This window comes from Benincasa hispida, chromosome 1 (genome assembly GCF_027475165.1).
Source record: "Benincasa hispida cultivar pf3 chromosome 1, pf3_genome.v1.1, whole genome shotgun sequence".
Classification (NCBI taxonomy): domain Eukaryota; kingdom Viridiplantae; phylum Streptophyta; class Magnoliopsida; order Cucurbitales; family Cucurbitaceae; genus Benincasa; species Benincasa hispida.
The window spans coordinates 69,331,011-69,400,164 of record NC_143478.1 but is presented as its reverse complement, the minus strand read 5'-3'; the positions used below and the strand labels follow the sequence as shown (position 1 = coordinate 69,400,164).

The window sequence follows — 69,154 nt, the reverse complement described above, 5'->3', positions numbered from 1 at the left end:
GGTTACTTAGGTTAATCTTCAACAGTTGTCTTTCTTTACGACATACTTTTGGGATTCGAAAATGGGAGGGTCACACTTACAAGATGACTAATTATTGAATCATTATAAAAAAATAGTAGCTAAGTACTATAGGAATAAGTGTTATTCTGGTATTAGTAACTAGCTGAGATTGTCTCAATTCAGGGGAGGGGTAGCTTGTTGGGTTTTATGTCCTAAAACTCATAGTTTGTAAACAATAAACTTATTTAGTTATCAATAAAGATGTTATTGAGGTTTTATTCAATAAAGTTGTTATTGAATGTATGAGTTGCTCATTTCATTTTAGAAAAAACCTAAATCCAATAAACTAAGATGCATGACTATTACATGAATACTTGGACTTTATGTAGTGACATAAAAGTGGATCGAGTTCGAGTAAATAGTCTAACGGTCTATATTATATAGATAAGGCTAGGTACCTTATCCTGGGGACACTATCGATTGCGGCCCACTTTATATTTAATACAAACGATGTGATTCTGAATCGTTCATGTGGAGACATGCGAATAGGGGTGTCCTGCGCAAAGAGTTTGTATAAGACTGGACCAAGAAATAAGTCACTCTTACTTTATATCATTGTTTACTATTTAAGACTAGTTATTTCAAAGTAATGACCTAGGTAACTTGACCTTAATCCTAAGCTAACTATGAACTCCTATTTATTTGGGATTATCCTTAGATTTTCGATTTTCATGGGTGAGGGTTAGTTGAACAATGTCGGTTCATAAGCCTCCTATTTCAAGGGTAAGATTGGGTAGATAGCTAGGGACATAGGGTACAAGACAGAATTCACTCCTACCCACTTTTAAGGATAGTAGAGAGGTTGTTTCCTTAAGTTTTGACTCCAAGTCTTGAACAAGGGGTCCCACCCTCTCATTTCCCGAGAGGGACTCGATTTAGTGATTGGATCACAAACCAATTGTTCATTAGAGGATCAGTAGGACTTAAGAAACAAAATGTAATCTCGGGGGTAAAATAGCTTTTGACCCAGCCGTTATTACGAACAACCTGTGAAGGGTTGACTTACTGATTATGGTTATATTGGGTGGACAAAAATATATCTACAGTGAGAGGAGTGCAACTACTGAGCTTAATGGAGTGACCCGGTAGTTAGCGAATGTTGGTTAATTGGGTTAAAGAGTTTAGCCAGTTAATCTCGGATCGTTGGATGTCACACCCCTTCCCGAGTCCATCTTTAAAACTCGAGAGGAGGAGTGAGGACGACAGATACCACCCTTTTGTGATACCCACTGCCCATCTGAACCTTTTACATTCATAGAACTTTAAGCCAAGGATATAAACCAAAACTGTTTGACTAAACTCAATTTATTACAAACAGTATAACGTTTATACAACTCCCAAACTTAACTACAAAGTTTACATCAACAACTATAAAACTGGAAGTGTGGTTGTGGCATGGCAGATCTTGACCTTAGCAAAACCCTAGAACTCCTCACCTTTCGCTACTTGGGAAGAAAAACATGAAAGAAAAGAATGAGCTTCAAGAAGCTCAGTGAGTGGTAAGAAACTTCAAAAGTCTCTTTCAACTCATAATAACACAAGCATATCACAACTACGAGGTTAACTTTCAAACTTCATTCTTGAATGAGTCTGTTCTCTATTCTACCTACACACATGGTAGATAGTTAAACTGATACTAATCATACGAGGTTCTTCTCATAGGCTCAGGAACTTGACCTCTCGGTCCCCTGACCATCCCGTGAGGTTCAGCTCCGGGCTTAGGAACTAGGTCTATTGACCCCCTAACCATCCCGATCACATATTTTCACTCTCATTCTAATTACTCATTCAAAACATAAGCATATACATATACTCTAAAAGAATGCTTAAGACTTAAAGGAAATACCACTCACCTTGGTTGGGTAGGAACTTTTCTCTCTAGAAGTTCCTTAGTTTCCTCGGGCTCCCTTTTGAACCTTAAATTCCAGATTCAAATTCAAGCTTATATTACTCATCATTCCAAGCCTTTTTTGGAGACACTTCCTTCTACAAACAGGTTTAGAAATATCTCAGGAGGCTTACCTTAAAATCTCAGCTCAGAACTCCTCGTGGTTTGGCCAGAATTTTTAAATATCAAGACTGGCCTAAGCTTACTCGAGAGCTCGACCCTTCTATTTTTTCCCCACTCTTCTGCCTGTTTTCTTTGAGCTTCTTCTCCGGAAGCCCTGCCTTGAAAACTAAACTCTTAGAGTTTTCAAGTGGCTTTGAAATCACTCAAAACGCACGAGTAATTTGAGAGAACTCCTCGTCCCAAGTTGATGCTACTTCAAGACCTCACTATCCGACATATCCTTCTCTTGGAACTACTTGATCAATGCATGGTCTTACTACCAACGCATGCCCTCTTTGATCAACACAAAGTTTCCTCTGAATCTTCCCTCAAACACTCTTTCTAATATCCTTTGAATAGGATTTGTGTTATGAACTGAAGAGAAACCTTGTGGTGGTATTTATAGGCTTTAGGAATCGATCCTTATCATCTCTTAAGGCTCCAACACATGATACCTCCTACTTAGAAATTTTTGGAGTGTCTGCACTATGCTTTGCCATCACCTACTTCTATGCCACTCACCTACTTGCATGAAATTTGAGTTGTCTTCCACATGCATAAGTCTTCCTTGCATGAAACTCTATTTGTCAACCTCCTACTAACTCAAACTCAACCTCTTCTCGATTTAGCCACTTGTCTGGATGAATCTATCATCCCATAGCTCTCTCATCAAGCACCAATTGTGCCACACTAACCTCAAGGCATTGCAAGTCCTTGCTTGGCCACATACTCCTCTTCTCTCATGGCTTACCCTTGGCACATGCGTTCAACTAGGACTATGACCATCACAGTTTTCCACGCATGCTACTAGCCTTGTCATATGCGCCCACATACCCTCGAATGTAGCCTTGTCAACGCATGGTTAAGTCCAGTGCAACCTCTATTCTCGGCTACAACCCCTAGCCAATAGCTTTATGCACTTAACATGTTAGCCATAGGTGTTCTACTAGCTTTCCCAAGGCATGCTTAGTCCACAAGACCGCATTCTCATGCCTAGCCTTATGACTAACGCATACCCTATGACTAATCGCAAGCATGACCTTGTTGCTTGCCAACGCCCATAGCCTCTTGCACAAGACCAACGCATCTAACCTCGTAATCCTTGTGTGTCGTAAGCCTCAACAACGCATAGACACTACACTATGTGCCCATCATGGCTTGGTCCATCGTCAAACTCATCGTGTGGCTCTTGCGCTCATCGCATAGCTCATCGTCTAGCTGCCTCAACACACGCCCAGCCTCAATAGTCTAGCTTGGTGCCCATCGCATAGCTCATCATCTAGTGATCTCACTGTTGCTCATCATCTAGCCTTGCATCTGTCGCCTAGTGCTTGCATTTATCACCTAGCGTCTGCGTCTATCGCCTAGTGCCTGCATCTATCGCCTAGCTCTATCACTTAGCACTATTATGCAGCCTCACAAGCAGCTATGCCAACACCTAGTGCCCATGCTCGCGCAACCGAATGCATCCTTGCTCGCGCTTGGCCCATCCTCGTCTTTCAAAGGCCCTTCCTTGTTGCTTGCTTATGCAGCTTCTTGCTATCCCAATGCATGCGTCCTTACCTCATAAGCTCAACGCATGATTGTCCTTGGCTTCAATACTTAATCCCTTATAACCTCTACAAACTTGGCCTCATTAGAGCCTTATGTGTTAATGCTTCCTAGCACCAAATGCATGGTTTCTTTTTTACTTCATACTTAGCCAAATTTTACTAGTTAGGGCTCAACTTAAAGCTACTCAACAAATCTATTCAAACACTTAGAATTTTCCTTCTCTTCAACATAGGATTTAACTTATACTTAGTTAATTTCCTTAATTACCTGCTTAAGTAGGCAAATTGAGATCCGGGTTTAACAATTACTTCCCCCTTAAGAAAATTTTGTCCTCGAAATTTACTCGGACTACTTCGGTTTAAGATTTCACAACAACCTCTGTCGCAAACCTTTATAATCTTGTCTATCACTACGCTTTTGCTGCGCTACTCTGACATTATCTTCCTTAGTTTGTCCAACAATACTTCTCCTGGCCATTTTTTAGCTAGTCGTCGAACCAAACTCTCTACAAATAACTTTTCTATCTCAAACTCTAATTGAGAATAACTTAATTCATTCTTACCTACCTCGATGGATCTTCAGGTAACGTTGTGAGTTCTAGCTCAGGTTGTCTGCTAGGTCCTGCCACTTCCGCTATTTCTCTTAGTCTCACTTTGACTAATTCCTAGATTCCTCTTTAAACCTATGAAATCTACTCTACCACACATCCCTCTAGTTTTCTTGAACACAAACCTCAGGTTTTTTTGAACTCAACCCTCCGGTTTTCTTGAACTCAAATCTCCATTTTCCTAGAAACTTATGCTCTGATACCAAACTGGTATCAACTCAATCTTTACACTCAACCTTCCCAGGTTTTACATAAACCTTTGCTCTGATACCAACTGTCACACCCCCTCCTGAGCCCACCTCTAGAACTCGAGAGGAGGTGTGAGGATGGCAGATACCACCCTTTTGTGATACCCACTGCCCATCTGAACCTTTTACACTCATAAAACTTTAAGCCAAGGATATAAAACACAATTGTTTGACTAAACTCATTTTATTACAAATAGTATAATGTGTATACAACTCCTAGAATTAACTACAAAGTTTACGTTAACACTCTAAAACCGGAACTGTAGATGTGGCATGGCAGACCTTGACCTTAGTAGCACCCTGGAACTCCTCACCTTTCGCTACCTGGGAAGAAAAACATGAAAGAAAAGAATGAGCTTTAAGAAGCTCAGTAAGTGGTAAGCAACTTCTAGAGTCTCTTTCAACTCACAATAACAAAAACATATCACAACTACGAGGTTAATTTTCAAACCTCGATCTCGAATGTGTCTGTTCTCAACTCTACCTACACACACGGTAGATAGTTAAATTGATACTAATCATAATGAGTCTGTTCTCAACTCTACCTACACACACAGTAGATAGTCAAACTAATACTAGTCATAAATGCATACTCTCTTGCATTCCCTGTGTGCACATAGATCACCGCTTATGGGCTCCGAAGCTAGGCCCGTCAGCCCTTTGACCATCCCATACGAGGTTCTTCTCACAGGCTCAGAAACTAGACCTCTCGGTTCCCTGACTGGGATTAGTGTTGGATTTAATATGAAATTAAATTAATTAAATTTTTAATTAATTATTTAATATTAATTTAATTTTAAAAATTAATTATTAGAATTAATTTTGAAATTAAATGGAATTGGTCAAAATTGCAATAAAAGTCAAAATATTTGACTAGGTCAAAATTGCATCAAAAGTCAAAATTATTGACTAGGTAAAAGTCAAAATTATTGACTAGGTAAAAGTCAAAATTATTGACTAGGTAAAATATGCAATGAAAGTCAAAATGTTGAATTTTGACTTTGAAAGTCAAAAAGTCAAAATTGTTGACTTTGGACTTTGAGAGTCAAACTTTAACATTTGACCAAGTTAGTGGAAAAATCTAACAATTTTGAGTGAAAAATTCTAACATTTGTATTGCTATGTATTGTTTTCAATTGAAGACACTTGCCCCACTAATTCCACTTTGAGTTAGTGGTTTTTTTGGTGTCAAATTCTCATCAAACTCAAAGTCGCATGTTTTGCACAATATGACCTATAAAAGAAAGAGTTTTATGATTTTTTGCTCTCTTGGCCAAGTGGAATTTTATGAGATTATTTGATAATCTTAACTTATTTTCACACAAATCTTTGAACTTCTCCTCTCTAAATTAGCCACTCGCCAGATCTCACCATCCCGTTCTAAGGCCAGAGAATAGTTGAAAAGACTCTCGTGGTGGTCTACGAACCGTTCATGAGGAGATTAAAGCTGATTTGGAGAAGATTTGAAACTACAAAGTTTATATATCTTCTTTCTCTTTGTTCTTAATTTAATTGCATGCTTATTCTTTGAAATTAACCTAATTAGAGTAATTTAGATCCGTTATTTCTTTTGTTGCGTATGTGTTCGTTCCATCATAGCTAATCACCCTTCGATGGCTGTTGCTTTAAACTTATGAAGTATCGTTGCAAAAACTAAAACAATAGTTTAATTAGGGTTCTATGATTGCTTGTTTTTGTTGAATTGATTGGATGTTTTTTTGTTGTTGTGTGTAATGTGTTAAGACAAATATAACTAATATGGTCAATAGTGTCTTCCATAAAATTTCCTTGCTCAAGAACGAAAAACTAACCGGTGAAAATTATGCGATGTGGAAATCTAACTTGAATACTATTCTAGTTATAGATGATCTATTATTCGACTTAACAGAGGAATGCCCTCCAATCCTTGCTTATAATACATCCCAAACAGTTAGGGATGCTTATGACCATTGGACGAAGACCAATGACAAGACCTGAGTCTTTATCTTGGCAAGTCTGTCTGACGTTCCTACCAAGAAACACGAGACTATGATCATACACGACAGATCATGGAGCCCCTCTAGGAGATGTTTGGATAATCGTCCTAGATCCGGCACAAGGCCCTCAAGTATTTTTATAATACGTGAATGAAGGAAAGCCCATAAGTGGGAGAACATGTTCTTGACTTGATGGTCCACTTCGATGTCACTGAGATGAACGACGTAATCATTGATGAGCAAAGTCAGGTGTCCTTTATTTTGGAATCTTTTTCGAAGATTTCCTCCAATTTCACAAAATTGCAGTTATGAATAAAATAGAGTACGCCATGGCTACTCTCCTGAATGAGTTATAGACTTATCAATCTCATATGAAATGTAAGGGACCGATAAAAGGAGAGGCAAATGTTTCCCATTCCAAGAAGTTCCACAAGGGTTCATCCTCTTGAACTAAGTCTGTTCCTCATCTTCTGGTTCTAAAAAGATCCAGAAAAAGAAAGGAGGGAATGGGAAGACTCTTGTTGCTAGGAAAGGCAAGGCCAAGGCCAAGGTGGCTGACAAGGGCATGTGCTTCCACTGTAATATAGTGAAGGTTTGTGAAAACCCAAGCAAAGTGGAATTGGATCCCATTTTCATTATTTTACAGAAGCAGAGAAAATTCAGAATAATTCATATGCAATAAAAAATTATAGCATGCTTTGCAAGAAAATAGAAGAGGAATTTAGGGTTAGAGGACACTTACCCTTAAAGTCACAATTTCTTCTCCAAACGATCACAAACTCTTCTTTGTAAATGATCAACAAAAAACAGTGCCCCAAATGGCCAAATGGACGCCACCAAAATGGAAACCACAGTATTCTCCTTTGGGTGAAAATCAAAGAGTGAGTTTTGTAGGCTTTTCTTAATTTTTGGGAGAGATTTTAGGGGGAGATTTTTTTGTAGAAAAACGCATGGTAGGAAAAAAAACCACTCTCTGCGTTAACAAGGAAGATGAGGATATGTCTAAGAAAAACCTCCACAATCTTGTATGAGAGAATAATGGGGGGAGTTATTTTCATAACTCCCTCCTTTTATTAATTTAATTAAATTAATTTTAAAAAATTAAAATAATTTTTAATCTAACTAATATATAATTATATAATAACTAACTTACTATATAATATACATTATACTATATGTTATATCTAATATAACATATAACCTATAGTTTGAGATTCTCTCATTAAACCTATAGTATTTAATATGAATCATATTCAAACTAAATTTAACCGATAGTATTTATATGAATCATATTCATATAATTAATATTTGAACCATATTCAAATATTTATTTTCTCTCAAATAGAACTTTATATTATAATGTATCAAATAAATTATATTAATTATATCAAATATAATGAATTCCCTCAATTGATTTGAACCATTCAAATTAATCCGAAAATAATTATGTTGGGTTATATGTCCTAAAACTCGCAGTTTATAAACATTAAACATATTCTATTTTACAATAAATATGTTATTAAGGTATATTCAGTAGAGTTGTTATTCAATATGTAAATTGCACTCGTTAAAACCTAAATCCAATAAACTAACGAACCTTTGGCTATAACATGAATATTTGAATTTTATGTGGAAACATAAAAGTGGATCAAGTCTGAGTATATAACCAAAACAATCTATAAGTATAGGGATAATGCTGGGTACCTTATCCTGAAAACACTATAGATGCGGCCCACTTTGTATTTAAGACAAACGATGTGATATTGAATCGTTCATGTAGAGACATGTGGGTGGAGGCATCTTATGCAAAAGATGTTTATATGAGATTGAACATGAAATAGTCACTTTTCATTATAACGTCGTTTACGGTAAAATTGACTGTTTCATTTCGATGACCTAAAGTAACTCGATCTTAATCCTGAGCTAACTATGAACTTCTGTTTATTTGGTATTATCCTTTAATCTACATGGGTGAGAGTTGATGCGCTATTTTATGAGGCGGAAATATGGAATGAAATGCAGTGATGGAATTTCGTTGAGCAATAAGTTTTCTCAGTGGAATCCAAGTATAAACCCCACTGAGTTTCTTGGTAAGTCCAGAGTCAAACTTAGGAACTTGGAAAAACGGTATGCGATGGTAATTTTTAGGAAGACTTTGCGGTAACCGGTAACTCAAATAGTTGTTTAGTTTGTTGTTTGTGGTAATAAAAATAAACAAATGCGGTGGAGTTTCGAAAAGAGTTGATAAAACGGAAGATGCGATGAGTATGCGGTGAACAGTTGAGAAGGGATTCGGCTAACACTTCCTAAGATGCGTTCATGCAACATACATACAATAGCAAACCATCTCTCGACGCGGATGGTACGGCTTCTAGTGCTAGAACACATGCGATATATGCTATAAGTCTATAGGACCTACACATAAGCCTCTATTCTTTCATGCGATGACAAGATGACATACACACCAATAAGGCGACCACATAATATCATAACCTATCTCTAGGGTGCATGCGATGCAGGTTGGAAAACATAGCTTATCTCTAAGTCCCTATCTCTTATTTATGCAGATCTAATCTTGCTCTCTCGAATCTAGATTCTAACCTAGCTCTCTCAAGTCTTAGGTTCTTTCTTCAGACTCTCTCTCGAGTAGCTCTAAAGAGGTGTTGTGCACAGCATAAAACAAGATAATCGCATGCAATGAAGCTCCTAGGTCTGTTAGCTTAGTTCTTCTCGACCCATTCGATATGTTTAGCTACTCATGTGTGCTAAGAGAGTGAACAGATGTAGAATAAGAACTTCCATTGTATAAATATAAGGTTGAAATACAAAATAACAATGAAAGGAGAGAATAAAGAGCCTGGTAGCAATCTCTTGCTTCCCAGGCTTTTACACTGTCTTTTCTACTCTTGTTCAAAAGATAATCTCGCTCTCGCGAGAGTCAGCCTGCTCTCTACTTCCTATGCCTCTGGGTTCTCTCTCGAGTTTCCCTAAGCGATCTTCCAGCGTCTCTTCCCTTCTCTTGCTCCGCCTTCTAAATAAAAAGGAAAACTATGGACAAGGCTAAACTATGAACAAAAAGAATCGAACCCCTTTTCCGAAGGTTGCCTTCGGTATTTATAGAGCCTTCAGGGTGAAAGGCGGCTTCTCTCTTATGATTGCATAGATGGGATGACTTTAATTCTCTGACTGATGCGCTGAATATTTTTCACCGAAAAGCTGAGTGTACTTGTTATCGTTAGCAGCTTGTCAACTTAATTCAGATTCGACCGTCATCAGCTTTCTATCCCATCATGATTAATTATGCCTTTCACCCAGATGCGCCCACCATGTTGTGCTGGCTCTATGCGGCAATCCTTCTTGAGCAAATGTTTGCAAGCACAAATCATTGCAAAGCCTTGCGGTAATACTGAGCTCGTCTGTTGATTTCTTGTGATCATGCTTTCCGCCTGCATCAACGCATATTCTGCATAAAAATACAAAAGTTAATTATTTCTATGCGATGGACGCACGCGACCGTAATGTTATGAACTTAATGCTTTTTGGACATAATCTAACATATTTTATCAACGTAAACCTTCATTATTTAATAACTTAGTACTTTAATAACGTGTATGTCTGCCCGTTATCACACCCCAAAATTTAAACAATGCTTGTCCTCAAGCATAAGCTAAAGATTTCCTTTAGAAAGTCGACTGTAAATCTCTTTTCCTAGATTTCTCAAGGATACTTCATTCAAATCCTATATGCTAAAGTTTCCTTAATTCTTATTCAAGTCTCTTCTTTAAAATATTTCTAAGACCTAGGGACCGCAAGTTTAGCCTTAAAAAAGGATTTTACTAGATTCCAGGGCATCACATGATATATTTCAAAAACCTTTTCACTGGGGTGTCAAATGATTTTTTATCCTTGCATCTTTTTGACATTATTATTTTTTTTTCTAACCTTGCGCTGATCCAAGTACCTCACCTTCGTTTTGGCTTGCCCCCACGTGTGTCATGCGAATATCCAATCGCATGCGTTGTTCCATCTAAGGTTCTTTTCTTGTTATCTTTTATGCATTAACCTTTTGAAATTCTATTTTTCCCGATTGCGTTGTACCGCATTCTTATTGATTTTGTTTTTAGCTTTATGGTGAGAACACTGCCAACCTCTAAGTTTGGGGGTGGAAGCGGTCTCGAAGAATTACGTTCATTGCATTACGATCATTTGAAAAAAAATAAAAGAGAAGGAATTTTGAGAATAATAACTCCACTGTCAACGCAATGGGGAAACCCATGTTGATAAGAGTTAAGTTGTGAAAGGCACTTACCCGTAGTTGGATGTCCACATGACACATGTGGGGGCAAACCAAAATGAAAGTAAGTCACCAGGATCAACGCATTAGCACAAATCCTCTGTTAGGCGCAAGCCAAGCAAGCAAGACAAGAGTTGAGTTGAATATGGCACGCAGCCGAAGTTGGATGCCCGCATGCCAGACGTGGGGGTAAGCCAAAACGAAGGGCGTAACTAGGTTCAACGCCGCATTTGAATAAGTAATCGCAAATTTTTGAAGATTTTTGAACAAACACATTCTCAAAAGCTAAACACAAAGTTGCAGTGAATGAATAAAAAGTTTTTGAGCGAAGGCTTGCCGGATCTAAACTTAGAAAATATCCTTTTGAAGAAGCAGCCAAAGTAGAGGAGAGCATTGTAGCGATGGTTAGAGGTATAAGGAAATTATATTCTGAGAAGCTGGTCATCGCAAAGGAAATCTGGTAGGTGAATTAGAATTTCTTGAGTATAACGCATGCTTGAGGACAAGCATGATTCTAAGTTTGGGGGTGTGATGACATGCAGAAATGCATGTCATCTTAGGCCTTTTATTTAGAATTATGAGGGCTATTAAGAAGAATATGCGGCAATTATGTTAGGAATTCATGATAAAATGAGCTTGCGTTGTTCAGCATGATGAATCTCAACTAACCCATTATTATGCATTATTATGAGTTCAATGTTCTATATTTGTAGCTAACGCAGGAAGTGGATGCAAATGCGGAAGCCGGACCACCGCATTCAGAGAAACTCTCCATCGCAAAGGCGAACGCGTTCGATCAACGCATGGGTGTTGTGGTAATTAGCCGCATGCGTCCATCGCATGGGAGTTGCGCTTGTTAAGCGATTGCGGTCATCGTGTAGAGTTGCGGTATTAAGCGAATGTGGTCACTGCATGATTGTGGCTACACGATAACGCATACTAATGGGATTAACGCAAGGTTGGTGGAATGAACGCATCAATGTATATCTCGAAAAAAAATTAAAAGCTGATGTTGACATTTCACCTACCATGCCGTTAGCAGCAGAGATTCAGAAAGGACTAAACACGCAACGAATTTCAGAATCAGAGCAGTCCATTAATGCTGTCGGCAAACCAGGCTCTATATAAAGAAGCCGATGAGCAGAATTTCAACTTTTCCGGGGATTATCCCTGCAATCCAGGGTTTATCCCTGCGATCCAGACAAATGCGTGAGAAGAAGGTTGAGAGTTCTTCACATCCTTCATCCATTCCGAGTGACGACTGAAGCCTTCGACCGGAGCTAGATCTCGACAGAGTCAGCTCCTCGGCCCATACATGGTACCATCGACAACCTTGACGCACATCCGCTGGAAGCAAGTCATTGCTTCCAGTCGGTCATTTCATTTTCTCTTCTTTTCTTATATTGTATTGTATACATTTTGTGATTAAGGAATTAATACATGATGTGTTCAATGCATTTCTGTGTTTCTTTCAACTCCATCTCCATCTTCTTTACTTAACATCTTTAACTTTCATTACTTCACTTAATGAGATTGCTAGAGTATCGCATATTTAGTCATGTGGATTAGGGATATAAAGCATGTAGCAAACCACGAGAGATGTGCGTTACGTGAGTGTGTGAGTAAACCTTATTTGCTTAGTGTGAAGCTATAGCTACGCCTGTCTATAGGCGGATGCAACGCTTGTCTATGAGTAAAGTCAGAAACAACTAACTGCCCGAGAGGGTAAGTGGTTAGTCGCATTAAGCAATGTAAGTTATTGTTCACTAGAGATAAGAATAATCTTATGTCAGCAAAGTTCATGCGGTTACCTTGTCTTATGAGCGCATCATTCATCATTTAGGCATGCTTGAGAGAGTAGTTTAAAACCAAATCTAATACTTAAGAGAGCGGATTGGAACGCATAGGCAAGATTAGATGTCAATCTACTCTCTCGAGTCTTAAAATATATTTACAGGAAGGAGAGTGCAGCTATTGGGATTGAATGAAGTGTCCCAGTAGTTAATGAATGTTGGTTAATTTGATTAAAAGAGTTTAGCCAATTAATATCAAATTGTTGGAGCTCATGATCTGTAGGTTCATTAGGTCTCTCTGCTAGCTCATAACCTTAGAACAGTGTGATAAGTGAGTTTGAAGTGTTTATATTTGAATTAGGGAATAAGCATTAAATATATGCGATATATTTAACAGCGTATCATTCAATTGGAAATTGAATGATAAAAAGAGAGTTGGAGATATTTAAATAATATTTAAATATCAAAACTATGAATAAGGATTCATCGAAATTAGTGTTGGATTTAATAAATGAATATTAAATTAAATTAATTAAATTATTTAGTGAACTATTTAATACTAATTTGATTTAAAATTAATTATTTGAACTAATTTTTAATTAAATGGAATAATCAAAATTGGTCAAAGTCAAATGTTGACTTCACCAAGCTTTAAAGGTCAAAGGTCAAAAGTTGACTTCACTAGGTGGGAAATTCCAAAATTAGTTCTGAATTAATTTTGAATTAAAATTATATTTAATTGAAATTTGATTAAAGTCAAAATTTCACTTCAAAATAATCAAAAGTCAAAATTTTGACTTCACTTTGTGGAAGGATCCAAGAATGACTTTTAATGGAAAAATCCAATTTTTAGTGAATTAGTGAATAAATTCATTTGGCAAAGTGTTGATTCCACAAAATGTCACTTATCCCACTAAATTGAGTGCATTTTGAAGTGTCAAAATTTGGTTCTCAATTTTGCATGAATTGCATGTAATTGCTCTATAAAGAGGATGCTTTGATAAAGATTAAACTTCTTGGTCAGTTTAAAACCGTCAACCAAAAAGGAAGGACTGAAGCACGCGCCTCGATGATGCTCTTTGGGCTTATAGGACATCTTTTAAAACCCCCATTGAGATGACGCCCTTCAAACTTGTCTATGGAAAGACGTGCCATTTGTCGATAGAGATTGAGCACAAAACCTATTGGGTGGTAAGCAGTGCAATATGAGTTTAGCCCAAGTCGGTGAGGAAAGACTTCTAGAATTGCAAGAGTTGGAAGAGTTACGACTTGAAGCCTACGAGAACTCCAGAATTTACAAGGAAAAGGCAAAACTAATTCATGATAAGGGTCTCATGAGGAAAGAGTTCAAGCTCGGTCAAAAAGTGTTGCTTTTCAATTCGCGCCTCCAACTCATGCAAGGTAAGCTTAAGTCTAAGTGGCTTGATCCGTTTGGTATTATTATTAATATTTTTCCCTATGGTGTAGTTGAGATAAGGAGCTTGGAGATTGGAAAGGAGTTCAAGGTGAATGGGCATCGTCTTAAGGCCTTCAATGAGGGGAAGTCAGCCTAGCTCAATCGAGCTTTGTGTTGACATCACCCTCGTTCATTTGAGTCCATCCTCACCCAACGTGGAGCAAACAACAATAAATAGTTGCACTTCCTGAAGGCAGGCAGATGCCATATTTATCTGCTTTCATTTTTTTTCTTTATTTCTTATGTTTCTTCCATTTATTTTTTGCCAATAATTTTTTTTTAAAAAAACCCAAAAGCAATAACTGAAAGAATGATGGATTTTTGGCTCTTTGCAGGAAATTCTATTTTTGGCTCTTTGTAGAGAGGCTTCCCCCAAATACATGCTCGTATCCAAATCCAAGGGAGTTTTTCGATTCCCCTAGCTCCCTTGCTTTGTCCTTTCGCATGAATTTTTTCTTAATTATACTTTGAGGATAATGCGTACTTTTAAAGTTGGGGGTGGGTGCGAAGCATGCTTCTTATTTTCTGATTTTGTACATAGCATTTACCATATACATTTTTTTTTATAGTTGATACTTGGTATAGTGAAACACAGTTGTTGAATTCTTTTTTATAATTTGAATAATTCTTATGCTTTATTTGTCTTATTTTTAGGAAAATCGATCTCGGAGAGAAAATGTGCTATTGGGATGAAAATCAAGCCAAAAAAAAGAAAAAATGGGAGTTGGATGCACCATATTGAGTAAAGACGTCCCAAACTACGCTTAAGGGTAGCGTTACAACCCTCCCTTGACCCTCGCGTGACGCTGAAAGGCAGCAAGCATCAAATTCTGGACAAGTAGCCAGTGTCGAAATGCTAGGCCAACACTTCAGCTCGATGCTATTGGACAGAATCAAGTGAATAGAGCAGCATTGCAACGTTATGAACTCTAATGGACGAGTGGCTTTCGCGCGTGTGCAATGCACCCTCACAGCAACCTTATGCATCTCCTTTGACGCTTGAGATTTAATTCAGCCGCAGTGTTGCAACGCTCTTGGTAGCATTGCGACGCTGCGATCGTTCTGCAAATAAAGAGTTTTGTTTACAGCAGCGAAAGTGTGGAGAAAAATACAAAGGAAGGACGATTTTGGGTGACAATTGGGATGATTTCTGGGCTATTTCTCATCAAATTCATCATTCTTCCCTCTTCATTCATTGATTGTTTATATTTCTATGCAAGACTAGGTAAACTCTTTCTTGGGTTTAGTTGTATGTTCGGTTTCTTGAAGATTTCTAGTTAATTGTACAGAATTATGTGAACTCATTGGGTTTGATTTGGATTATATTTAATGGAATTTTATTGAATAGATCCAACAAATCAATTGTATTAAATTTTTGTTTGCAAAATCTTCATGGCGTTATGCATAGTTGTGTTGGATTTTATGTCCTAAAACTTGTAGTTTGTAATATTAAATTCTTGTTCAATAAAGCTGTTATTGAAAATCTTTAGTAAATTTAAATTCTATATTCATGAATCCAATAAACTAAGGTTCCGAGGCTATTAAGTTTAAGTTTGAACTTTATGTAGTGACATAAATGTGGATCAAGTTCAAATATATATAGCCAAAATGGTCTATAGTATATGAATTAAGTTGAACGCCTTATTTTGAGGACACTATGGATGCGGCTCATTTTGTAATTAGTACAAATGATGTGATCCTAAACCGTTCATGTGGAGACATGAAAATGGGGGTATCCTATGTAAAAAGTTTACATAAGACTGAACCATGAAATGGTCACTTTTTATGTTCTAAATGCCGTTTATTGTATAAAACTGACTATTTCGTTAATTGATGACCTAGGTAACTTAATCTTAATCCTGAGCTAACTATGAACTCTTATTCACTCGGAATTATCCTTAGATTTGCATAGGTGAGGGTACGTGTGAACCCTTTTGTAATGCAATTTAGTTTTAACTTGAATTTCACTGAGAAAGAAGAGTTTTAAGTTAAATTAGGGCCAATTTGATTTAATATTGAATTTGGCTAATTGGGCTATTAGTATCTTTAATAGGTTGTGGAGTTCAAGAATTTGGACATACATTCTATTCCCAAGTCCCCTCTTATTATTTAACTCTGACCCAATTGTGTACACAGTATTGTTCAGCCTTCTTTTCTTTGTATGTTACTTTTTCATTCATTTTTTCACGAAGCAAACCAAAACCCCTTGTCACATAAATTCTTTAATCAACCTTGCTAGTCAATAGTTTCCCTATGGATTCGACCCCATTCTTAATGTTTTTACTGTGTTATTCGTATAAGTCTAGGGATCAGTGATTATATTTCTTTGTTTGGGTCAGTGATCGCATGCCACAACGTTTCTATTTAATCTAACATACCGAACAGAAGACACCATTTCAGCTATTGGACACTTCAAACCGGCTTGAACCACTTGAAAATCCTCTTGAATTGACTCCAAAAACTCTAAAAATTGGTCAAAACATGTCAAACCAGTCGAACTGGATCGGTCCAGACCATCTGAACCATTGAAGCCAACGTCAGCCGAGCGGGTGATCTGGACGGAGCAACTGATGCACGCGAGCTTACGGGTCACATAGTTGGAGCTTCACGAAATGGCTGAAGCGCAACTTCACGAGATGACTGGAACTTCACGAGATGGCTGAAGCTTCACGAGATGGTTGGAGCTTCACGGGACAGCTAAAGCGTAACTTCACGAGACGACAGAACTATTATGAGACGGCTGGAGCATAGCGTTGCAATGCTTCAAAGTAGCGTTGCAACACTATGAAGCAGAAGCTTCATATCTACAATTCTGCTGTTAAGCTCGCTTCCTTCTTTCTTCATTTACAACCTAATTGAAATTCTATTGACTCTAACAAATTTACAAAATATTAATCACGCATTAAGGCCCATAAACAAAGAGTCAATTGCAAAAATTTTCACTAAATTGAAGAGGAATCTAATGCCAAAACTAAAATTATCCATATCAGCACTCACTTTCATACAACTTATGAAAAATACGCACCAAGCTAAAATTAACATAAAATGAGTGTTTAAATCATGCTGTGATACTAGTTGTTGGTGTTAACAATAGAAAAGCAAAAGCACTTTGGATCTTAAGCACTCTAATTCCATTAATTTTAGCAATCAAACAAGCATGTTCATATTAAAGAAATAGGGTTTCTGAAGTATATCTTTGATGAACCCTTCACAAATTAACAACTCCCTGCTCAAATTTCTTCTCCAATAGCTAGTAGACCACCACTTGATCTTTCCTACTATCCTCTATGACCTTAGATTGGATGGTGGGATCCAAAATTAGAGTTAATTTGAGGGAATTTTGGAGATGTTCAAGTTTGGTGACGAAAAGTTGAAAGAACTCTTCTCTCAAGCAAAAAACAAGTTGCCTCTCCGATTTTTTTGCTAAAATTCCATCATTTTATCAGTTGATAAACATGCAGTCTAAATTACCTGTGGGATTGACACTAAATCCACACAATTTAGTGGAATTTGTAGGTGTTTAAAGTGGGAAAAACCCCACTATTAAGCTTTTCATTTCATTTTTTAAATCAATTTTTAATTTGAAATCTTAATTTAAATTTCTTTCAAAATGAAATAAATATTAATTCAATTATTAATATTTAATTGATTTTAAACAAAATTAATTCTAATAATTAAATTTAAATAAAATTAATTCTAAATAATTAATTAAACAATTTAATTAATTATTAATTTAATCAAATATTAAATTAATCTAACACATATTCCAAACATGAATCTCTATTCACGTAATTAATATTTAAATCATATTTAATATTATCCAATTCTTCAATTACGTTTAATTCGATAATTAAATGTTTATTTATATCACATATAATTAACAATTCTCGTAATTCGAATTTAAACATTTCAAATTTTCTCATCACACTATTCTAAGGTTTAGTCCATTTATGAGCTAGTAGGGAGACCTAATGAACCTACAAATCATGGACTCCAATGATTCAAGATTAATCGACTAAACTCTTTAACCCAATTAACCAACATTCGTTAACTACTAGGTCACTCCACTAAAGCCCAGTAGTTGCACTCTTCTCACTATAGATATATTTCTATCCACTCGATATAATCATAATTAGTAAGTCAACCATTCACAGGTTGTTCGTAATAACGGTTGGGTCAAAGGCAATTTTACCCCCGAGATTACATCTTGCTTCTTAAGTCCCACTGATCCTCTAATAAACAATTGGTTTGTGATTCAATTACCAAATCGAGTCCCTCTCGGGCCAATGAGAGGGTGAGGCCCTTGCTCAAGATTCGGTGTCAACATCTAAGGGAACAACTTCTCTACTCAACCTCTCTACTATCCCTAAAAGTGGGTAATAGTGAATTTTGTCTTACACCCTATGTCCCCAGCTATCTACCCGATTTTACCCCTGAAATGGAGGGCTTATTGAGCCAACATTATTAGGCCAACCCTCACCCATGCAAATCTAAGAATAATCTCGAATAAACAGGAGTTCATAGTTAGCTCAGGATTTAGTTCAAGTTGCTTAGATCATCACTTTGAAATAGTCAGTCTTAAACAGTAAACAACATTCTAAAGTAAAAGTGACTTATTTCTTGGTTTGGTCTTATATAAACTCTTTGCATAGGACGCCCCCACTCACATGTCTTCACATAAACAATTCAGGATCACATCGTTTGTACTAAATACAAAGTGGGCCATATCCTATAGTGTCCCCAGAATAAGGTACTCAACCTTATCCATATACTCTAGACTATTTTGGTAATCTACTCGAACTTGATCCACTCTTATGTCTCCACATAAAGTCCAAGTACTCATGTAATAGCCATAGATCTTAGTTTATTGGATTTAGGTTCTTTCTAAAACAAAATTGAGCAATTCATACATTCAATCACAACTTTATTGAATAAACCTCAATAACATCTTTATTGATAATAGAATAAGTTTATTATTTACAAACACGAGTTTTAGGACATAAAACCCAACAAAGAAATGGCTGGTTGCCCAATTCCAAATGGATATGTACTTGGGATCCAAATTATTAGAGATCAGAAGAATAGAATGCTGGCTCTGTCTCAAGTAACTTATATCGATAAAATGTTGACTCAATATTCGATGCAGAACTCCAAGAAGGATTTATTACCAATTAGGCATGGGGGTTCACTTGTCTAAAGAATAGTGTCCTAAGACACCTCAAGAAGTTGAGGATATGAGGTGTATTCCATATGCCTTAGTTGTGGATAGCATAATATATGTTATGCTCTACACTAGGCCTGACATTTGGTATGTAGTGGGAATAGTCAATAGGTACCAGTCAATCCAGGATTAGACCACTGGATTGTAGTTAAGATCATCCTTAAGTATCTTAGGAGAACGAGGGACTACAAGTTGGTGTACGAATATAAGGATTTGATCCTCATAGGTTATACCGACTCCGATTTCCAAACTGATAAGGATTCTAGAAAATCCACATCAGGATCAGTGTTTACCCTGAATGGGGAAGCTGTAGTATGGCATAGCATCAAGCAAGGATGCTTAGCAGACTCTACTATGGAGGCTGAACATGTAGCTGATTGTGAAACAGCAAAGGAATCAGTTTGGCTTAGGAAGTTCCTAAGTGATTTGGAAGTGGTTCCAAACATGGACTTACCTATCACCTTATACTGTGACAACAATTGGGCAGTAGCCAACTTTAAAGAGCCTCGCAACCACAAACGAGGAAAACATATTGAGAAAAAGTATCACCTGATATGGGAGATTGTGTAATGAGGAAATGTGATCATCACAAAGATCGCTTCAGAGCACAATATTGCTGATCCATTTATGAAGGCTCTCTCGGCTAAAGTGTTCAAGAGTCATCTAGAGAATCTAAGTTTGCGAGACATGTATATTGTATAATCTAGGACAAGTGGGAGATATGTAGTGGGTATATGAATGCCCTAGTTTATTTTACTTATTTACCATTCCCGTTGTTTTGGATTTTGATATTATGTATATCCCACTTACTAGAGTTTTAGTTCAAGTGGGAGTTTATTAGGTTTTGTGCCTACAACTCGTAGATAGTAAATGCAAATAATTGACTATCATCAATAAAGAGTTATCAATGTTATTTTCAATAAGTATTATTGTTTGTGTTGTATTCGTTTTGTCTTAATAACTCCAAATCCAATAAACTAACATCCTAGACTGTCTTATAGGTCTTGATCTGTATGTGGAGATATATAAGGATCAATGTTCAAGATACAGCTTAAATGGGCTATAGTATAGGGATAAGGTTGAGTACCTTATCCTGGTGACACTATGGATACAACCCACTTTGTATTTGATACAAACGTAATAATCCAACGCGTTCGTGTAGGTAACATTCGAGTGCGGGTATCCTATACAATGAGTTTGCATAAGACTAGACCACGAAGTAGTAACTACTAGATGTAACACCGTTGACTAGTTAGGTTTCTATTTCAATAGGATAACCCAGAAAACTTAGTCTTAATCCTGAGTGTATTATGTACACGAGGGATTATATTTTGATTTTTATGGGTGAGAGTGGCCAAATCGTCGACTCAATAAGCCTACCATTTTTGGGACAAAACCGAGCGGGGAGTCGGGAACATAATAATACCAGATGAAATTTCACTCCTTCCCGACTTTAAGGTAAGTAAATGAGTGTTCCCTTAAGTGGTGTCTCTGGAACTTGAACAAAGAGCCCTACTCTCTCACTTACCCAAGAGAGGTTTCTGTTTAGTGGTTAGACCATAAACAGATTGTTCATTAAAGAAGCGCTGGTACTCAAGTATACAGAGGTAACCCAGAAGTAAAACGGTAATTTGACTCAATTGGTGTTACGAACACTTGTAAAGGACTAACTTCTTGCCATTGGTCTATATTCGTGGACACATAAATATATCTGCATGAGAAGAATGCAGTTATGGGTCTTTAGTGGAGTGTTGATGCGTGTGATTATGATGTGTTATGGTGTGAGTTTGCGATCATGTGTTATGTGGTGATCATGCAAGTTTTCCTAACAAGACCCAAGTTTAAGCCTTCTTAGGTTTCCTGGTAAGTCCAGGGTTGAACACAGGGACTACTAACTAAATATGCGACAGACACTTTGATTCTATTGCGGTGGTAAATAAATGAAGTGGATATTGTTTTGATTAAGATTTTTCCTATGCGACGGAGTTGAATGCAGAGGTTATGAAAGCGTAGAGTTACAATGAGTATGGATGAAGGGGTTGAGAAGGGGTTTAGCTAACATTTCCTAAGATTGCGCACAAGTTATGCGATCATGCTACACACAAATAACAACACTTCATTTCTCAATGTAGAATGCCATAACTCCTATTTCTAGGACACATGCAATGTGTATGCGAAACAGTCAATAGGACTTATTTCTAAGCCTCTACTCTTGCCTATGCGATGATAAATGATGCACACATAAAACAAGGTGACCGCATACAATCATTCCTATTTATATGGCGCATGCGACGTGTAAATAACAATAGAACTTATGTCTAAGTTTCTATTTCTTGCTTATGCGATTCCAATCCAACTTTCTCAAGCCTAGATTCTAATATGACTCTTTTAAGCCTAGATTTTATCTTTAGACTACTCTCAGAGTATGTCCAAATGATGAATGATACATACATAAGACAAGATGATCGCATAAAATGTAAATCTTAAGTCATGCTAGCTAAATACTTCTCAACCCATTTGGAAATTTAGCTACTCATGCGAGGTATGGAGAGATTGAACATAGATTTCCATTTTCTATAAATAAAGTACTGAATACAAAATAACAAATGAATTTGAGAGATAAGAAGCCCGGTAAGCAATGTCTTGTTTCTCATGGCCTTTCACACTGCTCATTTCCCTCCAACTCTGTTCTGAATGTGTATTCTTGCTCTCACAAGTGTTAACCCTCTCTCCTTTATGTTGCTCTATGGCGGTCTCTTGATCTGTCCGGGAATGATCTCGGCTCCCTCGTCTCCTTGCTCTTCTTCATCCTCTAAATATATGTATGAATATGTACGTGAACAGATTAACTAACTTTCTAACTCTGTTAAGCTCGCTAACTCCCTCTTATACTGGTGGCCTTCGGTATTTATAGATTTCAAGGTGAAGCAGCCTTTCTTGCTAATGATTGCAATGATGGGCGGTATTAATTCCCCTGCTCTGATGCGCCGTTTAATGGTCACCAAAAGCTGACTGTTCTTGCTACAGTGTGGCTTTTAACGGCTTGTCAACTAAATTCGGAATTGACCGTTATCAGCTTTTCGTCCCATCATGATTTATTATACTGTCACCTTGATGCGATGGTCTTTATGTGGCCGCCTTTTTAAGAAACTTCTCACGATCGCATGACTTGCAATCGCAATCTTTAAGCGCTCTGACGCCTACTTTGGGTCGCAATTTCTTATGCGCCATCACATTGTTCCTGCACAAAATAGGTAAATTAACTGCTTTTATGCGATGAGCACTTGCGATCGCAATCTTTATTAGTTTAGCACTTTCGGACTTGATATTGCTTATTTTTACCATCGCATTCTCTCATTGTTTTACTTATTTGAGTTGTAATAACATATATTTCTACCAGTTATCACACCCCCAAATTTAAAACAACGCTTGTCCTCAAGCATATACTAAAGATTTTCTTTAAAAGGTCAACTGCCTTTACCTTACCTAGACTTCTCAAGGTGCCTTATTCAAATTTCATGAACCAATGCCTTCTTAATTTCTATCCTGATCTCTTCCTAAAAAATTTCTAACCTTTAGGGACCGCCAGTTTAACCTTAAAAAAAACTTTACTCATTTCCAGGGCATCGCATGATTTATTTCTTTTTCTCCAACCGGGGTGTGCCAAGTGATTTTTACCCTTGCGCGATTCAGATATTCTTTTTGTGATATTATGCTGATCCAAGTGCCTAGACTTTATTTTGGCTTGTCCCCATGGGTGTCATGCGGACATCCAACTACGAGCAAGGCGCTCTTTCTCAGTCAAAACTCATGCCCATTTCTTTATTTGGCAGCGGAGTTTCGATCACTTGGTTTATGCGTTGATCATGATTCCTACCTTCGTTTTGGCTTGCCCCCACGCATGTCATGCGGACATCCAACTACGAGCAGGATCTGATCTCAACATTATATTATATATATATATATATATATATATATATATATATATATATATATTAATATTGAATTTCTAAAAGTAACAAGGTTGAAAATAACAATACTAGCACCCCCAAATTTATATATAGCAATGTCCCCATTACTGAGAGACAAAATAAATCATGCAATGATTAGGAAATTTCGTAAAAATATTTTTGAAGGAAAGTTGGTAACCCGCTAAATTTTAGAAATATTTTATGAATTGATTGTTCAGAAATTAATTTGACTCTAGTACATACGGTAAGAATTAAAGGCATGAATTTCATCATTAAAGTCATAATTGGTACGGGGAAGAATACGACGACTAAATAAAGTAATAAAAAATTCAAGATTGAGTCCAACTAAAAAGGATGCGATAGTAGAATTTAGCAATATTAAATTAAAATGCGAAGAATACAAAATTGAAATACGATGAAGCAAGGAAAGACACAACCCCCAAATTTGCTCTGTTGCCTGCATTATCTTTGATCGCATCCTTTCTTGCAGTGGGCTGATAGAACCAGTCGCGTGTTTGTGGTTATCGCATTGCTCCATCCCAATCGTTTACTACGATCAGTGCTAAATATCAAAAGGATAAAAAGTATGAAAGAAAGAGTTGGTAATTCTAAAGAGTAGTGGTTAAGCAAAAAGTAAGATAAATTCATGAAAGAAAAATATCAAAAGGATACTCAAAAAAGGATTTGTCCTTGATGAGTGTGTGTCGCATATCAATGCAGGGACTACTCGTTTCTTCTTCATTCTAGATTCCTCAGGTCCACAGAGGTTTTCTTGCGATGAAAGTCTCCTCCATGATACACCTTGACTCTTTGTTGATTGACCTTAAATGCGTTGGTCCCTTCTTCATTTGTTAATTCGACCGCACTGTGCGGGAATACTTCTTTAATTATGAATGGTCCAGACCAACGTGATTTCAATTTTCCAGGAAAGAGTCGTAGCTTAGAATTGAATAGTAAGACCTTCTGACTAACCTGGAGATTCTTTTCATACAATTGTTTGTCATGCTAGTGCTTTGTACGTTCTTTGTAGATCTTGGCATTTTCATATGCCTGAAGTCTCCATTCGTCCAGCTCGAGTAACTGAAGTTTTCTCTCCTCCTCTATGGCCTTTAGATCAAAGTTAAGCTTCTTCACTTCCCACAGCGCCTTATGCTCTAATTCCAGTGGTAGATGACATGCCTTCCAAAACACAAATGCATACGGGGACATGCCTATGGGTGTTTTATAGGCAGTCCTATATGCTCACAAGGCATCGTCAAGCTTCATGGCCCAGTCCTTTCTTGAGGGATTCATCACCTTTTCTAGAATCAGCTTGATTTCTCTATTAGAAACCTCGGCTTGTCCGTTTGTCTGGGGGTGATATACGGTGGCGATCTTGTGATGGACATTGTATTTAAGCAGCAGTTTGTTAATGATCTGATTGACAAAGCAGTTTTCACTTATTATGGCACGTGAGGGTGCCAAAATGAGTGAAGATGTTTCTTTGTAAGAATTTGGAGACTGTTGCTGCATCGTTTGCGATGTATGGTACCGCTTCAATCCACTTGGAGACATAATCGACAGCCAACAGAATGCATTTGTGACCATTTGATGGTGGAAATGGTCCCATGAAGTCTATGCCCCAAACGTCGAAAAGTTCCAATTCCAATATAATGTTCATCGGCATCACATTCTTCTCTGAAATGTTTCCCGTGCGTTGGCACTTATCGCATTTCATAGAATAGTCTCTCGCATCCTTAAACAGAGTTGGCCAATAATACTCGCTTTGTAAAACTTTTGCTGCTGTGCGCTGTCCCCCGAAATGTCCGCCATATGATGAGTCATGGCATTGAAAAAGTATGCGTTAAAAAGCAGTCTCTGGAATACAGAGTCTCAAGATCTGGTCTGGTCCCCTTCTGGAAAGATTCGGCTCGTCCTAGTAATAGGATTTAAACTCATGAATGAGCCACTTCTTTTGGTGAAATGAGTAATTTTTCAGAAATTGTTTGCAGACCAAGAAATTGACAATATCTGTGTACCATTGTAATTCTTTAATTTTAAGAAACTGTTCATCTGGGAAGGATGCGTTCACCTTCGACTGAATGCGATCCACTCCAGGATTCTCTAATCTCAATAAGTGGTCAACGACCTAGTTCTCCGTTCCCTTACGGTCGATTATCTCCATAATAAATTCTTGGAGCAAGAGAACCCATCGAATTAGCCTCGACTTTGCATATTTTTTGGTCATTAAATATCTTATTGCTAAGTGGTTGGTGTGAACTATAACTTTGGATCCTAATAAGTAAGGTCTGGACTTTTCAATCGCAAAGATTACTGCTAGAAGCTTCTTCTCTGTGATGGTGTAGTTTGCCTGGGCGAAGTTCAATGTTCTGCTCACATATGCGATGGGGTGCAACATTTTCTTTTCCTTCTATGCTAAAACTTCCCCCATCGCATAACCGCTGGCATCGCACATCAGCTTGAATGGCTTTGTCCAGTTAGGTAAGATCAAAATAGGTGCTGTAATCAATGCATCCTTCAGTGCTTTGAATGCGTTGAGGCATTGTGAATCAAAGTCAAAAGTTCTGTCAGCTTCTAGCAACGCATTCAACGGTTGAGCTATTTTTGAGACGTCTTTCATAAATCATCTGTAGAACCCTGCATGTCCCAAGAAACTCCTTAAAGCCTTCACACTTGCTGGAGGTGGAAGTTTTTCAATGGCCTCAATTTTTGCTTTATCCACCTCTAGCCCCTCCTTTGAAACCTTGTGCCTAAGCACAATTCCTTCGTTAACCATGAAATGGCATTTCTCCAAATTCAGCATCAGGTTGGTCTCTTCGCATCTTTTTAGTATCCTCTCCAATTTTTTCAGACAGACTTCATACGTTTGCCCATAAACTGAGAAGTCGTGCATAAAGATTTCCACTGAGTCCTCAAGATATTTGGAGAAGATTGCCATCATTTACCTCTGAAACGTGCTCGATGCATTGCATAATCCAAACGGCATGCGAAGAAAAGTGAACGTTCCATATAGAGAGGTAAATGTGGTCTTTCCTTGGCTTCTGGTGCAATCATTATCTGGTTGTAGCCCGCATACCCATCAAGAAAACATAAATAGTCATTTTCTGCTAGTCGGTCTAGCATTTGATCAATGAAAGGTAAAGGGAAATGATCTTTCTTTGTTGTCGCATTGAGCTTCCGGTAGTCCATACAAATCTACCAGCCAGTGACGGTTCTCATAGGTATTAACTCGTTGTTTGCATTCGGGACTACTGTCGTTTTGCCCTTCTTGGGAACACATTGCACAGGGCCAACCCACGTGCTATCGACGATAGGGTATATGATGCCGGTGTCTAACCATTTAATGATCTCTTTTTTTACAACCTTCTTTATTGCAGGGTTCAGTCTGCGTTGAGGTTCGATAGAGTCTTTCTGGTTCTCTTCGAGCCGAATTCTGTGCATGTAGTACGTCGAGCTAATACCTCTTATATCTGCTAGCGTCCACCCGATTGCTTTTATATACTTCTTCAGAATGTTGAGTAGTGCATTTTATTGTTCTTCTGGTAGCGCAAAGGATATTATTACTGGCAAGGTTTCATTTTGGCCAAGGAAAATGTACTTCAAATGATCTGGCAGAGTTTTCAGCTCCAAGATGGGTGGTTTCTCTAAGGAAGGTTTCTGTGTTCTTCTCTCTTCATTTAAATTCAAATTTTCTTCATTGTTCTCTGTCTTCATTATTACATGGTAGGTTTCTATGGATGCTGTCACATCCTCTCCTTCATCTTCTTCTTCGAACTCCATTTCTTCATTGCAACTTTGTTCATTGTCAGAATCTGATAGGCCTTCATCTTCTGGAAACTTCATCGCCTTGATGATGTTAAACCTGAGATGCTCATCGTGATCTCTCCTTTGTGCACATCTATTTGAGCACGACCAGTAGACAGGAATGGTCGCCCCAATATGATTGGCACATCTTTGTCCACCTCATAATCTAGAATGATGAAGTTTGCTGGTAGAATGAATTTATCGATTGTGACCAAGACATCCTTCAATTTTCCTTCAGGGTATACTAGGGACCTGTCTGCAAGCTGGAGAGTCACAATTTTCCTTGAGGCTTATTGGGCCAGCGATGATGAGCTACCCTCACCTATGCAGATCTAAGGATAATTCCGAGTGAATAGGAGTTCATAGTTAGCTCAGGATTAAGATTAAATTACCTAGGTCATCAATTAACGAAATAGTCAGTTTTATACATAAAACGACATTTAGAACGTAAAAAGTGACTATTTCATAGTTCAGTCTTATACAAGCTCATTGCATAGGATGCCTTCACTCACATATCTCTATATGAACGATTTAGGATCACATCGTTTGTACTAACTACGAAGTGGGCTGCATCTATAGTGTCCCAAGAATAAGGCACCAACCTTATTCATATATTATAGACCATTTTGGTTATATATTTGAACTTGATACACATTTATGTCACTACATAATGTTCAAACTACATTAAATAGCCTCAGGACCTTAGATTATTGGATTTAAGATTACAATTTCAATAACAACTTTATCGAAAAACAAAATAGAATATGTTTATTAATTTACAAACTACGAGTTTTAGGATATAAAATCCAACAAACTCCCACTTGGACTAAAACTCCTAGTGGAGTATCACAATGTTGAATTTAAGTGAGAAACATATGAGTACAATAAACATATGAATACAATAAACTAGGGCATATGCCCAAAAGTTCTCCCACTTGTCCTAGTTTACAAACTTTGTAGACCTATACTCTATAGGTGACCTTCAAACACTTTAGCCGTGAGGGCCTTTGTAAAAGGATCAACAATGTTTTGCTCAGAAGATATTTGGGTTATTACAACGTCTCCATGATGTACAATCTCCCAGATCATATGGTATTTGCGCTCAATATGCTTGTCACGCTTGTGGCTTCTTGGTTCTCTTGAATGTGCAACTGCACCACTATTATCACAATATAGGGTGATAGGCAGATGCATATTTGGAATGACTTCCAAATCTGTCAAGAATTTCCTCAACCATAATGCTTCCTTTGCTGCTTCACAAGCAGCTACGTATTCAGCTTCCATTGTGGAGTCTGCAATACAATTTTGCTTCACACTTCTCCACACTACTGCTCCTCCGTTAAGAGTGAACTCTGATCCAAATGTAGACTTTCTAGCATCTTTATCAGTTTGAAAATCAGAGTCAGTGTATCTAGTAAGGATCAAATCCTTAGTACCATACACGAGCATGTAGTTCCTCGTTCTCCTAAGATACTTGAGGATATTCTTAACGGCAGTCCAATGATCATATCCAGGATTGGACTAATACCTACCGACTATCCTTACTGTGTAGTATATGTCAGGTCTAGTACATAACATTGCATACATCAGGCTCCCTACTGTGGAAGCATAAAGAAGGCATCTCATATCCTCAACCTCTTGAGGTGTCTTAGGACATTGATCCTTTGACAAATGAATTCCATATCCATAAGGTAATAGACCTCTTTTGGAATTCTACATCTTATACCTAGACAACATTTTGTCTATATAAGTTGCTTGAAACATGGCTAGTGTTCTATTCTTTTGGTTTCGAATAATCTAAATCCCGAGAACATACTATGCATTTCTTAAATATTTCATTTAGAAATGCGTTGCTAGCCATTTCTTGATGTCAGTTAGGTAATCTACTTCATTCCCAATGAGTAGAATATCGTCAATATATAAAACTAAGAATGCTATAGTAGAATTGACGATCTTCTAGTAAACACAAGGCTCGTCAACATTCTGTTCAAAGCCATAAGATTTGACCGCAATATCAAATCTTATATTCCAAGATCTAGAAGCTTGTTTCAACCTATAAATGGATTTTTGAAGCTTACAAACCTTTTGTTCTTGACCTTGTGCAATAAACCCCTCTGGTTAAGCCATATAGATACTCTCCTCAAGATCGCCGTTTAGAAAGGCTGTCTTGACATCCATCTACCAAATTTCATAGTCATAAAAGGTGGTAATGGATAAGAGTATTCTAATCGACTTAAGCATGGCAACGGGAGAGAAAGTTTCTTCATAGTCCACTCCCTCTCTTTGGGTATAATCCTTTACCACAAGTCGAGCCTTAAAAGTCTGTACTTTACCGGCTTGGTCTTGTTTTCTCTTGTAGATCCACTTACAACCAATTGGTTTTACATCATTTGGTTGATCTACAAGTTCCCAAACAGAATTGAAGTACATAGACTCCATTTCGAGGTCCATGGGTTTGACCCACTGATCACGGTCCACATCTTTCATCGCCTGTTTATAGGTCGATGAATCCTCTATGTCGTCATCAGGTATAACGACTTGTGTTTCTGTTAAACCCAAGTAACGGTCAGGCTGATGAACAACCCTCCCACTACGTCGAGGCATTCTCAACTCTTGAGAAGGATGTGACTGACCAGATGTACTAGTTTTATCTACTAATTTAGTAGATGAACTAGCTCTATCTGTAGCGTTTTTGGAAATTTCATTCAATACTAGTCTACTGCGAGGTTGATGACTTCTTATGTGGTCTTCCTCTAAGAATGTGGCATTTTTCGATACAAATACCTTATTCTTTTGAGGATCATAAAATAGACCACCTTTTGTTTCTTTTGGATAACCTACAAATAGGTATAGTTTTGAACGACGTTCCAATTTTTTAGGATTTTGCACCAACATGTGTGTCAGGCGTCCTTAAATCCTAAAGTGACGTAAACTGCCTTTACGTCCTTTCCATAGCTCATAAGTTGTTTCTGAAACACTTTTAAAGGGAACGTTATTCAAAATATAGACAACAGTCTCTAATGCATGTCCCCAGAAGGAATCAGGTAACTCAGCAAAGCTCATCATTGAGCGAACCATGTCCAACAAGGTTCTGTTTCTTCTTTCAGATACACCGTTCTGCTAAGGCATATTAGGTGCAGAGAGTTGTGACTTGATTCCGTGTTCTATCATATAGTCCTGGAATCTTAAGTCCATGTACTCCCCACCTCGATCTGATCGTAGTGTCTTAATTGTTTTACCTAACTGGTTCTCAACCTCAGCTTTATATTCTTTGAACTTTTCAAAAGAATCAGACTTGTGATGCATTAGGTAAATATGACCATACCTTGAATAATCATCAATAAAATTGATGAAATATTCATACACACCTCGAGCTTTGACATTCATCAGTCCACAGAGGTCAAAATGTACGAGCTCTAAGGATATTGTGGCTCTGAGACCTTTTCTAGTAAAAGATCTCTTAGTCATTTTTCCCTCAAGACAAGACTCACATGGAGGTAAAGAATTGTCTTCTAACTGATTTAGGAGTCCATTCTTAATCAATCTCTCAATCCTTTTGAGATTTATATGGTCAAGTCTTAGGTGCCATAGATAGGCATTAAAAGAAACTTTTTGTCTTTTATTCTGAGTTTCGGCTGTTCTAAACATCTCAGTATTCAAGACAAATTTTGCTTTAGTTGGTCTTAACTTATATAAGTTTTTTTCAAGTATAGCAGAACAAATTTGAATACCTTTTCTGAAAATGAACGCTTCATTAACTTCAAAAGATATTTTATACATTTATTCCATAATACAAGCGATAAATATTAAATTCCTCTTCATAAGAGGTGCATACAAAACATCTTTAAGTATGATATATCTATCGTTGAAAAATAACTTCAAGTCTCCCACTGCTTCGACCGAGACAACCTCTCTTGTTCCAACCTTGAGCGTGATCTCGCCTTCTTCAAACTTTTTGCAGGAACTAGTTTCCTGAAAAGAGAAGCAAATATGATTAGTGGCTCCTGAATCCAATATCCAGGTTGAGGTATCATACTTCACTAAACATGTTTCAGCAACTATTAAATCATATTTACCTTGTGCTTCTTTCGAGACAGGGGCCTGAGAAATTCCTCAGTTAAGACAAATCTTAAGTCATCTATTACTAGTGTTGAATTCAAATTGTTTTTCCATGTTGAGTAATTATTGTCGTTTAGTTTCTCGGAAGCTAAGAGTTGATCTAGAGAGCTAGTCATGCTGAAAAGAAAAACATATCCTTTTTAGTAAAAACATTAATCTTTTAAATCCAATCAAGTTTAGCAAAAAAAGAAAAAAAAAACTAATAATATACCCTTGATTATTATATTTTGCAACGATATTTCAATGGTTTAGAATAACCTTCACCGAGGGGTGATCGACTATTCCTCCATTGAACCAAGACTATCTTGACTAGATACTATCACCTAAAATAACTCTTATTCCTATAGTAACTCAGTTATCGCTACTTTCGTCAAGAATTTACTAACACTTAGTAATTCTCGTAAGTGTGACCCTCCATTTTCAAACCTCAAAGATCAGAATCATTATGCTCCCGAAGTTGGAAAGACAAGAATGAAAACGAACCTGAGAGACCCTATCAATTTCTAGAGTTTGTGGAGTTCCGAATCCTATAATACAGCCCTCCGATTGGTAAGGTCGCTCAGGGGCAGACATGCAGGCGCATTATAGGAATCTCACAGTGCGACCTAATGGAAGAGACCGTAGGATGTGTTGACACACTTCCTTCTCCCACTTACTATGAACAACTTCCCCTATTCACCTTGGTATTGACTCATGCAAACACTCTCCGAATGGAGTCCGCTCCCAGGGCGGCCCAAAGCCAAGCATGAATCTCACGGTGTGAACTCTTAGGGACGCTAGAGCTAAAAGTACATTACTTCTCTCCAGCTGAAGTGTTCTAGACGGTTAGGGTATAAAATACTTAGCGATACATTTCGACTAACTAAACATATCCTAAGTCTAGGTGATTCGTCCGAGTATAACTTTTATATTGGATTTTTAACCTACGATGTCTAGGTGATAAACAAATTTTATTACCTCGCACCACTCACGCATGCTCATAAAACCGGTTTAACCTAACTCAGACGCTGGCTCGATCTCCAGGTAGTAGGTGTTCCGTAAACCGTCAACTTAAAAACCTTCAACCTTAGTCATCTTATTTGACTTTTTGCCAAGATTTTGTCGGGTGAGTTTTCTTGTAACTTTGGTTTTACAAGATATCGACCTATTTTCTATCAAAATTAGGATTGCTCGATGGTTAACCCTAAATGAGCATGCATCTTATCTTTATTATAAATTTTAGAAGTCTAGGTTATTTTATAACAATTATAACCCTAGAGCATTCATCTATAACATGCTTCCTTCAATCAAACATGCTTTAATATAACACTTATATTAAAACCAAGCATGTATAGTATATATTTTATAACACTTATAAGATATAACAAATGCATGTCACATGCTTTTCCTATGGTGGGGTTTTAAAACTATATGGCATAATATATGCACACATAATCAAATAACATTATACATCACATGCATAATAGGTAAACAATACTAAAGTGGACCGATTTTGGCGATAAAAACAAATAAATAACTAATTTATTACAAAATTCAGCAACCAGCTTCCCAGAATCTGCTTCAAACACTTTGAAACATCTTGAACTGGCCAAAAAACTCTCGAACTGGACCAAAAACTCCCGAACCGGCCCAAAAACTCCAAAAACCAAGTTGAACCAATCAAACCGGCTCAACCAGGTCAAACAGACTAGTCCAAACCATCTGGACCGACTGGTCAATGGAAGTACGGGCGGGTTTGGCGAACGAAAAGCGGGTGCGCGGGTCGCGGGTGGGGCGGTGCGTAAAGTAGTTTCGAACCGGGTCGCAGAACAGAGTGGGCGAGCGCTCGGGTCGGATCCGGCCGAGCAGGCGTGCGAAGCAAGGCACACGTACAAGGCTTCTCCGAACCGTGTCAGATTGCTCGGGCTGGCTGATCAGGTCTGGGAGGCTTCCTTGGGTCTGGGAGCAGAATTCGGGTCTGTGATCACAATTTCATCAATTTTGTTGTTGTCCTCTCTCCCGGAATCAAGAAATTACAGTCTAATTTCAACTCTAATGACTCCAAAAAATTTACAGACCCTTTTTCACACATTAATACTCATAAACATGTGACCAATTACAAATTTCCACAAGAAATTTAAAGAAAAATAATGTCAAAATCATAATAAATCCACTTTAAAGAAAAATATTTTAATAGAACGGAAAAAAATACCCACCAAAAGCAATTGAGCATAATTAAAGCATGCTCTGATACCACATGATGGAACACGAGATATACACAGTGGAATTAGGATCTAATTACACTCTAATTGCTTTTAATTCAAATGAAACTAGCATGCAATTAAAGGAAAAACAGTAAATAAAAGTGGATAGGAAACAACCTTTGTAGCTCCCGAACAATGCTTTTCCTCATTGAATCTCGACCCGAACACGAACGGACCACCACTAGAGTTGACGTACTATCCTCTGGACTCAGAACCGGGTTGTAGGACCCAGTGGATGAAGAAAACCAAGAGAGAGAAAGAGATAGAAAAAATAAGATGGAATTTTGGTTTTGGGTTTTCCATTTTTGTAGCCCAATTTTAGAAAACAATTTGGCAAAATTGGCAAAACTCTTTTCATTCAAAATGAAAGCTCATTTTATAGAAAAAACCATGCAATAATTGCAAGAACCAAATCCATAAAAACCCAACACCTATAATCCACTATCTTAGTGGGCTTAATGTCTCCACTATATGCCAACACCTAGCCCATTATTTTGTTAGTGGAATTATCCAACAAAAGTTTGGATTTTCCCACTAACTATAGTCAAAGGGCAAAATAGTCATTTGGTCAAAGTAAAACTTTGACCAAAAAGTCAACATTTTGACTTTTATGATTTTTTCCGTGTTGACTAATTTTGAACTTCCGAGCATGAATCCACATTCATTTTCTCGAAAATCACATTTGAATATAAGGTCGGTTAAAGTTTGACTTTTCAAAGTAAAAAATCAACTATTTGACTTTTTACATCTTTGACCATTTCCATTATTTCCGAGCTTCCGAATATGAACATATTCATATTCTTGATATTTAAATCACATTTAAAAATTAAAGCTGTATCTCTAAACTGAAAACCGACCACTATATCACATATACTTGGTTTCTTTCTCTTCACCTAATTCGAACAATTCGAATTATTCTATCATACTGTTCTAAGTTTATTCCATATGAGCTAGTAGAGGAACCTAATGGACCTATAGATCATGGGCTCCAACGATCCGAGATTAGCTAGCTAAACTCCTTAGACGGAGCTAATCAACATTCGTTAACTAACGGGTCATTCCACTATAGTCCTGTAGTTGCACTCCCCTCACTATAGATATATTTGTGTCCATTTGATATAACCATAATTAGTAAGCTAATCCTTCATAGGTTGTTCGTAATCTTGGCTAGGTCATAAAAATCATTTTACCCCCGAGACTACATCTTATTCCTTAAGTTCCACTGATCCTTTAATGAACAATTGGTTTAAGGTTCAACCTATAAATCGAATCCCTCTCGGGCCAAGGAGAGGGTGGGGCCTCTTTTTCGAGACTTGAATTCAGTACTAAAGGGAACACCATATCTACTATCCCTATAACGGGTAGGAGTGAATTCCGTCTTGCACCCTATGTTCCCAGCTATCCATTTGATCTTACCCCTGAAATGGGAGGCTTATTAGGCTAGTGATGATGAGCTGCCTTCACCTATGCAGATCTAAGGATAATTCCGAGTGAACAGGAGTTCATAGTTAGCTCAGGATTAAGATTAAGTTACCTAGATCATCAATTAACGAAATAGTCAGTTTTATACATAAAACGACATTTAGAACGTAAAAAGTGACTATTTCATGGTTCAGTCTTATGCAAACTCATTGCATAGAACGATTCAGGATCACATCATTTGTACTAACTACAAAGTGGGCTGCATCCATAGTGTCCCCAGAATAAGGTGCCCAACCTTATTCATATTCTATAGACCATTTTGGCTATATATTTGAACTTGATCCACATTTATGTCACTACATAAAGTTCAAACTACATTAAATAACCTTAGGACCTTAGTTTATTGGATTCAAGATTACAATTTCAATAACAACTTTATCGAAAAATAAAACAGAATATGTTTATTAATTTACAAACTACGAGTTTTAGACATAAAATCCAACACATGTAGCACAACTGGTGCTTGTCTGTTCTATCGCGTTGACTTGCCCTCTATGCGTTCCAGGATCGTTGATTGTGATGCCCTGTAACAGATTTATCATCACATTCATTTTATTTTGCAAAGATGCGATGGCACCATTATTTGCGTTACCATCTCTAGTTTTACTCGTTGATCGCTTTCTTGCCAATCCTCGTGATTTTTCGATATGCGATCAAGAATGTTCTTAGCTTCATCATAAGTCTTGTCTAGTAGACCGCTTGTGGCTACCGCATTGGCAGCTGTCTGCAATGCAGGATATAATCCATGATAGAAAATTTCCATCTAGAGGCAATCCGACAGTCCATTGTTCGGGCAATCTTGCACTAATCTCTTGAACCTCGCCCACGCATCACTGAGCGATTCGTCTTCTTCTTGTTCAAAATTTGTGATTTACTTTCTTCTTCTGGCATTCTCTGTAAGAGGGAAATACTTCTTCATGAACTTCTCCACAACCTGTTCCCATGAAGTTATTCCCCTTGTTTCGAGGGAGTATGCCTATTTTCTTGCTTTATCGCATAACTAAAATGGAAATAGTGTGAGTCGAACTTCTTCAGCGGAGATATTAGGAACACAAAAGTGTTACAAATTTCAATGAAGCTCCAAAGATGGGTGTGCGGATCTTCGCCACACCTCCACCGAATTGTCCTGCTATCTGGATCATTTGTAACATTATCGGCTTCATCTCAAACTTCGATCCATCCAAAGCTTGCCTCATGATTCCTGGGGAGAAATCATACAAGTTAGGTGATGAATAGTCTTGGATAGGTCTATTGCAATCATTCACCAGTAAGATAGGATTTGCCATTATGTTGTTTGCATTTGCGACTCTCTCTTCCGATTGTTCAGCCATTCTGGGAGTTCTTCTTTGTTGTCAGCGTCTATTTCTCTATCTTCTTCGAAATGTTCTTTCGATCTCTGGGTGGTAATTGGGCTCAAGAGCGTGTTCTTCGCTCATGCGACGCTTGCTTCTTCCCTTACCGAAGGAATGGAAATGCACAGAGGTCGAAAGCTGCAAGAAAATCAAAGAGGTATATATACCGTAGTCCCCGACAACGGTGCCAAAAACTTGATGCATGTGATTGTGATGTGTTATGGTGTGAGTTTACGATGATGTGTTATGTGGTGATCATGCATGTTTTCCTAACAAGACCCAAGTATAAGCCTCCTTAGGTTTCCTGGTAAGTCCAGGGTTGAATATAGGGACTACTAAGTAAATATGCGACAGATACTTTGATTCTATTGCAGTGGTAAATAAATGAAGTGGATATTGTTTTGATTAAGATTTTTCCTATGCAATGGAGTTGAACGCAGAGTTGATGAAAGCGTAGAGTTACAATGAGTATGCGATGAAGGGGTTGAGAAGGGGTTTAGCTAACATTTCCTAAGATTGCGCACAAGTTATGCGATCATTCTACACATAAATAACAACATTTCATTTCTCAATGCAGAATGTCATAACTCCTATTTCTAGGACACATGCGATGTGTATGCGAAACAGTCGATATGACTTATTTCTAAGCCTCTACTCTTGCCTATGCGATGATAAATGATGCACACATAAAACAAGGTGACCGATGATAATGTCTAAGTTACTATTTCTTACTTATGCGATTCTAATCTGACTTTCTCAAGCCTAAATTCTAATATGACTTTTTCAAGCCTAGATTCTATCTTTAGACTACTCTCTCAGTATGTCCAAATGATGAATGATACATACATAAGACAAGATGATCGCATAAAATGTAAATCTTAAGTCATGCTAGCTAAGTACTTCTCAACCCATTTGGAAATTTAGCTACTCATGCGAGGTATGGAGAGATTGAACATAGATTTTCATTTTCTGTAAATAAAGTACTAAATACAAAATAACAAATGAATTTGAGAGATAAGAAGCCCGGTAAGCAATGTCTTGCTTCCCGTGGCCTTTTACACTGCTCTTTTTCCCTCCAACTCTGTTCTGAATGTGTATTCTTGCTCTCGCAAGTGTTGGCCCTCTCTCCTTTATGTTGCTCTCTGGCGGTCTCTTGATCTGTCTGGGAATGATCTCTCGGCTCCCTCGTCTCCTTGCTCTTCTTCGTCCTCTAAATATATGTATGAGTATGTGCATGAATAGACTAACTAACTTTCAAACTCTGCTAAGCTCGCTAACTCCCTCTTATACTAGCGACCTTCGGTATTTATAGATTTCAAGGTGAAGCAGCTTTTCTTACTAATGATTGCAATGATGGGCGATATTAATTCCCCTGCTCTGATGCGTCGTTTAATGGTCACCGAAAGCCGAGTGTACTTGCTACAGTGTGGCTTTTAATGGCTTGTCAACTAAATTCGGAATCGATCGTTATCAGCTTTTCGTCCCATCATGATTTATTATACTGTCACCTTAATGCAAGGTCTTTATACGGCCACCTTTTTAAGAAACTTCTCACGATCGCATGACTTGCGATCACAATCTTTAAGCGTGCTGACGCCTTGTTCCTTTGGGTCACAATTTCTTATGCGTCATCGCATTGTTCCTGCACAAAATAGGTAAATTAACTGTTTTTATGTGATGAGCACCTGAGATCGCAATCTTTATCAGTTTAACGCTTTCGGACATGATATTGCTTATTTTTACCATTATATTCTCTCATTGTTTTACTTATTTGAGCTGTAATAACTTGTATTTCTACCAATTATCAAGTATACTCACAATTAACGAATATTGATTAATTTGGTTAATGAGTTTAATTAATTAATCTTATATCGTTGGAGTTTCTAATCCGTAGATTCATGAAGTCAACTTCTGAGCTTGTAAAGGGAATTGAGGTAACTATGTCTTGAATTGAATTTGAAGTGTTCAAATTCACTTAGAGAAATAATATAAAGTATAATTATGCATTATAATACAAAGTTTATATTTTAATTAAACTTTATAATATAAAGTTAATTTTTGGATATGATTCAAGATTAATTTATGGGAGAATTAAATATTTGAAGGAGGTCAAATGTTTAATGTGAATTGAATTCATATTAAAACTATAACTTGTGAGAGAAGTACATTTGAATATGATTCAAATGTAGACTAAATTTAATATTTGGTAATTATTCAATTAGAGAATTAAATAATTATTTAATTTAATTCAATTAAATTAATTGAATTAAAACTATAGGTTATGTAAGAGATGTTTCATTTAATATGATTTAAATGAAATCATTAATTAAATTAGATTTAATTAATTTTTAAATTAATTAGTTTAATTAATTTAATTTAATTAATTAATTAGATAACTCCCACATAGAGGAGTTATCTGAAACGTGGGTGATCCCACGTTCCACTACAAGAAAAAGACGATCTCTCGATGCTAAAAACAACCGTCCAGAGTGCAATCGTCAAGAGATACAATATCTCCAGACGTCGTACAACAATCGTCAAGAGTTATGCATAACTCCCGACAGGTCTTTCTTGTCGTCAGGAGATATGTGCATATCTCTCGACGAGTAATATTAAGTGTCGGGAGTTGGTACTAACTCCCGACAGTTACATAATACCCATCGAGAGTTAGTAACTCTAACTTATTAGACCTGAAATTCGTCTTCCACATTTTCATCCTCTTTCTGCCTATCCTCTTCATCCGAATGTGAATTCAAAATTTTCGTTGATCAGGTTGCTGCCGTCGAAGCAAAGAAAATGCCACGCCGTCATTGGATCATATCGAACGTCGTCAGTGTTGGGAATGTCCTAGAACTTGCAGTTCGTGTTAAAAATTCTATTTATCAATAATAATAAATTGTTGATTTTGCATTCTATTATGAAAATTCAATAAACATATACATGGCTATAGTCTAGATACTTTAACTTTATGTGGTGATATAAACAGGATCAAGTCAACAATATATAGCCTAAATGGTCTAATAAGTATATGGATGAAATTGGGTATCTTATCCTGGTAACACTATTGGATGCGACTCACTCTATAGTTGTTACAAGGAGTTGTAAAGTTCTACAAACGATGTGATCCACAGATCGTTCATGTAGAGACAAGTGAGTGGGGGCATCCTATGCAATGAGTTTTCATATAGACTGGACCACAAAAATAGTCACTTTTCTTTATGACGACTGTTTACTGTTAAAATTGACTATTTCATTTATTAAGTAACCTAGGCTAACTTGATCTTAATCCTGAGCTAGCTATGAGCTCCTGTTTGTTCGGGATTATCCTTTGATCTGCATGGGTGAGAGTAGTCCAACAACACTGCTCAATAAGCCTCCTATTTTGGGGATAAGACCGGATGAATAGTTGGGGACATAGTTTTGAAAGATGGAATTCACTCCTACCCGATTTAGGGTTAGCAGATAGGTTGTTCTTTTAAGTACTGATTTCAGGCCTTGAAAAATCGTGCCCTCCTTCTCATGATAGAGAAAAGACTTGATTCATAGGTATTATAAATCAAAATTGTTCATTAGATGGGCAGTAGGAACTTAAGGAACAAGATGTATTCACAGGGGTAAAACAGTGATCTTGACCCAACTGTGATTACGAACAACCTGTGAAGGATCGACTTACTGATTATGGTTATATCAAGTGGACATAATATATCTATAGTGAGGGGAGTTCAACTATGGACTATAGTGGAGTGACCCATTAGTTAACGAATGGGGATTAATTCGGTATAATGAGTTTAGCCAATTAATCTCAGATTGTTGAAGCCCATGATCTGTAGGTCCGCGAGGTCCCCCTACTAGCTCGTAAATGGATAAGCTTTAGAGTAACATGATAAGTTAATTTGAAACGTTCAAATTAGAATGAAATGGAATAGGAGAATGTATATTTAAATATGATTTAAATATATGAAGATGGATTTGTATTTAAATGATTATTTAAATAATTATTTATTAATTTTATTATATGAAATTAATTTTATAAAATTAATAATATTTTCAATTTTAAAATCAAATAGATTTATTGAAATCATTTGGTTTTTTGAAAAAATTGAAAAATTACAAAAATATGTACAAAATGGAAAAATAGGTTTTTCCATTACCATCTTCAACTAGTTCACTCAAAACCTATTGACATTCTCTTCAATTACTCTAAGCATGAGCTGCATCTCATGCAACTATCTTCTTTGCATGTTGATCTACAATAAATAAAGAAGATTGGAGTGAATTTGAGGCATGCATTCAAAGAGATTTTAGAGAAAATTTTGTGTTGAAGAAAGAGTTCTTCAAACAAAATTGTGCAGTGAGCTTCTCCCTAGTTTTCTATTGGTTTAGTGGGGAAGATCTTGAGGTGGTTCACGGTGAGTTTTGGAGAAAACAACTGTTGAGGATCAATATCCTTAAGAGTTCTACAAAGGTATGACTTCAAACCCTCTTATATTAGATGAGCATGCTTTAGTTTCTGCCAAAATTAATGAATTAAAATGCTTATTGATCCTTGTTGCTTTCATTGCATGTTGATATACATTGGTATCAGAGCATCATATAAGCATTCAATTCGTTTTAATTTTTGTTTGGTGGGTGTTTTTCATGAGATATATGAAATTGATGCACTGATATGGTTTTCTGAGTTTTGGTATTTTATTTCTCTTTAATTTATTAATTAAATTTGTAATTGGCTCTTGATTCATGAGCTTATATGTGTTATCAAGAGTCTTTAATTTATTTGGAGTCATTAGAGTTGAAATTAAGATGTAATTGAAGAAACAAGTGAAGAAGGCCGAGCTGCAGATTCCCGTTTTTCAACTTCTTCTCAAATATCGTCGTTGGGGTTTAAATGCTAGACGATCGTCTAGCTCCAGGCACTAAACGATGTGAAGAAAAGCTAGACGATCATGTAGCTACGGGCGCTGGTCATTGTGATGTTGTGTGCTAGACGATTGTGTACCTGCGAGAGCTAAATGATGAGTTGAAATGCTATACGATAGCACTACGCAATCATATAGCTTCGCGTGGGAGCTAAACGATGCATTGGAAGTGCTATACGATGACACTACACAATCGTGTAGCTGCGACGCGAGCTAAATGATGCATTGAAGTGCTATACGATGGCACTAAACGATCGTATAGCTGCGGCGTTGAATGATGCATTGAAGTGCTATGCGATGGCACTACACGATCGTGAAGCTATCAGTGGACGCTAAATGATGACAAGAAGTGCTATGTGTGGTGTTAAGCGATTGTGTAGCTCTATCCGAGCACTAAACGATGGCATTATACGATAGATGGAAAACACTAAGCGATTGTGTAGCTCTACCCGGGCACTATACGATAGATAGAAGACACTAAGCGATCGTGTACCTCTGCCCGACAGTAGGCGATTGTGTTAGATGATAGACTCTAGAGCTACATGATCAGCCTTAGCGAGATTTTGAGCTTGGATCGAGAGCAATCGATTCGACTTGTTTTCTCGAGGTCCAGTCTGGGTCAGCCTCAAAGGGTTTATGGCTGGTCTGGTTCAAACTTATCCAGTCCGATTCAAGTTGCTTGGGTTCGGTTTGGAGTGGTTCAAGCAGTTCAGAGACGGTTTGAAGCTGTTCGTAATAATTAGGCTTTTGTTTGCTTGTTTATGCCAAAACTAAAACCATATCAGTTAATGTTTAATTGTTTATGCATGTGATGTATGTAATAAATAAATAATTCATGTATATGCATACAGTATGCCATGTAGATTTAAAACCCCACCCTAGGAAGCATGTTACATGCATTGAAAGTATGTTATAAAATGTTATAATATATACTATGCATGTTAGGGTTATATTTAATATAATTGTTATATTAGATATTGAATGCCTTTGTTGAATGTTGTGAATGTTTAGCATGTCTAAAATTTTGTAAGTTGTTATAAAATTGGGTTAGACGTCTAAAATTCACAACAAAGAATAGCTGCATGCTCACTTAGGTTAACAACTAGTTTTAATTGTTAAAGTAGATTGTTACAATATAAATTTTGGTTATAAACTCATATCGGTTCATAAACCCGTCTGAGGCTGGGGTACTTAAGTTGACGGTTTACAGAACACCTCCTACCTTGGGATTATGACCGAAAGATTGAGCGTTGTTAACTGATTTTATGAGCTTGCGTGAGCGATGTGAGTTAATGAAATGGTTTATCACCTAGACATTGTAGGTTAAAATCCAATTATAAATGTTATACTTGGATAAACTACTTAGACTTAGGTTGTTTAAATTTAGCCGTTATACCTAAGTAAATACCTAAACACATAGAACACTTTAGTGGGAGATTAACAATATATTTGATATATGGTAATTAGCTCTCACGTCCTCAAGAGTTCACACTGAGAGATCCATGTTCGACTTCGTGTCGCTTTTACCACGACTGCTCCATTCGGAAAGTGTTTGTATGGGTTAATAACAAGGTGAATGAAGGAAGTAGTTCATAGTAAGTGGGTGAAGGAAATGTGTCAACATTGTCCTATGGTTTCTTCCATTAGTTTGAATCGTGAGATTCCTATGTTGCGCTTGCTGTCGTTTTTAGGCGACACTAGCTAGTCGTTAACCGCGGCGATCCCCTCGGAGGGTTGTAACATAGGATTTGAAACAATCCATGCTTCAATAAAATGAATAAGGTCTTATAGTTCCGTATTGGGTATTGTCTTCTATTTCGAGGTCATATTCATACCGTTCTATAAGATCTAAAAATGGCGGGTCACACTTACAAGAATTACTAATTGTTAGTAAAGATCTTGACCGAAAACGATAACCAAAAGGACTATAGGAGTAAATAGTTATTCTGATATAGTATTTGGTCAAGAATTATCTTGCTTCTATGAAGGAATTCTTAACTGCCCATTGGTAGCAATTGTTCTGAATCACTAAAGTATCACTGCAAATAAATAGAGATTTATTGGGTACTTTATTATTTTGATAAAAATGGATTTAGATGCATTATTTAATAGAGTTTGTTTAAAATGTTTTAGCAATGTCGAATTCAATCATACAATTGCTAGCTTCCGATAAATTTAACGGTGAAGGATATTCAAATTGGAAATCCAAAATCAATACAATATTAGTTGTGGATGATTTGAGGTTTGTGTTGACGGAGGAATGTATTTTGGTTCCAAGTTCAACAACGAACTAAAATGTTCGGGATATCTATGATAGGTGGGTAAGGGCTAATGAGAAAGCTCGACCCTACATCTTAGCAAGTATATCTGATGTACTTAATAAAAATCATGAGGTTATGCCCACCACCCGTGAGATAATGGCGTCGCTATAGGAGATGTTCGGGCAACCGTCATCCTCTGTTCGACATGAAGCTATTAAGTATGTTTATATTATGCGCATGAAAGATAGAACCAACGTGAGAGAACACGTTCTCGATATGATGGAGCATTTTAATGTTGTGGAGGCTCATTGGGCAATGATAGATGAGACGAGTCAAGTAAGTATGATATTGGAATCTCTCACGAAGAGTTATCTGTCGTTCAGAACAAATGCTGTTATGAACAAAATTACTTATAATTTGACCACGCTGTTGAATGAGTTACAGATAAAGGGTCTACGTCTAGTACGAAACCCACTGATAATAAGAAGCCTGTTCCTTCTTCTTTGAAAGAAAAAATCGTACAAATGAAGAAGAAACGAAAAGGGAAAAAGAAAACCACTGCTAAAAAAAAACAAAAACAAATCTCCCAAAGGAAAATGTTTCCATTGTGGAGAAGATGGGCACTGGAAACGTACCTGCCCAAAGTATTTGGCTGAAAAGAAAGTGGAAAAGGAAAATCAAGGTAAATCTGATTTACTATTTGTTGAAACATGTCTAGTGGAGAATACTCACCTTACCTGGATATTGGATTCATGCACCTCTAATCATGTTTGCACTTTTCTACAGGAAACTAGTTCTTAGAGAGGACTTTCTGAACAAGAAATGACTTTCAAGGTGAGAACGGGTGAAGTTATTTTAGCTCAAAGCAATGGGAGATGTCAAATTGTTTTTTTTTAGACTCTTTTATCTTACTTAGGAATGTATATTATGTACCTAAGATGAAAAGAAACTTGATCTCCATTTCTTGTCTGCTAGAAAATATGTATAAAGTATCTTTTGAATGTAATAAAGTGTTTGTTTATTCAAGAGGTGTTCATATTTATTCTGCAAGACCGAAAATAACTTGTACATATTAAAACCAATGAAGCTAGAGCCATTTTAAATATAGAGATGTTCAAAACGGTTGAGACTCAAAATAAGAAGTGGAAAATTTCTCCTAACGCCTATCTTTGGCACCTCAGACTTAGTCACATTAATCTCAATAGGATTAAGAGATTGGTAAAAAACATTCATCTAAATCAGTTAGAAGATAGTTCTTTACCTCCATGTGAATCATGTCTTGAGGGAAAAATGACTAAAAGAACTTTTTCTGACAAAAGTCTTTGTGCCAAAGAGCTTCTCGAACTTATACATTCAGACCTATATGGTCCGATGAATGTTAAAGCTCGAGGAGGCTATCAGTATTTCGTCAGTTTTATTGATGATTACTCTAGATATGGCTACATTTACTTAATCAGTCATAAGTCTATAACTCTTGAAAAGTTCAAAGAATTTAAGACTGAGATAGAAAATTTGCTAAGTAAAAGAATCAATACACTTCGATCTGATCGAGGTGGTGAGTATATGGATTTACAATTCCAGAACTATCTAGTAGGTCATGGAATTCAATCCCAGCTCACAACACCTGGAACACCACAACAAAATGGTCTTGCAGAAAGAAGAAATCGAACCTTGTTAGACATGGTTCGATCAATGATGAGTTATGCTCTGTTACCTCAATCTATTTGGGGGTATGTAGTATAGACTGCAGTATTTATTCAAAATGTTGTTCCTTAAAAAAATGTTTCAGAAACACCGTATGAGTTATGGAAAGGATGCAAAACGAGTTTACGTCATTTTCGTATCTGGGGTTGTCCAGCACATGTGTTGGTACAAAATCTTTATGAAATTGAAAACGTTCAAAATTATGCCTTTTTGTAGGATCCCCAAAGAAACAAAAGGAGGATTGTTTTATGATCCCTAGGAAGATAAAGTATTCATATCGACAAACACTACATTCTTAGAAGAAGATCATATTAAAAATCATCTACGATGCAGTAAACTAATATTGCAAGAAATGACTAAAGATGCTACAGAAACATCAACAAGAGGTGTTGATCAAGCTGATCCATCAACAACTGTTGTTGTCCCCTCATGTCCATCCCAAGAGTTGAGAATGTCTCGACGTAGTGGGAGGGTTATTCAACAACCTGAATGCTATATGGGTTTAACAGAAACTCAAAATATCATACAGAATGATGGTTTAGAGGATCCATTAACCTTTAAGAAGGCAATGGATGATGTTGACAAGGAACAGTGGATAAAAGCCATGGACTATGAAATGGAGTCTGTGTACTTCAACTTTGTCTGGGAACTTGTAGATCAACCACATAAGGTTTCACCTATAGGTTGCAAATGGATCTACAAGAGGAAAAGAGACCAAACTGGCAAGGTGCAAACCTATAAAGCCAGACTTTTGGCAAAAGGTTTTACTCAAAGAGGATGAGTTGATTATGAAGAAAATTTTTCTCTTGTTGCCATGAAAAAGTCAATAAGAATACTTCTTTCCATTGCCATATATTATGACTATGAAATATGGCAAATGGATGTCAAGACAACTTTTTTGAACAACTATCTTGATGAAAGTATTTTTATATCTCAACTAGAAGGATTCATCGAAAAAGGACAGGAACAGAAAGTCTGTAAGCTTAATCGATCCATTTATAGATTGAAACAAGCATCCAGATCTTGGAATATAAGGTTTGACACTGTGATCAAATCTTATGGCTCTGAACAGAATGTTGACGAACCTTGTGTGTACAAGAAGATAGTCAACAAGACTATAGCATTCTTAGTTTTTTATGTTGATGATATCTTGCTCATTGGGAATGAGACAAGTTTCCTTGCTGACGTAAAGAGATGGTTAGCAACACAGTTCCAAATGAAACATTTGCGTGATGCTCAATATGTTCTAGGAATACAGATCTTTCGGAATCGAAAGAATAGAACACTAGCACTATCTCAAACATCTTATATTGACAAGATGTTGTCAAGATATAATATGCAAAATTCCAAAAAAAGGTATGTTACCTTTTAGACATGGAATTCATTTGTCGAAAGAACAGTGTCCTAAGACACCTCAAGATGTTGAGTAAATGACAAGACTTTCATACGCATCTATAGTTGGGATTTTGATGTATGAAATGTGATGTACACGCCCTGACATATGCTTTGCAGTTGGAATCGTCAGCAGGTTCCAATCCAATCCGGGACACAGTCATTGGACTGTTGTCAAAAACATCCTCAAGTATCTAAGGAGAACGAAGGACTATATGCTTGTGTATAAACCTAAGGAGTTGATCCTTACATGATACACTGATTCTGATTTTCAGACTAATGTAGATTCTTGGAAATCTACTTCAGGATCAATTTTCACTCTTAATGGAGGAGCTATAGTTCGGAGAAGTATTAAGCAAAGTTGTATCGCTGACTCCATAATGGAAGTGGAATACATGGTTGCATGTGAAGCTACTAAAGAAGTTGTATGGCTACACAAATTCGCTGATTTGGAAGTAGTTCCAGATATGCATCTGCCTATCACACTGTATTGTGACAATAGTGGTGCTATTGCCAACTCGAAAGAACCAAGGAGTCACAAATGTGGAAAACATATTGAAAGAAAATACCATCTCATCAGAGAGATAGTACACCGAGGAGATGTGATCGTCACAAAGATTGCCTTTGAAGACAACCTTGCTGATCCATTTACAAAGGCCCTTTTGGCTAAAGTGTTTGAGGGCCATCTAGTTGGACTAGGTCTCCGAGTAGTTAATCTAGGGCAAGTGGGAGAATATCTATAGTATTATAGATGCCCTAGTTTATTGTATTTTTCCTTTATGTTTCTCAACATTATATTGTATATATTTGTTCTCACTGGAGTTTTAGTGGGAGATTGTTGGGAGTGTCCTAGAATTCGCAATTCGTGTTAAACATTCTATTTATCAATAATAATAAGTTATTGATTTTGCATTCTATTATGAAAATCCAATAAACATATCCATGACTATAGTCTGAATACTTTAACTTTATGTGGTGACATAAACAGGATCAAGTTAACAGTATATAGCATAAATGGTCTAACAAGTATATGGATGAAATTGGGTATCTCACCTGGTAACACTATTGGATGCGGCCCACTCTATAGTTGTTACAAAGAGTTGTAAAGTGCTACAAACGATGTGATCCACAGATCGTTCATGTAGAGACATGTGAGTGGGGGCATCCTATGCAATGAATTTGCATATAGAATAGACCATGAAAATAATCATTTTTCTAACGACCGTTTACTGTTCGAACTGACTATTTCATTTATTAAGTAACCTAGGTTAACTCGATCTTAATCCTAAGCTAGCTATGAGCTCCTGTTTGTTCGGGATTATCCTTTGATCTGTATGGGTGAGAGTAGTCCAATAGCACTACTCAATAAGCCACCCATTTTGGGGATAAGATCGAATGAATAGTTGGGGACATAGTCTTGAAAGATGGAATTCACTCCTACCCGATTTAGGGTTAGCAGATAGGTTGTTCTCTCAAGTACTGATTCCAGGTCTTGAATAATCGGGGCCCCACCTTCTGATGATAGAGAAAGGACTTGATTCATAGGTATTATTAATTAAAATTATTCATTAGAGGGTTAGTAGGAACTTAAGGAACAAGATGTATTCACAGGGGTAAAATGGTGATCTTAACCCAGTTGTGTTTACGAATAACCTGTGAAGGATCGACTTACTGATTATGGTTATATCAAGTGGACATAATATATCTATAGTGAAGGGAGTACAACTATGGGCTATAGTGGAGTGACCCATTAGTTAATGAATGGGGATTAATTTGATATAATGAGTTTAGCCAATTAATCTCGAATCGTTGGAGCCCATGATCTGTAGGTCCGCGAGGTCTCCCTACTAGCTCGTAAATGGATAAGCTTTAAAGTAGCATGATAAGTTAATTTGAAACATTCAAATTAGAATGAAACAAAATAGAAGAATCTATATTTAAATATGATTTAAATATATGAAGATGGATTTGTGTAAAAATTAATTTAATATTTGATATTAAATTAATTAGAATTATTTAAATAATTATTTTTTAATTTTATTAGAAAATTAATTTATGAAATTAATTTTATAAAATTAATAATATTTTCAGTTTTAAAATCAAATGGATATATTGAAATCATTTGGTTTTTTGAAAATTTTGAAAAATTACGAAAATATGCACAAAATGGAAAAATAGGTTTTTCCATTACCATCTTCAACTAGCTCACTCAAAACCCATTGACATTCTCTTCAATTACTCCAAGCATGAGCTGCATCTCATGCAACCATCTTCTTTGCATGTTGATCTGCAATAAATAAAGAAGATTGGAGTGGATTTGAGGCATGCATCCAAAGAGATTTTAGAGAAGATTTCGTGTTAAAGAAAGAGTTCTTCAAATAAATGGGTGCAGTGAGCTTCTCTCTAGTTTTCCATTGGTTCAAGCTATTCTTGAGTCCACAACTCATTCTAAACCTCCAAGAGGATAGTGGGAAATATCTTGAGGTGGTTCACAGTGAGTTTTGGAGAAGACAATTGCTGAGGATCAAGATCTTGAAGAGTTCTACAAAGATATGACTTCAAACCCTCTTATATTAGATGAGCATGCTTTAGTTTCTACCAAAATTAATGAATTATAATGCTTATTGATCCTTGTTGCTTCCGCTGCATGTTGATATACTCTTACAGTTGGAGCATATTGAACGTCGCACCGTCGTCGAACGCTGTCGAACTCCGTCTGCCTCCCCGAAATCCCCTTTTCTCGTCATCAAGTAATCTCTCTCTTTCATGGATGTGTTTAATGTTTCTTTATGGTGAAATTAGGATTTGTTTAGGGATTTTGATAGTGAAATAAGGGGAAAAGGGTCTAATGTTGAAGAAAGACCAACGGTATAGGGATGAATAAGGAAGGTTAGATTTTGCTGTATGGAAAATATGATTGTGTCATCGAATTTGTTGAATCTATGTCATCGTTATTACTATTTTTTATTCCTTCTCTTCACTTGCAGGGCTTAATCTTGACCAATTTAGAGTTTATTTATCTGTTTACATGCTTCTTTGATAATCACTTTTTTCCCCCAAAAAACTATTAAAAATATAATTTTTGTTTGCTATTGAATTTCAGTTGGGGAAAAAATCCAAAAAAAAAAGAAAAAAGAAAAAGAAGCAAAGAAACTAATCAAGAATGCTTAAGTCTTAATTTCATTGATTGTAGTCTAACATTTAAATGTGTTGCCCCAAAAAGTATTGAATAATGAAACTTTTGTAATGTCATTTTCTCTTTAATTAATAAGTTAAGTTTTGATGATGAAAATAGTATAGTATTCATATAGTTAATAATTAACTTAGACTTCATTTAATAACTATTTAGACCTCATTTGATAATATTTTCGTGTTTAGTTTTTTGTTGATCAAATCCTTAATTTTTTGGTCAAACAAAAGTTATAATTTGGTTTGGATTACACGTTTGGTAAAAAAAAAGGTTTATTTTTAAGGATGAATAAAGAATGGATAAAACTTAGAAATAAGTTGTTGGTCGAGTATAGAGAAGGAGTTTCCCAATTTTTAGAAGTCGTGAAGTTTCATGTTAATGATTCCGGACGAACAAGATGCCCATGCAAGAATTGAATGAATTCAATGTGGGAGTCATTAGAGTGTGTGGATCGACATCTATTAACATGTGAAATGTCCCCCTCATACTATGGATGGGTATATCATGGAGAGCCAAACAACTTATCTAGAGGTTTTGAAAAACATACAACTTATTCAATACATAATGATGAAGAAACTAACATAGAATGTAATATGGTTGAAGAAAATGAAATGTTGAATTTTATAAATGATCTACAAGTTCCAATTGACAACAAAGATGCAAATGAAGAAGGGATCGAGAATGAAATGTCCTTTTATGGTCGAGAAAGAGATACCATACAAACTTACTTGAGGATTTAATGGCTAAAGCACGTGATGAACTATACCTTGGTTGTTCGCAATTTTCGTCCTCAAACTTTAAGTGAAGTTGATGCATATTAAATTTTTAAATGGCTACAGTAACAAATCGTTTGACATGTTGTGAGAATTGCTAAAAGTAGCATTTCCAGCTGGCACTGCTATACCCACTTCCTTTTATGAAGCTAAACGACAATAACGTGACTTAGGCCTAGGTTATGAGTATATTCATGTATGCAAATACAATTGTTTATTGTATTAGAAAGAATTTGCAGATTTACAACAATGCCCAGTTTGAAGTGAGTCTCGGTACAAAGATAATGATGGCAAGGGTAAAAAATCTCACATAAGGTATTACGTCATGTTCCATTGATACCGAGATTAAAATGATTGTTTGCATCGACATAAGGTGCTTATGACATGAGATGACATAAAGATAAGCGAGTGGAAACGAAGGACGTGTTACGACATCCAGCTGATGTAGAGGGGTGGAAACATTTTGATCGTAAATTTCCTCATTTCGCTTTAGATCCCCGAAATGTTCATTTAGGATTAGCTTCAGGTGAGTTTAATCCATTTGGAAATATGAGTATTTTGTATAGTATATATGTAGCCTGTGGTGCTAATCCCTTATACTTTTCCACCTTGGAAATGTATGAAAAAGACAAACTTCTTCATGTCTTTGCTTATACCTAATCCAAAATCTTCTGGAAATGAAATTGACGTTTACTTGTAACTGTTAATTGAAGAACTGAAAGAATTATGGACTATTGGTGTGCGAACTTACGATTGTGTTACTAATGGATTTTTTTCAACTATATGCGAACTTATTGTGGACTATTAATGACTTCCCTGCATACGGTGACCTATCTGGGTGACATATGAAAGGTCATCAAGCATGTATCAACATTCAATGAAGCAACAAGGATAAATAAGCATTCCAATTCAATAATTTTGGCAGAAACTAAAGCATGTTCATCTAGAATAAGAGGGTTGGAAGTCATACCTTTGTAGAACTCTTAGAGTTGTCTTCTCCAAAACTCACCATGAACCGCCTCAAGATCTTCTCCACTATCCTCTTCGAGCTTTAGAATGAGTTATGGGACTCAAGAACAACTTGAATGAATGAAAAACTAGGGAGAAGCTCACTACATCAGTTAGTTTGAAGAACTCTTTCTTCAACATGAAATTTTCTCTAAAATCTCTTTGAATGCATGCCTCAAATCCACTCTAATCTTCTTTATTTATTGCAGATCAACATGCAAAGTGAAGGAACTCTTATTCAAGAGTACCTACGAGCGGAAGCGGATCTTTCCAATACATCATTGACAGAATTACCACATGTACATTCAAACATACTAAAATGCATTCATAATGCTAAAGAGATCGAGAGATCATACCAGTTGAAGATTTCTTCTTCACAGCAAATCTAAAACCCAATCTCTACCTCGAACAGTATCCATATGAATAGAAGGAAATGGAGATGACACCACCACTCAGAGCCCTCAGTATTCTTGGAGTGAGAATCCAAAGGGTGGACTTTGTTCGGATTTGGTAGAGGGAAAAAGGAAGAGAGATCGTACATAACGATCAAGCAAGTGGGAGATGAGCTCGTCTATCGTATAGACAAGATGCTTGATCGTTTAGGTGAAGTATACGATCGTGTAGAAAAAAGGTAAATGATCGTTTAAATTATCGTGTAGGAAAAGGAGTAAGCGATCGTCTAAATGATTGTGTAAGAAAAACTAAGCGATCATATATACGATCGTTTAGTAAATATCGGGAGCTAACCGATCGCTTAAGAAAAGGTAAATGATCGTTTAGTAGATAGCGTGTTAGGGTGTAATCGGTAAGCGATTGCTTAGTAATATCGTATAGGTAAGCGATCGTCCAGGCACTATCGTATAGGCACTGATTTTCTAAGCGATGACACACTTTTTAACACAATGTCCGCGCATCTCATGCTTAACACACCGTGAGCTATTTATGCATCTCAAAGTGATCTTTCAACTCACTCATCCATTATTAAAACAGAAGAGATGCTATCCCATTTCTCTTTTAACCGTCCAATGAATGTGATCTCATCATTTTCATAACATATAAATTAATATCATATATTAATTATAGTATTTTTCCTCCACTAGATATAAATCATATTTATATCCAATTTCCTCCAAATTAATATATCTCATACATAAAGTTAATTATATCATATATAATTAACTAGTTCAACTATCATATATAATCGAACTCCCTCTTGTCAATTTGAACATTTCAAACTGACCCAAAAACTGACTCTCAACTTGTATCCAAGCTACCAAGGGGACCTTATGGAGGCTCAAAGCTCCAACAGTACGTGAATAGCTGACTAAACTCTTTAGTCGCGATATCCACCATCCGTTAATTACCAGGCATTCCACTAAAGACCGATAGTTGAACTCTTCTTGCCATAGATATATTTCTATGTCCATTGGATATAACTAATCATCAGTACGATGACCCTTCACAGATGCCCATAATTACAGCAGGCCAATTTACCGTTTTGCCTATGTAATTACATCTTTCTCCTTAAGTACCAATGATCCCTCTAATGAACAATACAACATAGTCCTACTATGTGTGAACACCTCTCGAGCCATGAGAAGGTGCGTGGTGCCACATCGTTCAAGCCCCCGGATCAGCCCTTAAGAGAGTAATCTATCTACTTACCCCTGCTTTGGGGAAGGAGTGAACTTCATCTTATGAAGCTAAGTTCCCAATTCCCAAATCAGACGAATCCCTAAAGTGGTAGGTTTGAGTCGACGCTCTGGCCACTTGCACCCATGCAAATCAAAGGACTGCCCTTAATGGCAGAAGTTCCCAACTCACTCAAGATTGAGGTCATGTTACCTATGGTCATCCTAGTGAAGTGAAGTCTCAATCATGAACGGAGTTATATGACGAGACATTAACACTTTGAGGTCAGGTTTTATACAAACTCGTTGTATAGGACGCCTCCGCTCGCATGTCCACTACACGAATGATCAGGATCAGACCATCTTTGACAAGTCACAACACTTGTAACAATTCAACAAAGCAGGTCGCATCCATAGTGTTACCAAGATAAAGTTTCCCTCCTATATCCATATACTACAGACTATTTTGGTTGTCACTTAAGACATGATCCACTTGTATGTCACTACATACATGCTTAAGTTAAATAAAGACAACTAGGGATATTAAGTTTATTGGTTTGTGGTAAAACAAAAACATCTAAATGTGCAAAGTAAAGAAGTGCAGTAAATATCATATATACATCACAAATGTTCTTACAAAGTTGTTTACAAACTACAGGACACGAGACTTTAGGGCACAAACACCAACACAAAGAAGATGGCTACATGAGATGCAGCTCATGCTTGGAGTAATTGAAGAGAATGTCAAAGGGTTTTGAGTGAGCTAGTTGAAGATGGTAATGAAAAAATCTATTTTTCCATTTTGTGCATATTTTTGTAATTTTTCAATTTTTCCAAAAAACCAAATAATTTCTATAAATCCATTTGATTTTAAAACTTAAAATATTATTAATTTTATAAAATTAATTTCATAAATTAATTTTCTAATAAAATTAATAAATAATCATTTAAAAAATTCTAATTAATTTAATATCAAATATTAAATTAATTTATACACAAATCCACCTTCATATATTTAAATCATATTTAAATATAAATTCTCCTATTTCGTTTAATTCTAATTTGAACGTTTCCAATTAACTTATCATGCTACTCTAAAGCTTATCCATTTACGAGCTAGTAAGGGGACCTCGCGGACCTACAGATCATGGGATCCAACGATCCGAGATTAATTGGCTAAACTCATTAGACCAAATTAACCCGCATTCATTAACTAATAGGACACTCCACTATAGCCCATAGTTGAACTCCTCTCACTGTAGATATATTATGTCCATTTGATATAACCATAATCAGTAATTCGATCCTTCACAAGTTGTTCGTAATCACAGCTGGGTCAAGATAACCATTTTACCCCTGTGAATACATCTTGTTCTGTAAGTTCCCACTGACCTTCTAATGAACAAGTTTGATTCATAATACCTATGAATCAAGTCCTTTCTCTATCACCCCCCCTCCCCCGATTATTCAAGACTTGGAATAAGTACTTAAGAGAATAGCCTATCTGCTAACCCTAAATCGGGTAGGAGTGACTTCCATCTTGCAGTGCTATTTCTCCAACTATTCATCTGGTCTTATCCCAAAAATAGGAGGCTTATTGTGCAGTGCTTGTTAGATTTTATGTCCGAAAACTCGTGGTTTGTAATATCATATTTTTGTTCAATAAAGCTGTTATTGAAAATCTTTATTAAATTTAAATTCTATATTCACAAATCCAATAAACTAAGGTTCCGAGGCTATTAAGTTTAGGTTTGAACTTTATGTAGTGACATAAATGTGGATCAAGTTCAAATATATAGCCAAAATGCTCTATAGTATATGAATAAGGTTGGGCGCCTTATTCTGGGGACAGTATGGATGCAGCCCATTTTGTAGTTAGTACAAATGATGTGATCCTAAATCGTTCATGTGGAGACATGAAAATGGGGGCATCCTATGTAAAGAGTTTACATAAGACTGAACCATGAAATAGTCACTTTTTACGTTTTAAATGTCGTTTAATGTATAAAACTGACTATTTCGTTAATTGATGACCTAGGTAACTTAATCTTAATCCTGAGCTAACTATGAACTCCTGTTCACTCGAAATTATCCTTAGCTGCATAGGTGAGGGCAGCTCATTATAGCTGGCCCAATAAGCCTCCCATTTTAGGGGTAAGATCAGGTGGATAGTTGGGAACATAGGGTGCAAGATGGAATTCACTCCTACCCATTATAGAGACAGTAGATAGGTTGTTCCCTTTAGTACTGAATCCAGGTCTTGAATAAGGGGCCCCACCCTCTCCTTGGCCCGAGAGGGGTTTGGTTTATATGTTGGACCTTAAACCAATTGTTCATTAGAAGATTAGTAGAACTTAAGGAATAAGATGTAGTCTCGGGGGTAAAACGGTTTTTATGGCCCAACCGAGATTACGAACAACCTGTGAAGGATTAGCTTACTAATCATGGTTATATCATATGGACACAAATATATCTATAGTGAGAGGAGTGCAACTACGGGACTATAGTGGAATGACCCGTGAGTTAACGAATGTTGATTAGCTCCATCTAAAGAGTTTAGCCAGCTAATCTCGGATCGTTGGAGCCCATGATCTATAGGTCCATTAGGTTCCCCTACTAGCTCATATGGAATAAACTTAGAACAGTATGATAGAATAATTCGAATTGTTCGAATTAGGTGAAGAGAGAGAAACCGACAAGTATATGTGATATAGTGGTCAGTTTTTTTTTTTTAGTTTAGAGATACAGTTTTAATATTTAAATGTGATTTAAATATCCAGAATATGAATACGTTCATATTCGGAAGCTCGGAAATAATGGAAATGGTCAAAAATGTAAAAAGTCAAAGAGTTGACTTTTGACTTTGAAAAGTCAAATGTTGACCGACCTTATATTCAAATGTGATTTGAATTTCGAGAAAATGAATGAGGATTCATGCTCGGGAGGTCAAAATTAGTCAACATGGAAAAAATCATAAAAAGTCAAAATGTTGATTTTTCGGTCAAAGTTTGACTTTGACAAAATGACTATTTTGCGCTTTGACTAAAGTAGTGGAAAAATCTAAACTTTTGTTGGATAATTCTACTAACAAAATGGTGGGCTAGGTGTTGGCTTATAGTGGAGACATTAAGTCCACTTAGATAGTGGATTCTAGGTATTGGGTTTTTATGAATTTGTTTCATGCAATATTTGCATGGCTCTTTTCTATAAATATGGGCTTTCAATTTGGATGAAAAAACTTTTTGACATTTTGCAAAAATAGTTTTAAAGAAAGCTAAAAAAAAACCCAAACCCAACCCAAAATTCATTCTTCTATTTCCATCTCTTTCTTTCTCTCGGGTTCTTCATCCATCGGGTCCCACAACCTGGTTCTGAGTCCAGAGGATAGTAGGTCAGCTTTAGTGGTTGTCTGGTTCATGTTCGAGCGGAGATAGAAGAGTTTCGGGAGCTTCAAATGTAAGATTTCAAAAAAACCTAATTAATTGATTTAGGGTTGTATGTTTAATTTATGCAATTAGAGTAAAATTATTCCTCATTTCCGCTGCACATGCCTATTTTTCCATCAGTGTTGTTGGACTACTCTCACCCATGCAGATCAAAGGATAATCCCGAACAAACAGGACTTCATAGCTAGCTCAGGATTAAGATCGAGTTAACCAAGGTTACTTTATAAATGAAATAGTCAGTTTTAATAGTAAATGGTCGTTATAAAGAAAAGTGACTATTTTCGTGGTCCAGTCTATATGCAAACTCATTGCATAGGATGCCTCCACTCACATGTCTCAACATGAACAATCTGTAGATCACATCGTTTGTAGCACTTTACAACTTCTTGTAACAACTACAGAGTGGGCCGCATCCAATAGTGTTACAGGTGAGATACCCAATTTCATCCATATACCTATTAGACCATTTAGGCTATATACTGTTAACTTGATCCTGTTTATGTCACCACATAAAGTTAAAGTATTCAGACTATAGCCATGGATATGTTTATTGGATTTTCATAATAGAATGCAAAATCAACAACTTATTATTATTGATAAATAGAATGTTTAACACGAATTGCGAATTTTAGGACATTCCCAACAATCTCGCACTTGGACTAAAACTCCAGTGAGAACAAATATATACAATATAATGTTAAGAAACATAAAGGGAAAATACAATAAACTAGGGCATCTATAATACCATAGATATTCTCCCACTTGCCTTAGATTTGGAGTCTTAGTCCAACTACCAACTAGGTGGCCCTCAAACTCTTTAGCTGAGAGGGTCTTTGTATATGGATCAACAAGGTTGTCTTCAGAGGCAATCTTTGTGACAATCACATCTCCTCGGTGTACTATCTCTCTGATGAGTGATACTTTCTTTCAATATGTTTTCTACGTTTGTGACTCCTTGGTTCTTTCGAGTTGGCAACAGCACCACTATTGCCACAATATAGTGTGATAGGTAGGTGTATATCTGGAACTACTTCCAAATCAGCCAAGAATTTGCATAGCCATACTGCTTCTTTAGCAACTTCACATGCAGCCATATACTCTGCTTCCATTGTGGAGTCAGCAATACAACTTTGCTTAATGCTTCTCCAAAATATAGCTCCTCCATTGAAAGTGAAAACTGATCCTGAAGTAGATTTCTTAGAATCTACGTTAGTCTAGAAATCAGAATCAGTGTATACTATAAGGATCAAATCCTTAGGTTTATACACAAGCATATAGTCCCTCGTTCTCCTTAGATACTTGAGGATGTTTTTTACAACAGTCCAATGACTGTGTCCCGGATTGGATTGAAACCTGCTGACGATTCCAACTGCAAAGCATATGTTAGGGCACGTACATAACATTGCGTACATCAAACTCCCAACTGCAGATGCGTATGGAATTCTTGTCATTTTCTCAACATCTTAAGGTGTCTTAGGACACCGTTTTCGACAAATGAATTCCATGTCTAAAAGGTAACATACCTTTTTTGGAATTTTGCATATTATATCTTGACAACATCTTATCAATATAAGATGTCTGTGATAGTGCTAATGTTCTATTCTTTTGATTCTGAAAGATCTGTATTCCTAGAACATATTGAGCATCACCAAAATTTTATTTGGAACTGTGTTACTAACCATCTCTTTACGTCTGCAAGGAAACTTGTCTCATTCCCAATGCTACAGACTTGTTGATTATTTGCTTGTACACACAAGATTCTTCAACATTCTATTCAAAGCCATAAGATTTGATCGCAGTGTCAAACCTTATATTCCAGGATTTGGATGCTTGTTTCAATCCATAAATGGATCGATTAAGCTTACAGACTTTTTGTTCCTGTCCTTTTTCGATGAACCCTTCTGGTTGAGACATAAAAATACTTTCATCAAGATAGCCATTCAAAAAAGTTGTCTTGACATCAATTTATCATATTTCAAAGTCATAATATGTGGGTATGGAAAGAAATATTCTTATTGACTTTATCATGGCAACAGGAGAAAAAGTTTCTTCATAATCAACTCCTTCTCTTTGGGTAAAACCCTTTGCCATGAGTCTGGCTTTATAGGTTTATATCTTGCCAGTTTGGTCTCGTTTCCTCTTGTAGATCCATTTTCAACCTATAGGTGTAATCTCATGTGGTTGATCTACAAGTTCCCAGATAGAGTTGAAGTACATAGACTCCATTTCATTGTCCATGGCTTTTATCCACTATTCCCTGTCAACATCCTCCATTGCCTTCTTAAAGGTTAATGGATCCTCTAAACCATCATCCTGTATGATGTTTTGAGTTTTTGTTAAACCCATATAGTGTTCAGGTTGTTGAATAAACATCCCACTACGTCGAGGTATCCTCAACTCTTGAGATGAACGTGACGGGACAACAATAGTTGTTGATGGACCAGCTTGGTCAACACCTCTTGTTGATGTTTCTGTAACATCTTTAGTCATTTCTTGCAATATTAGTTTACTGCGAGGTAGATGATTTTTCACATGATCTTCTTCCAAGAATGTAGCATTTGTCGATACAAATACTTTGTCTTCTTGGGGCATAAAACAATCCTCCTTTTGTTTCTTTGGGGCATCCTACAAAAAGGCATAACAATTAACGGATGGTGGAGTCCGTGACTAAAGAGTTTAGTCAATTATTCACGTACCATTTGAGCTTCAAGCTACAGGTCCATAAGGTCCCCTTGGTAGCTCAATGGGTTCAAGTTGAGAAGCAGATTTTGGGTTAGTTTGAAGCGTTCAAATTAACAAGAGAAAATTCAATTATATGTGATATAATTGGTGTGATGTATTAGATACATTAATTGGAGGAATTAATATAAATATGATATATATTAGATATCATAAAATAGAAAAAGAACTATGGTATATATGTTTCATATGATGAAATATTAAAACTATAGGTTATAAATATAATATGATAAGCTGATTATCATATTTATTTATAATATATAAATTTCAGTCATTGCATTCGAGTGTAATGGTGGACGCATTGAAGACTGATCAAGGGATAATTGAAGAATGGTTCTTCAATGGTACGGATACTCTATCCCTTATTTCTTAAAGTAGCATGCTGTAATTTATGTTTGTGCATAACTTGTTCGTTTCGGTTAGACTGTAATTATTTGTGTTCATTCGAATGAAATTTGGAACGATCAACTTCCATTGCTCATGGAGATCTCTGTTTGTGATTTCCTTCAAACCTCTTTTGGCCCGAGAGTGGTTTGATTAAAGGGATCAATGGTACTTAAGGAGCTAGATGTAACTACAGGGCAAAACGGTAATTTCAGCCTAGTTGTACTTACGAGATATTTGTGAAGGGTCACCGCGTTGTTGACTGGTTATATCCAATGAACATAGAAATATATCTATAGTGCGAAGAGTGCAATTGGCGGTCTTTAGTGAATTTTCCGATAGTTAATGAATGTTGAGTAATTTAATTAAAGAAGTTTAATTAATTATTCAAGTACAATTGAAGATTTAATCTATAAGTGCATGAGGTCCTCTCTGTAGCTCAACAAGGATTAAATGAGAATCAATTTTGGATTAATTTGAATCGTTCAAATTAATCGATGGAATTTAATGTAATTATATTTGTGATATAATATGTGCTATAATTAATTTAATTTAATTATATATGATATAATTGTTGGGGTTGATGTCCTAAATCTCATAGGGTTCTATAGTTTGTAATTGTATTGTACAATTTTTTTATTTATGTAATAAAATTTTTGATGTTTTATTTCAAAATTAGTTGCATTAACCACAAACCAATAAACTAATATCCAAGGTTATCTTGTAGCTTAAACATGTATGTAGAGACATATGGGTGGATCGTGTTTAAGTGATAACCTAAATGGTCTGTAGTAAATACATAAGGTTGGATACCTCATCCTGGTGACATCATGAGTATGGTTTTCTTTGTAGATGTTACAATTGTTGTGAAGTACTACAAATGATCTGATCCCGATCATTCATGTAGAGACATGTGAGCGAGGATATTCTATACAAAGGAGTTTGTATAAGACTGGACCACGAAATGTTTAGTCTCATTATATAACGTTGTTCATAATAGAGACTTACACTAGGAAAACCATAAGTAACATGACCTGAATCCTGAGTAAGTTGTGAAATTCTACCTATGAAGGCAATCTTTGATTTGTATGGGTGAGATTGGCCAGATCGCTGACTCGACAAGCCTACCATTTTGGGGATTCATTTGATTGGAGAGCTAGGAACACATCTACACAAAAAACATTCAATCCTTCCCCCATGTCGGGGCAAGTAGATAAATTGCTCTATTAAGGGCTGATTCTGGGGCTTGAACAATGCAACACCACACATTTTCTAGCTTGAGAGGGGTTTGATCATAGTTAGACAATGATTTATTGTTCATTAGAGGGATCAATGGTACTTAAAAAGTTAGATATAACTACAAGGCCAAAATGATAATTTTGGCCTAGCTATACTAACGAGCAATTTGTGAAGGGTCATTGTACTGTTGATTGGTTATATCCAATGGACATAGAAATATATATGTAGTGCGAAAAGTGCAGCTGTTGATCTTTAATGGAGTACTCAACACTTAATGGATGGTGAATAATTTAATTAAAGAGTTTAATTAATTATTCACGTACTGTTGGAGCTTCAAGCTACAGGTCCATGAGGTCCCCTCGGTAGCTCAACAGGATTTAATGAGAATCAGTTTTTAGGTTAATTTGAAATGTTCAAATTAATTGGGGGAATTAATATATATGATATAATTAATTAAATTTTAATTTTATATGATATAATTAATTATAATGTATTTGATACATTATAATATTAAGTAATTGAGAGAAATTAAATATTTGAATGTGATTCAAATATTAATTATGTGAATTGGATTCATATAATTAAATTTAATATGAATGGGATTTATATCAAATATTGTTGTTGAGTGAATTAAAATATAGATTATATTGTATGGGATACAATATCAAACTATAGGTTATATGTTATATTTGATATAACATATAGTTTAATATATATTATATGATAAAGTAGCTATCATATACATACATATATATATATATATATATATTAAAGTTTTTTTATTTTATTAAAATTAATTTTATTTTATTAAAAAAACTAATTATGGGACGGAGTTGTAACTCCCTCCTCACTTTTTACTCTCTCAGACGTGAGAGTGGGTGAATTTCTCATTCTCTATAGTTTTATGAAAACTGAATACAAAAGGTTTTGAAAAACATAGAAAAGTTCTATAATATTCTTTCTTCCTTCTTCCTCTGAATTCTCTCATTTCAATCCTATCCCTTTCTAAATCCAAAATAACCAGAGCCCCACACCCTCCTGGATTCTCACCTAGAGAATACCGTGGTAACCATTGTGGTGGTGTTCTTCACATCGAGGGATTCATTTGAAGGTTGATTTCTTCAAAGGTAAGGGTTCGAACCCATTTTAATATTTTGTATTTTCAATTGATGCATGTTGTTTTTGTTTTTTTTGTTTTTTTTTTTGGTGGAATGCATAATTATCGTTTTGTTCACTGTAAAATTCTGGTTCTATAAAAGGGGAATTGGGACGATCCGCTTCCACTTATGGTCCCTTCATAGGGTTCGTTCAATTGGTATTAGAGCGGTGTTTTAATGGCCCAATTTTTCCAAAATTTTCAGAATTAATTTTACAATTTTGGTAGGTAGACATTCAAAATGTTCATGTGATGTGTTGTGTTGAATGTGGTTTGCAATTAATGGATGTTTATGGGATTAGGCTGTATAGATTTATTGCTTTATTTTACAATTTTGTGTTGTGAAGACCCATGTTTTGGGGCATAAACTAGCAATCGAGTCAATATTTTAAGTCCTTGAGTTGCTCATGTTGTTTCCAATGATGATCTGGTGAAAATGATGCCAAAATCGGAGGCATTTCAAATAAGTTTGAAACTGTACAGTAGCGTCGTGACGTTGTGCCCTAGTGTCACAATGCTGCGATGCGGTTGACAAAGGTCATCTCCATAGCATTGCGACATTTCGAGACGGGGAGGACGCGTAGTCTAGTTCTAGTTTGCGTGTGGTTCGTAGTCTGCTGGTCCGGTTCGGTTCGTGGATTCTCCAATTTGAGTTGGATGGGTTCTTCTGGACCGATTTATGGCTGGTTCGAGTTGTTCGCGGTCTGGTTCAAGTAGTTCAAGGCCCAGTTCACCTGTTTCGAATTGGGTGGATATTTATTTTGTAATAGTTACATTTTAATTTCTTTTTAGGTGTTCAATCCCAGTCTGTTAATTGCTTTTATATTATACATGTGATGTATGAATTTTATTTGTATTTATATGCCATAAAGTATGTCATATAGTATAAAATCCCACTATAGGTTATGCATTTAATTTCATGCATCATATTATAAATGTTATGATTTAAGATGCATGATTTATTTTTATAGCATGCTCATGCATCATATAATATAAATGTTATAATATATGCATGCATTAATTGATAGTATATCCATGCATCATTTATATTATAATTGTTATAATATATAGTTCAAGTGTATATATGGATGTATGCTATAGTTTGTTTCATTATCTTATTATATAAATGTTATATATGTTAGTAATGAAATAAAATTGCATGATGCATGACACTACCTTAGATAATTTATAAATGTTATAATTTACTAAAATATGTCAAAGCATGTCAAAACATGTATTGTTTGGTTTTAATTTATTTCTTTTGTTTATAATTGTTATAAAAAAATGAAATTGGAAAATAAAATTAATAATTCGGAGTTGCATGCAAATCTTAGGTTAAAATCATCTTTTAAAATTGTTTTAAAATATGATTCAGATAGACCTAAGATCACTTTTCTAATGAGATTAGAAATATAAGTTTAATGTTTTAATCGGTTTAATAGGATTAAATTGATTCTTAATAAAAGATTAACTATGTAACAAATGTATCTATAAGGGACCTTTTGTCTAAGGAAAGTTTTGTCTAGGCTGGGGTATTTAAGTTGATGGAAACATAACACCTCTATCTAGGAACTTACCTGAAAAGGAGAATTAGAAAGATTTATTATATGCATGCAAGTTTGATTAAAGTTTGTTAAAGAGTTTAATAGACCTTAATCAAAATTGTTTAACTATCCAAAGCCAAGTGTTGTTTTTGGGAAAATTAAACATTCACTTAGTTAAAATCAGTAGTTGAATTTTCCTAAGTTAATTAAACTTAGGTAAAACACTCAATAGGAGGAAGATGGGTATATGATACTTCATTTTATCCTCTTCACGTTTCTCCCTTAAAGTTCACACCGTGAGATCTATACTCGGCCTCAAGGCACCTTGAGTGTTCCCGTACGATGACATTTGTATAGGTCAATATCAAGGTGAATGAAGAGAGTGTTTATATTAAGTGGGAGCGAGACGCATGACAACACATCCCTCGATCTCTCTCATTAGTTTGAAGTTTTGTGCATGGCCTCATGACACCTTGAGTGCCCCCTATAGGATGGCAATTTTGCATGACGCTTTATTCAAACTTCAGCAATGGATAGGGTTACTTTAGTTTCATATCTCAATCGATTTTTCCCAATGGTTGACTCATTAGGGCAGAACTTTAGGACCTAAAAGGAGGGGTTACACTTACAAGAATTGTTATGCGAGTTTAACAAATTCTACACCAAACAATGGTGACTAATAGTGACAATAACAAAGAGTTATTATGTCTATTAGTTGAAATTGTCTCATTTCAGTGAAGGGGCAACTGATCACCCTACGGTGACTTTTGTCTTACCTCACTGAAACATCATTGCAAAATAGATGTCACTTAGGGTACATTAGATTATTTTGCTAAAATTGATTAATTGTCTTGATGGTTTAATGCAAATATAATAATAAATAATTTGTATGATTTCAGCAATTTTTTTAATATGACTTCCACTACATTTAATTTACTCACCACTGATAAACTAATGAGCAAAAATTACACTTCATGAAAAAATACGATCAACACAATCCTTATCATCATAAGCTACATTTTGTCCTTATGGAGGACTGTCCTCCTATTCCAGCTCTCAGTGCTACTGAAATGTTCGAGAAGCAAACGAGCAATGGACACAGGCAAACGAGAAGCCCCAAGTACATCTTGGCAAGTCTTTCTGAAGTCTTGTCTAAGAAGCATGTGGCCATACTCACGACTCGTGAGATTATGGAGTCCCTGAAGGGGATGTTCGGAAAACTATCTGCACAACTCAGGCACGATGCTCTCAAACACATCTTCAATGCCAGTATGCAAGAAGGGGCATCTGTTCGATAACATATTCTTAACATGATGGTCCACTTCAACATGACGGAGATGAATGGGTCCGTCATCAATGAAGCCAGTCAGGTTAGTTTCATTCTGGAATCTTTACCTGAAAGTTTCCTACAGATCCGTAGCAATGTTGTTATGAACAGGATTGACTACAACCTGACCACCTTGCTCAATGAGCTACAGACCTTCCACTCCTTGATGAAAAACAAGGAACAGAAGGGTTACGCAAATGTTGCTTCATCTTCTAAAAAATTCCACAAAGGTTCGACCTTTGGGACAAAGTCTATGCCTTCTTTTTCTAGCACCAAAAAGTGGAAGAAAAAGAAAGATAGAAAAGGGAAAGCTAACCCACCAGCTGCTGCCCAAAAGGGTAAAAAAGCCAAGGTTGCAAAAGGAAATCTGTTTCCATTACAACCAAGAGGGACATTGGAAGAGGAACTGTCCCAAATACTTGGCATAAAAGAAGAAGGCCAAACAAGGTAAATATGATTTGCTTGTTTTGGAAATCTATTTAGTGAAGAATGATAATTCAACCTGGATAATTAATTCGAGTTCCACTAACCACGTTTGATCTTCATTTCAGGGAATTAGTTCGTGGCGGCAACTAAGAGTTGAGGAGATGACGATGTGGGTTGGAACTAGGCATATCGTCTCAGCTGTGGCAGTGTGAGGTCTCCAGTTAAATTTACAGAATAGATATATGTTGCTAGAAAATGTATATGTAGTTCCTAGTTTGAAGAGGAAATTAATTTCTATAAAGTGCTTACTTGAACAATCTTGTTGTATAAATTTCTCTGTAAATAAAATGTTTATTTCAAAAAATGGTATCAATATTTGTTCAGCAGAGTTGGAAAATAATTTATATGTGCTAAGATCGTTAGTCACTAAATCTCTCCATAACACTGAAATGTTTAAAACTGCAGTAACTCAACATAAAAGACTTAAAATTTCTCCTAAAGAAAATACCCAACTTTGGCACCTCAGATTAGGACACATCAATCTCAATGGGAGAGGTTGGTCAAGAATGGACTTATAAGCGAGTTAGAAGAAAACTCTTTACCTGTGTGTGAGTCACACCTTGAAGGCAAAATGACTAAAAGACCTTTTACTGGAAAAGGTCACAGGGCCAAAGAACCTCTACAACTGGTACACTCGGACCTCTGTGGTCCGATGAATATTAAAGCAATGAGAGGTTTGGAATATCTCATCACCTTTACAGAAGATTATTCAAGATATGGATATGTTTATTTAATGTAACATAAGTCTGAATCTTTTGAAAAGTTCAAAGAATTCAAGGTTGAAGTTGAAAATGCATTAAATAGAACAATTAAGACATTTTGATCTGATCGAGGTGGAGAGTTTTTGGATTTAACATTCAGAATTATTTGATGGAGCATGGAATTGTATCCCAACTCTCAACACCTGATACACCTCAACAGAATAGTATATCGAAAAGGAGAAATCAAACCCTGTTGGACATGGTTCGGTCTATGATGAGTTACGCTTCCTTACTTGATTTGTTTTGGGGTTTTGCAGTACAAATTGTAGTGTACATTTTGTGTGTTCCATCCAAAAGTGTTACCATAACACCTTTGAAATTATGGAATGATCGTAAAGCTAGTTTATATCATTTCAGAATTTGGGGTTGCCCAGCACATGTGCTTGAGGCAAATCCTAAGAAACTAGAAGCTTGTTCAAAATTGTGCCTATTTATAGGCTAACTCAAATGAACAAGAGGTGGTTACTTCTTCGACCCTAAGAAAAACAAAGTATTTGTAACGAAAAATGCTACTTTTCTAGAAGAATACCATATAAGGGAGCACGAGCCCCACAGTAAGGTTTGTGTTGAATGAACTTTCCAAGGAATCTACTGAACCTTCAACAAGAGTTGTTGAAGAACCCAACACCTCAACAAGTGTTATTGAAGTTGAATCATCTAGTAGGTCAAATCTGTTGAGGTTGATGCCCTAAATCTCATAGGGTCCTATAGTTTGTAATTGTACTGTACAAAAATTTTATTTATATAATAAAATATGTGATGTTATATTTTAAAATTAGTTGCATTAACCACAAACCAATAAACTAACATCCAAGGTTATCTTGTAGCTTAAACATGTATGTAGAGAAATACAAGTGGATCATGTTTAAGTGATAACCTAAATGGTCTGTAATAGATGGATAAGACTAGATCCCTTATCTTGGTGACACTACGAGTATGGCCCACTTTGTAGATGTTACAATTGTTATAAAGTGCTACAAATGATCTGATCCTGATCATTCATGCAGAGACATGTGAGCGAGAATATTCTATACAAAGTAGTTTGTATGAGACCAGACCATGAAATGATTAATCTCATTATATAACGCCGCTCATAATATAGACTTACATTTCACCAAGATGACTATAGGTAACATGACCTGAATCCTAAGTGAGTTATGAACTCCTGCCCATGAGGGCAATCCTTTGATTTGTATGGGTGAGAGTGGCCAGATCACCGACTCAACAAGCCTATTATTTTAGGAATTCGTCTGATTGGATAGCTGGGAACATAGCTACGTAAGAAGGAATTCACTCATTTCCCAACGTCGGGGTAAATAGATAAATGGCTCCCTTAAGGGCTGATTCTGGGGCTCAAACAATGTGAAGTCGCACCCTCTTCTGGTTCGAGAGGGGTTTGGTCATAGTTAGACTATGGTTTATTGTTCATTAGAGGGATCAGTGGTACTTAAGGAGTTAGACGTAACTACAGGGGCAAAACGGTAATTTTGGCCCAATTGTAATTAGAGAAAGGTCATTGTACTGTTGACTGGTTATATCCAATGGACACAAAAATATATATGTAGTGCAAAGAGTGCAATTATCGGTCTTTAATGGAGTGTCCGACAGTTAATGGATGTTGAATAATTTAATTAAAGAGTCTAATTAATTATTCAAGTACCATTGGAGCTTTAATCTACATGTCTATAATGTCCCTTCTGTAGTTCAAAAGGGATTAAATGAGAATCAATTTTGGATTCATTTGAATTGTTCAAATTAATTGAGAGAATTAATTATATGTGACATAATTAATTCTACTTAACTATATGTGATATAATTTCTATAATATATTTGATTCAAATATTAATTATGTAAATTGGATTCATATAATTAAGTTTAATATAGATAGGATTTATATTAAATATCATACATTGTTGAGAGAATGAAAACTATAGGTTATATTGTCTTAGATACAATATTAAACTATAGGTTACATGTTATATTAGATATAACATATAGTTTAATATATATTATATGATAAGGTAGTCATCGTATATTTATATGTTAAATTATTTTAATTTATTTTGAAAATGGTTTTGGGAGGGAGTTGTAACTTTTTTCCCCTTATTTCTCTCTATTTTAGCGCATGTGTGGAGATAGTGCTCAATAGACTTACAACATTCCAAAAAGAGATAGAATTTTTTCTTTGGAAAGAATAGTTTTTCCTCTCAATCACTTCCTCTCTTCCAAAAACCTAAGAGCCTACAACTTCTTAGTGATTCTCATCCTATTAGAGAATACAAGAGGCTCTTTTTGTGGTTGTGACTATTTTGGATCGAGCTTGTTCGTGACAGATCCAGAGAAAGGAAATACATGAAAAGGGTTCTTCAAAGGTAAGTTTTCTCTCACCCTAATTCTCCCATTTCCTTTTTATTTGCGTGCTGTAAATTTATGATTATGCACAACATTCGTACTTTGTAGTTTTGATTCTGTGAAAATAAATTTTGGATCGATCTCCACGCTTCCGCTCAATGACCTTCAAAGGTTCCTTCAAAATCCACCTCAAGTGTTGAAGGAGCCTCGACGCAGTGGGTGTTGGGTTTTATGTCCTAAAACTCGTGGTATGTAAACAATGAAGCTTATTCTGATAATTCAATAAAGGTGTTATTGAATAAATCTATTGCTTGAATAGAAATCCAATAAACCTAAAAGTCCCTTGACTATTGGATGAGTACTTGAACTTTATGTGGAGGCATAGAGGTGGATCAGGTTCGAGTAAATAGTCAAAATGATCTATACTACATGGATAAGGTTGGGTACCTTATTATGGTAACACTATTGGATACAGTCTGCTCTATAGTTCTTATAAGGAGTTGTAAAGTGCTACAAACGAAGTGATCCTAATTCGTTCATGTTGGACATAAGGAGTGGGGGTGTTCTTATGCAAAAGAGTTTGTACAAGATCGGACCACGAAATGAGTCACTCTT

The 69,154-nt window shown here is 36.2% G+C and overlaps 1 non-coding gene across 1 annotated transcript; it reads left to right on the top strand.

Annotated features, from left to right (window-relative positions):
- Nucleotides 1-35,657: 35,657 nt before the first annotated feature.
- On the top strand, nt 35,658-35,764 carry LOC120070384 (small nucleolar RNA R71). The gene has a single exon (XR_005479879.2). It is a non-coding gene; the product is annotated as a small nucleolar RNA R71 (small nucleolar RNA).
- The last annotated feature ends 33,390 nt before the right edge of the window (nt 35,765-69,154 follow it).